The following is a 64,521-nucleotide window of genomic DNA, read 5'->3' as shown; positions in this document are numbered from 1 at the left end:
AATTGACTTGATAGAGCACCAGTGGGCATTGAAACAAGCTGAAGATAATTAAGTTCATTTTAGTGTGTTATTTTGAATTTGGTATGTTTATGTTATTTTATTTGGTGTGTTTTATTATTTGGTATGTTTATGTAATTTTTTTATGTTTATGTTTATGTAATTCTTAGTATATGTAATTCTTAGTATGTTTATGTAATTTTTTTATGTTTATGTTTATGTAATTCTTAGTATATGTAATCTATGTAAAGGACTTTTAATTAGAACGATGGACTTTTAATGGACTTTTAACAACATAAATAACTTACCAAATTAATTCTTAATATAAATAACTTACCAAATTAATTTGAATAAATATTCATGAACATGGAAACAACATAAATAATACAAACAATAAACAATAAATTACAACCCAAAGTGATTGGAAAATTATGGGCTCCGATTACAAAAAGTACTCTATTCATCATCACTTAACCAATTTGTGGTGCTAGGATGATCTTCTCTTGCGGTGCTAGAACCACCTTGGCTTGCTATTGTTTCTCTTGCACGCCTCCTTCGCACCACGTCCGCTTTCTCTGACTTCCAAAAAAATTTAGAATTTGGAGACTTCCCTTCTAAAGACATGTTCATAATCTCACGATCTTGTTGAGCTCGTCTTTCTTCTCTAACATGTTCCTTTTCTTGCCTAAGTAGCTCTCTTTCTCTCTCATTAGCATAAAATTCTCTCTCAACAGCTGCTGCTTTTGATGCCTTATCAGCCTTATCAGCCTCATCTTTCGCCAGTTCCCTCGCCAAAGTCAATTCACCTTGGCGAGTAAGTTCTTCCATGAACTTTGCATAATCGTTCTTGGAAGCACTCCCTTTTCTCTTTGTAGCCTTCTTACCTTGAGGCCTAATTGGAAAACGGGTCGAACCCGACGCTTGTTCAGGGAGGGGCGTTTCGGGCACTTCTTCTGCATCATCTGCTCTCTCATGATCGGGTGTAGAGTGTAGAGGGGTGCTGTTCATGTGCACTTCTGGACCAACTGCACAACTCTAAATTTAGGACAATCTTTGACAATATTCCAACATTCCCACCGGTTGAATGATTTATTTTTGCTTTTGGTTTTGGCAGCGTACCAAGCTTGTGCTTGAAGTTCCTACACAATAAAAATAAGTAACAAATAAATAATACAAATAAATAATTATAATGAAAATAAGTAACTAGCAAATATATACATATATATATATAAGTAACAAAGATAATGAAAATAAGTAAGAAGGCTTCAAGTTTAGTAAATAATGAAAATAATTAACAAATATATATATATATATATATATGTCATGTTAATCATAACATGGGGCTAGAGTTCCAAGTTTAGTAAATAATTTTAACCTTAAATATACACATTTTTTTTTCTTAATGTAAGTGATATTATACATTAATTTTAATGAAAATAAGTAACAAATAAATAATACAAACAACATAATTATAATGTAACAAATAAATGTTACAAATAAGTAACAATAACATAATTATAATGTAACAAACAAATTAATAATACAAACAACATAATTATAATGTAACAAACAACATAATTATAATGTAACAAATAAGTAACAATAAATAATAAATTTTGTACGTAACAAATAAAGAATACAAACAATAAATAATAATATCTTGTTACCATATCCGAGTAATTTTCCCCACTTCGAATATTATTACTAGCTTGTGCCAAAGCGTCTCTCCACGTACTAAACGATTGGCTAAGTAATTTCCAACGACTGGACATCGATTCTTTGGTTCTTTTCCCACCAATTTTCTCAAGATAATTGGTATGAATAAGACTCCACATTTCTCGCAACTGCATCTCATTACCCGTAAGCGAACTATGAGTAACTTCAACCCAGCTAGTACACAACGCAACATCTTCAATAAGCGACCAATTCGTACCTGCACCAGTGGTCATTTTGTTGAAAAAAAATGGATTCAAACTTTGAGACAAAGAAAGGAATGTGATTGAAAGTAGTTGAGAAAATATGAAATTGTTGTGAAGGTAGATGATAATGAGAAGGTATTTATAGAAAAGTAAAAACAATTTTTTTTACAATTTTTTTCAGATTTTTCAGATATTTTTATTCAATTAATTAATCTCTGCCGTTGGATATAAAAAAATTTGAATTCCAACGCTCCAAATTGTGCCACGTGTCACAACGGTAACTTTTCAGATTTTTTAAACTATTTTTTCATTTATTTTTTAATTTATAAAGCATTTTAATATCCACCGTTGATCTCAGATCGAACGGTGGATATTAAATCTGACAATTTTATTTTTTTTTACCGTTGAGATCTAACGGTCCACATTAAGTGACCGTTAGGATCTAACGTACCGTGGGAAGCCACGTGGCTTCCCAACGGTAACAGACAAAACTTTTTTTTTTTCTGATTAAAGTGTCAGGACGCGCCCCCACGCGCGGGTGGGGTGCACGCACCTGACACAAAAAAAATTAAATAATATGCTGACGCCACCCTGGCGTCAGCATGGCGTCACTCCCACCCTGGGCTCAAGGCCTGTCAATTTCTCACGGGCCTGGCCCTCGGGCCTCCCCCTTCCCCCCGGCTTCCCCACGCTGGAGCCGATCCACCTTCACTCGAGCCTCCGTTTTGGAGCCCGTCCCCCGAGCTAAACCCCACGCTGGGGATGCTCTTAGAATCGCTCTGTCTTTCAGAAAGAACACGTGGCTTATTCATTAACAACTACTGCCCAAAGCGGCTGCATTTGGTTTCACTTTTATCTGCCCTCTTTGCCAATATTTCTGATAGTTGTTGCATCGGGTTCTTTCATCATATTTTATTTCCGACTATTTTTATGGTTGGGTATTATTTATCTCTATTTGTATAAATAAAATTTTAATTAAATTTGACTTACATGAATGATAAGTTAGAAGCATTTTTAGATGAGCTCTTAGTTAAATTTTATACCGGATTTAAAAAATTCCATTTTCAATCCCTAATTACCTCTTAAGATAGGAATTCTTCTATTAGTTACTAAATTTAAAGAGTGAAAAGGGAATTCTTAACATTAATTTCTTAATTTAATAACATTATGAATAAAAAATCACATTCATATTTGTCCAGAATTCTAAATTAAAGAGTATGATTGAAATATAATTGTTTTAGCAATCTCCTAAAGTAATATTATAGGGAGCTGATAATTAAAGGGCCAACTGCTTAAGAGGAATACAATGCTAAGCCTCATACCTGTCAAGCATACATGGAGACAAAAGTGAAATATAAATATGGTAGTAAAGAAATAAACAGCGCAAAACATACAAATATTATAAAAATTAAGGAAATAAATATGAACATTACTGAAGATGCTCTTATGACTAATCCATTGAATATTTTGTTAGATTTGAATTTACCAGACAAGACATATCACTAAAGCTGCCACGCATCAACGTCTAGAAACTGTATATAGTTGCACCTGTCTATTCTTAATTAACAATATATAATTAAGAAATCATTAACATCAATATCACATTAGTTTGCAAATTTGCATTAGGTTATTTATAATTCAGAGATAAAGAGTAAGACAGATCACGATCGTCGTCAGCTAGGGCATGATTCACATCATTACACAAAAAACTATAACAAATAATTACGTACGGTTCTTTAGTATCCCATCGGGAAATGCTAAAGATTATGTGGACACATTAATTGAGGCTTATTAATTGGTTTTTGCAGGCAAATTGCTAGAAAGAAACTATAATAAATTAATATAAATAATTACAAAATTTAGTTTAGAAATTTAACCTTCATAGCAATACCCTTTCTATGAGGGGTGGAAAATTTTACCAAATTACTATACCAACCGTCTTACCAACCATACCATACCAAATTATTACCAAAAATTTGTACCAATTGGTAATGGTACGATATTTGTACCGTATCATACTGTTTCGGTACGGTACTGATACTCAAAACCAGTACCGCTGGTATACCATACCTACCAATATTATTATTATTATATTATGTATTTATTCATATAATTATTTGAGGGCAAAATTAATAATAATTATTGTAGAAGTGTAAAAAATGTAAAAAAATATATATACAATCACTCATAGTGACAAGCTTTACAACTTTCATGAAGAGGTCACTTCAAAATCGAACACTATAATCCATAAACCTTAAATTTATATTTAATCGTCGATTGTCATTCACGCTTTATTCTTCTTACTGAATTTCATTTGTTAAATTTTCTTTTTTTAAAACATGATCATCTGGCGGATGTAAGAAGATGAACGGTTTAGATCTTTGATATTATGTTTCGATATTTATGGTTAACTGAAATACGAGTCGATGTCATATAGTTTGTAGAAACTTTATAAATATCAAGCAATATTTTCACTAACTGTAAAACTTTGAACATAATATCAACGATCCAAACTGTTTATCTTCCTGCATCCTCTAATAGATCATGTTTTAAAGAAAAAAAATCCAAAAAAAACAAAATTTGATGAGAAAAATGAAGCGTAAATGTAAACAACAATCAATGGTTAAATTTGGATCTATGATTTATATGATTATAATGGCGAATTTCAAAGTTAAGCTCTTCACGAAAGTTGTAAAGCTTGTCATTACGAGCGTTTATATATTTTTTCTATATTTTTTTACACTTCTACATTAATTAAAAAATCTTAGATTTTGGGCAAACAAAGTGACGTAAAACAAAATGGCAATTACCATTGGCATACCATACCAACCAAACTATTCGATCGGTATACCGAAAGTTTGGTATGGTAATGGTAATATTTGATATGGTAATTGGTACAGAGGTTTTGGTACAGTAATGTACCAAAACCACCCCTACTTTCAATATAATATGTGGAGACATTAATTTAGGCTTAAAACTGGTTTATCTCTAGAAATTGTTATTTGGTCTCACTTTACTCTTTGAAACTAATTTTGTCTCATTTTGCCCCATGAAACTATCATTTTCATCTTATTTAGTCTCAATTTACCCAATTTCGTTCATTTTGTCAAATAAACGTTAAATTAAAAGGAACTATGGACATTTTATTTTTCACATCTTTTGCCTCCAACTTGCCTGCTAAAACAATCACATTTCCTTTTTTCGTGAAAAAATTGTCAATATCGATCCTCATTAAATGGAATGGTTAGTTTGACCGTTCATATGCCAATTTAAAGGGAATGTTGACAGATTTTCCACTTAAGACCAAAATGATTTACGATGGACAAACTTAGGGACCACTCCTATCGATTTTCATTGTCAGACATCCAAATGAGGAATTATGGCGATCTCATGGACCACTTTGGCTAATAAAAAACCTAAAATAAATCAGTCAAACCAACACTTTGTGTCTGAAAAATATTAAGAATTGCTGAAAATGAATCAGCCCCATCAAAGAGATATTTTTATGTTTCAGATGAATAATTTTCAGTTTGTTTTGATGAGTTTTTGGGAGGGTTCCTTTACTTTTAATTTTCATATTGCTCATGAATCAGCCCCACCAAAATTTCATGGATGTCCGGTTTAAAACAACCTCATCTGATTATGTAGCATCCAGAGTAGAGATCATTGCTGTCCAAGATCTCATCCTTGCAATTAACAAACCCCAGCAACATGTAGTGTCCCTTGATTTTTTCTCCAGGTTCTCACACATTTGGTTTTTTTTTTTTTTTTTGTTAACAAACAGTATTATCTACTAAGATGAGGGATGCACTTAACCTCACAATGAGTTAGCAAAAATATGGTTCAAATTCGCCTTTAACAAAAATCGAATCTAAGACTTTACAAATGAAAAGAAAATCACTATACTATTATACTAAATGGCACACATTTGTTTTTCTTATATTATTATTGATTTTGTTAGTATATCTATGATGATTAGATATGTATTCATTTTGCGTATCTTGAAACTAATGCTTAAGAGCAGTTCTAGCGTGTGAAACCTCCCCCCAGGCAATATATTATGCTATCCATCTAGTGAACATTAATTGTCCTTAATGAACATTAATCGCTTTTTGCATCTCCACCGTTGCACTTCAATAGCTCTGGTAATAGGCAATAAAATATTAGTGTTTTATTTATTTATAAAATAATACAAAATAATTTTAATTGTAATTTAGGATAAGATTTTTAATCATTCTTGTTGCGCCACGTGCCATTATCCGAAAAGTTATTAAATAATACAAAATAATTTTATTTGCAATTTCGATAAGATTTTTAATCATTCTCGTTGCACCACTTATCATAAAATCCGAAAAGACAATTATTGGTGATGGATTTCCGATAAAAATTTTAATCGTACTCATTGTACCACGTGTCATTATCCAAAAATACAATTATTGGTAATGGATTTCTGATAAGATTATTAACCAATCACGTCGCGCCACGTGTCATAATATGTTTACAATCTTTGAGGATAGATTTCCATCAGATTTTTAACGAATGATGGCATGCCACGTGGCATTATCTACAACCTAATCCTTTCTAAATCCTCCATATAATCCACCATCCATCGTCACAAATCTCACACCAATTTTCTCAAGATCTCTATCATTATTCATAGTTTTTGTTTCCTTCTTCATCAAAATCTCTATTATTATTCATAGTTTCTACTTCCTTCTTCACTAAAATCTTTATCATTATTCCTAGTTTTTGCTTCTTTCTTACAATGTCTTCTTCTTCCTCAAGTGATGTGGGAACTCGATCAGCAAGAGGAAGAATTGTTTAACCAATTAGAAGGAATGTTCAATCTCTAGGTGGCAAAAAATGAGTGGGAAGAGGATGAGGAGCGTAGAATGAGAGATAACGAAGCAAGAATGGGCAGAGCCTCACATTCCCATCGAGTCATCCAAGCTGTGGCTCAGATCTACCCATTCTTACTTTGTCATCTCTCCTTCTACGCTTCTCATCCTCTTCCCTCACATTTTTTTGCCACCTAGAGATTGAATATTTCTTCTGATTGGTTAAACAATTCGTCCTCTTGCTGATCGAGTTCCCACATCATCCTTGAGGAAGAAGAAGACATTGCAAGAAAGAAGCAGAAACCATGAATAATGATAAAGATTTTGGTGAAGAAGGAAGCAGAAACTATGAATAATGATAGATATCTTGAGAAAATTGGTGTGAGATTTGTGAGGATGGATGGTGGATTATATGGAGGATTTAGAAAAGATTAGGTTGTAGATAATGCCACGTGGCATGCCGTCATTCGTTAAAAATCTGATAGAAATCTATCCTCAAAGATTGTAAACATATTATGACACGTGGCGCGACGTGATTAATTAATAATCTTATCAAAAATCCATCACCAATAATTGTATTTTCGGATAATGACACGTGGCGCAACGAGTATAATTAAAAATCTTATTGGAAATCTATCACCAATAATTGTCTTTTCGGATTTTATGACAAGTGGCGCAACGAGAACGATTAAAAATCTTATCCGAAATTACAAATAAAATTATTTTGTATTATTTAATAACTTTTCGAATAATGGCACGTGGCACAACGAGAACGATTAAAAATCTTATCCGAAATTACAATTAAAATTATTTTGTATTATTTTATAAATAAAAAATACTAATATTTTATTGTCTATTGCCAAGACTATTGAAGTGCAACAGTGGAGATGCAAAAGGCGATTACTATTTATTAAAGGCAGTTACTATTCACTGGGTGGATAGCATAGTGTATTGCCTGGGGGGAGGTTTCACACATTGGAACTGCTCTAATGGTAAGGAAACCAACGAAAAAATGGTTGGAGAGAGATGGGAGGAGAAGGTGGAGCAGGTACAATTGCATCTAAATGAGATTTGACAGAAATCTTACTTTTAGGTTAAATTTGCTAATAGCTTTTATCATCGGGATTTAGATCCTAATTTTTTTATCACATAAGCTCTACCCCTATCACATAAATTATTTTCCGAATACTCTATTACCATGTAGACCATTAATCCGATTTGGCCTTATTAGAATGTTCATCCTTATATTATTAGGGTTCTTTTTAGACCTATTGGTTAGTTTGGTAAGAAAGATGTCATCAGCTATTACGCAGATCAAACAAAAATCATTATAATTATCATATATATATATATATATATCTGAAGTTAAGGGATGAGAGCTAGCTTCAAATTCTCCATTTTTTTCTGACTTTTAATATAAGCTTAATTAATTAAGCTCTGGTTTATCACCTTAGACAAAGTACAGCCACGTACCCTGACCATCTCTTCATAGCCCTTCCAAGTTCAAACTTGTGAAGTCATCGATACTCTTTACTTTTTAGAAAAAATGCATTGACATTGTAAGTGCAAATCCGCCCGCAGGAGCATAGAAACAAAGTCATTTTAGGTTTTCCCTCGAGAAAATTTTCCTTCAAATACAAGCTGCCTTATAATTCATGGTATATTTCTTTGTTTGTCTCTCAGAGTCACTTGTAGGAGTGCAAGTTGGATTAGAATTTCAGATTCCGTCATCAAAATTTCGTTTCAAATCTGAACATTTCCAAAATTGATAAAAAATTTATGAAATTCTGACATAATTTCAATTTCAGATAATCTAAAGAAAAAATAAAAAATAAAAAATCAAAGTTGGAAGTTCCGATTCAATCTCAAATGTTTGAAATGAAAATGAAAACCTTGTCTCTAACCCGATCCGTTAAAAAATCATCCATAGTCACGTGATGAGATATAGAGTTGTTTACGTATGTGAAGAAATGTCCTACATTGGAAGTTCATCGAAGCTTCCATGTGCTTATAATATAATAAAGAGTTGGGTCATTCTCCATGTTATCAATTAGTTTTATGGTAGAAGTTTAACTTCATGGTATCAATTCAGGTGGCTCAATTTTAAGCTCAACCACAACAAGTATCTTATGTCACCCAATTTTCATTGTCAACATCTTACGCTTGAAAATTCACCACATACGATGGGCCATGTGTGTGAGGATATGAAAAAATGTCCTACTTCAAAAGTTTACCCACACGTGTTTTACTTTATCCAATTTGTGTTATACTCGTCTTAAACTTGAAAATTTGTTACACTTAATCTAGTGACACAAGCCACAAAATATACTATTATACATGTTCTAAATCAAATTTACGTATTATAATTTGAGCGGAATAAAAAACAATTAGCAACCTATGACACCAAAAGATTATCCATAGATTGTTTCTTGTTGATTAAGTTCCTTGACTATTCTACCACTTAAGATTACATTATACTTTTTTAATTTGATGACTCATATTTGTGTATTTAGTTGTATTTGACTATCGTCACATTTTGAATTAATTGCAGATTTCTTTAATTGTATTCAATGACTCCCAATTTGGAAATCCTTTATTAATTGGTTGACGTGGTCTTGAAGCAATTAATGTGTGCTCTGATTTGGATTTTTAGATCCCATTTCTATTTTCTGTTAAACTAGCTAATTTATCAACAATTAAAATTGTTCGTGTTTTGTAAGAGATCTCAAATTTTATTTGTAGCTAGCATAGATGTAAAAACAAGACCAATATTTGCAAACAAGTTCTTTTCCAAATTCACTGTAAAAGATCTTGTAGAAGATAGAATCATTGAAGTATTATTAATCTTCTATATGTATATATAAAAGGAGAAGGCAAAAGGATAAAGCTTTCATAATATTCAAATTACCCTTCTTCTATTACCATTTGTCCAGTTTGTCTTTGCTTTACTAGTGTTAATCATTGTTGAACACAGCAAATCAACTTTGGCATTGTTCCAGCCCTATTTTTTAAACCATCTCTAACCTTTGGAGTAAAATTTAATTTTGGGTTAAATTCGACCAGGATTTGAGTTTGGATTATTGAGTTGGCCCACTTGTGCGCGTGGACTTGCCAGCAAAAGCTAGACGCGCAAGCCCTTAATGCGGCCCACGCTTCAACGCATGAGCTTGCTTTGTGCTTCGACAAAGGATAAACGCCACCCAAGTGGCCATGTTGTCCACTTGTCGGCCTTTAAAATAAGCCTAATGGCTCTTTTGCTTAATCCAATGGCACAAATTCAAAATGGACTGTTGGTCAAGATTCATATTTGTTGTTGTTGTTTTTTTTTTTAATATATTTATAATTTCATTGAATTTAACGGCTGATATCCAATATGATCAAATCCAACAGTATAAAAAAAGATCTAACGGCCCAACTTTAAATCCAACAGCTAAATTAATTTAAAAAAAATGTATTTATCTCAAAATTCACCCCAATTTAATGTTTTTTTACAACATTTATAGGAATCTAAATATTTTTAGGTTAAAATTGTTCGTAAAATTAAATTAGGACAGTCTACATAATTTTTTTTTTTAAATTTACTTGAAAAAAATTTCGCCTAAACTTATTCTTTAATATATCAAGCTAAAAAATTTAACTTAGAATGGTTGGAGCAGAAAAACTATTTTTGGGTTAAAAATTTTAGGTTTTACTCTAAGGATTGGAGATGGTCTTATCCCTCAGTTATTTCTAGTGCTGAAATGTACATGATCAACACAGCAGTAGTCATTTCGATCACTTCCAGCAGCCCTAGGTGGCATGTTGTTCTCTAGAAGCAGCTTTTGGGTTTTTTAGGGTTCAGTTATCCCTAAATCTCAGGTCTCTAGTTGACTTTTTAATGTATATTCCCTTGAATTTGGTAATGTTGTTTTATTGGATTATTACCATCCATTAGGGCTGATTTTAGGGAAAGATTGCATGTAATCTTCCTGCTACTTAAAGTGTTTGCTGTAATCTCAAATTCATAATAGAACACTCAAATCCAAATCTTCCACATGATATCAGAGCAGTGTCCTTCTTAGGCTTGTCTTTGATGCCTTTTATTTCATCATTCTTCATTCTCAGCCATCAACATGGCTAAAGAAAATTCAGAAGCTGAGAGCACCATTGCCTCATCGTCTACCAATATCTCTGCGGTTGATATCAACCTTAATCAAAGGTTCAGTTTAGTGTTGTTCAACGAGTTCAATGTCTCCCTTGGTCCAGGGCAATAACATTAACCCTTGGAGGAAGAGCTAAGCTTAGCTTCATCAATAGAGTCATTCAAGCACTGGAGAACACCTCCCCATATTATGCATCATCGATGTGCAATGACCAGTTGGTCATGTCTTCGTTACTTAACTCCACAGAAAGGAAAATCGCCGAAATCTTCAGCTATTTTGAATCTTCACAGCAGCTATTAGACAAGGTGAGAGAAATGTATGACAACCAAAATAACTTAGCCATAGTTTTTTAGCTCAAAAGAGATATTGTTGCCCTTAAACAAGAAATTAAGTAAGTCCTTTGTTCAACATCTCAGTAACCTCACTACGATGTCGATGTGGAACGAGTTGGACGTTTATAGACTTCATACCACTGATATTATTACACTGTTGAAGAGGCTGAGGAAGGCAAAATCTTCTAATTGTTAGTCGGTCAGAGCTCGGAGTATGAAAATTTGAGGAGCCACATCTTGATGAACTTGGAACTTCCATATTTTTCCAGTGTATGTGCCACCATAAAACGAGAAGAAGTTAAAAGGCTAGTCATGGCTCTTGACACCAAGTCTAGTGTGCGAGAAGCCCGAGCATATGCTTCAAATCACAAGTCACCTGAATCAAGGGTTTACAAGGGAAAATGATCAGACTTGAAATGTATCACTGTCTTCGTATTGATCACCTTGGAATTGTCTATACCAAAGATCGATGCTGGATACTTCAACCAAAGTTACAACCTAAGTTCAACAAGGATGAAAAATGACCTTTCAAAGCAGCTCAAACCCACCATACAAAAGCAGTTATAGGGCCAATCTTGCAGCATCTTCCTCAACAAACCATGCATGTGAAACTCCCAGTGGTGGTTTGTTAGCTTTTACATCAAATCCTATTGCACTGATAAATGATTTTGCTTCCTACCTTCAATGCAAAAATTGGAGGGGTCAAAGTGAAGAAACAGTGGGAACTAGAGCCAAGAACCACACAACTCTCCTTGGGAAGTTCGTTGGGTTTTTGGCAGAAGCATAAGGAATACCACACGAAGATGCTGCATGTATCTTAAATGCTTTTTCAATAGCTCGAAATACAAGTCTTGTGCATGATTGTTGGATATGGGTGCCATTGTTCACATGACAAACCAACCTACAAACTTTCATGATTTAAAAAAAAATGTCATCTCAAGTATTAGTTGTTAATGGTAGAGGAGTTTCAGTCATGGGAAAAAGGAAAATTAAGCTGATATCCAACCAAAGTTTCAGTACAAGTAGATGTTCAAGTGATGAAATTTTGGGGGCAATAACTCCCTTATTCCTTCCATCATTGTACTCAATACAAAGATCCTCATTCCACCCACAACTCACATGAAATGCCAAAGGGCATTTAAACTCAGGGCACTGGATAACACACACACACAACCCCCCCTCTCTCATCCTCCTCTCTCGAACTCTCACAAACATAGCACCTCTCCTTCCACTGCATTTTCGGAACCTTGGAGCAATCAATCCCTTCCCAACCTTCAGGATCATTGAAGAACACTTTTCAGTGTTATAGTGAATCCCATATTGATGAGATGAGGAATCTTACATATGCTTACAAGTAGTTAGGCTACTTCCTTGCCAATTAGTTTTATAGTGGAACCTTAACTTTCTTCATAGTATCAGAATAGCCACATGTGAAGCTCAACACATGTGCTTCACGTTACTTGAGTTATGTTGTTCATGTGTTAGGCTTGAAAAGTCGCCACACATGAGAGAACATATTAAAAATGAATTCTACATTGATGAGAGGAGTGACCTTGCATGAGCTTATAAATAATTAGGATATTCCCCATATTAGAACATCAACTTTCTTCATTCAGGACATAAAGCCCGCACACAATGTATGCTCACCGGCCGTCTCCAGTGGGCTTCATTACCCCACAATTGACAGGGCACAAGCAGCAAGAACAGGACTCAATGGATTGGGAATGCGCGGCGGAAGATGTGCATTTGGCGTAGAACCAATTGCTTTCCAAAATACCTTTTACGAGGAGATTGCCATAGCAGGAGGCATGAACCATCAGATCACACCCGTCACAGTACACAAGTGGATCTAATGGATCTCTATCTGTGCTCTGACAAATAGCACAAAACCGCCCATAATCTTCTTCTTCATTGCATTCTCCATCCCCTACAATTTCTTGGCTCTTCTCGTCTTGGTCATGGGTAATCTCGATATTTTCATTGCAGCAATTTTCAGATTTACCCTCCACTTTCTCCATTTTCTCGATCGCTTCTTCTTTCGACTCCAACCCAAAAGGCAGCTTGTACTCGACATTAAGGACCAATGTTGAAAGGGGCTCTTTGGGGAACAAATCAGGTTGAAACGCCCAAACCCTTTTCTTGGCAGGTAGGGAATAGGTTGAGATGGTAGCGGCGAAGATGGCAAGGTCAGGGAAAACGAGTTGGTCCCTCGGCGCCTTTCGCTTTATCCCCAAAAGGCACAAGGGGGACAAAAGGGCATCATTATACTGCTATTGCATGAGCCTGAATCTCTTGAGAGAAGGTAGGCCATGGAATCTCTGATCCATTTGTTGGTCTAGTTTTTGGGCAAAGAAAAATGGGGGAAATGATTTGGTGGGAACATTGATTGAGAGAGTTTGAGAGACCTTTTGAGGTTTTGATTTCAGATTAGAGATTAGGGATTTGAATTAAAATATTAGACGAACGAACTGGATTTGTTGTGGGAACTTCAAAAGCTACGAGCCTTTGTTTTCATTTGAGTTTTAGCAGCCAATATTTGAATTTGGCGGGGGATTTAAATTTTTGGTTAGGGGAATTTTGGTACCAAAATTATTTGAAATCTTTCGATAAGCCGAAAGCCGAAAATTGAAATCTTTGGATCTGAACTTTGTAGAAGTAAATGAGATCAATTGGCCAAAATTGTGTACTTGCTCCCTTGTTCCCCAATTCAATCTTCCTTTTGGATTGGACTATTGGTAACTTTTCTTGTCCGAGATAAAGGCAATCATATGCAAAATAAAAGAACGGAAATGGTGGACTGGACATAGGATTGAAAAGAAAAACAAAAATGAGTAGTGTATACTTGTCACATTTTTTATATCACATTTACATCATCTCTTTAATAAAGATACAACCTACCAATACATGTCCAACTTATTCAGCACTAGAAAGTGTAAATCCAACTGTTCCATAGCTACTACGGACAAAAAGAAATTCCGACAAATATCAGCTCATATGAAAACAGAAAGACTTAAGTTTGTACTGCTTGTCTAAAGATTTTACATGACATTTGTATCTTGCTTCTGGGCTGGCACAGTCTGTCTCCAGAATCCTGCCAAGGCACTACCCAAGATTGAATGACAAACGCTGGAAACAGCACATGGTCCTGCAGTTAGAGGGTTTCCGAAGTGCTGACCGGCTAGAACAATTCCAAGCACCGACTTCTGAAACATAAAATAGCCGATAACAACACTCGCAGACAACTGATAACGCATGCAAATTGACAAGGATTCTTTCAATTATAATGTCTTTCCGTTGCGATGTGCCAATGCCATGCCACCGTGACGCAACAGCCGTTACGCCATACTCAGCTGGGGAAGTTGCAGCATGCACTATCCATGAGCAGCAGAAGCTTTCCCGCTATACAGGCGGTAGAAGGGTTGGGGGTTGGGTTGATAAGAGAGAAGGTGAGATCAAGGGATGAGAGTGAAAAGAGAAACTAAAACGAAAGAGTGGGGAGGAGCAGGGGGCTGGTTTGTAGCATGTGGGAGAATACAAATTCAAAAACAAAGAGAGTGGGGGAATTTAGTTAGATGTTTTAGGGTTTGGAGGTGGGATAATAGGATAATAGGATCATTAGTCATATTTGGCAGGATAATAGGATCATTAGTCATAATAGGATCATTAGTCATACCAAACAGTACTGTAGAGCATATTACTTTGTAGTGTAAATGATTTGGTCATAGACTTTAAAACCTTCAATTGGATAGAAACGTGGAATTACTGATGGTAAGTGCTATAAACCGATGGAATATGTAAGGATTTCATGTCCCTTTAAAATTTGGGATGTTTAAGCAATAAATTAATTGTGATGCACTCACTGTTAAAGTTTTCAACTACGAGTTTGTCAAATAAAGTAAGCATCATATCCAAGAAAAGAAAAAGAAAATATAACTATTAGTTTGTCGAAATTTTTGTTGAGAGACCGCAATTTTTAACCATTAGTGTATCATTTAATGTGGTAAGTAATGTGTATATATAATGCCTATTAATTAACTAGTAAATATACCCGCACGCTGCTGCAGCATCAAAAATTATATTTAAGATTATGCAAATTCATTCACTTTATAATCAAGCAATGTTTGAGTCAAGAATTGAGGATTACAAATGCTAAAAAAAAAGAAAACAAAAGAAAAAAAAAAGGAGAATGAAAATTTAACTTGACAAAGAGACCTCAATGATCTAGTTCAATTCAAGACTTGGTCAAACTGTGATTCACTCAATCTATCCCTAAACAAAAGAAAACCAAACCAAGTTCAGCAAGAATTATGCACGATTTTTGTGAAACTATATAATGAATGATACCACATTGCCAAACAAACATGGACTGGAACTGATTTTAAAATTCATTTGAAAGGAAAATGGTAAATACAATTCGCTTGAGATGCTAACTTTTCAAGATATGACACTAACAAAAATTGCATATATGGATGAAACACATATTAACGCTTACACTTAATCATAGATAACTATAACAAAATTTTATTTTACTTTACACAATGTTGCAGGAAATTGCCTAAATAGGCAATGAACAATAGCACAGGGAGCGTGCACTTGTGGATCCAAAATTGTATGTCAGAATGATTGATGTAGAGTATCAAGGATATTAATATACAGTACTACACCTCTAGAAAATTTTCTGGCTTTTTTTTTTAAGTACAAATAAAGACTCGCAATACTTCGCTGATGACGATGGAGGGCATAATCAAAATGAATTTTATAAATCTTTATGTGTGACATTACGCTCTTGAACAATACTACACCTGAAAATTGTTTTATGATTCGGTTTACTGCTCTTTGAAGTACAATAAGTGTAGCAACAATTCCCTAAAAAGAGTGTATATGTTAAAGAATTGATTGAAATAATTATAACAGAAGTAAGTTAAAGATTAGATAATGGAAAATTGGATGCAAAAAATATATCAGCGGCGAAGTAAATGTAAGTGGTGCGAGGCTATCCTGATTATGCCCTGATCATCTTAAACCGACACAGGAGGATTTGGAGGTGATGGAGTAGTATCTAAAAGGGTTCATCAGTATGAGTATAGGATTACTGGGTATTTCATCTTTGCTTACATTGCAGCTCTAGGAGGCTCTATATTTGGCTATGTTCTTGGTGTTTCAGGTCATTTTTCTTCCTGGTTTATGATTCAAACTTTGAAATAAATTAGATTTATTTTCCCAGGCACCCCTTCCTCTTGTAAGCATAGGGGGCATAGGCTGACGTTCTGAATTCAATGACTACCGTGTGATATGCAAATCTAGGAATAAAAAGTTTGGAAGCCAAGATGCAATAGGTAAACTAAAATTGACAGCCGCAATAGGATGGAAACCGAAACCACTTGCTAGCATCCAACTAAACTTGACACTTCTATATGCACCCAAAAAATTTCATCATTCAAATGATATTGCTTTAAACCAAAGTATGGAAAAAAGAGTGAAAACTTGATTATATGGTTAACAATCCAAGAGTTAAATTAGCACAAATTCATAAAACCAAAACCCAAACTTATTAGCCAATAATTAAATTAACAAATTAATTTTTTTTTTTTAAACCCCCAAATGTCACCTGCTTCGGGATTCTGAAATCAGACTCTTCAAATTGGAGCACTCGTACTTCAATTCGTCTTCGGTGCTCCAAAGCTATTTTTGGGCTTTTTTTTTTTTTTTTTTTTTTTTTGTTTTTTGGAGAGAAAGAGGGTTGAATGAGAGAAGGATTTCATAGAGAGAGAGTTGAATGAGTGATGCAGGTTGTGCCTCCTGGAAGAGTAATTTTTCGGTGTACCCGGCACACCAAATTTTTTTGGTGTACCCTCACTCATAATGGTGAGGGTACACCAAAAAAATTTGGTGCACCCTCACTTTTTGTACACCAAAAAAATTCTAATGAGTGAGGGTACACCAAAAAAATTTGGTGTACCCGGTACACCTAAAAATTTTTCCTCCTGGAAGCAATTAGAGTTTATGCATCCTTTTCTCTTTCCACGATGACCGACAAGTGCATAACCTTTTCCGTAGTCGGGTTCAAAAAACGAAGAACCGACCAAAAGAAAGGCTCCACCGATCATGGACACCTGGATAGCAAGGGCAAATCCGGCACATCACTGTGGACAAAACAAGCAGCTAAACGGCAAAGCAAAGAAAAATCAGGGGCATCTCTGTCCGGACACTGGTGATGAACAATGCTCCGGGGGAAAATTGAGTTTTAGCATATATGATTTATCTTATTGGATATTGGTTCTATGCATAACTTGTCACATAAGATGATACACTAATATGATACAAAAATATAGTTTCTCTAGCATTACTCCAGATTTGTCTCATGATAACAACCCGAGAATGGTGTCCAAACTTATTATTAGATGATAATTTATGACAATTAAGATATCATTTGGGCAATATTAATTTTACAACATACACCTTTTTATTCTCTTCAGAAATTTACATAAACCTTTTTATTCTCCTCAGAGATATCTCTCTACTGCTTAACATCATTACTTAATCCTCAATTCGTGAAGAAAAGACTTCCCATGAAGCTTACGATCAAAAAATGCTTTGAAATATTCTTCAACACTCAGCCTTCTAAATGCTGCAGGTGTTTGCTCAGTGATCAAACTAGAGGCCGGGCCGATTTCACCATCAACTCTGGGGTTGTAAAATGTGGCGATTGAGAGCCTTTCTTTTTCAGAGTTCACAGTTGCACGATGTTCAATGCTACGATACGTCCCATTTGTTATAACCTGCCATGCATATATTTAAACTCTAAAAGTAAAAGGTAATAGCTGCAATAGGTATAATTATTAAGGATCAAAAGTTTGAAATAATTGTTCAACACATCTCTCACAAAATATAGGACGCACTCACGCAGTAAAAGGTTATTGAAGATTAAGCTATGTGTGAAAGATTTACATGCTTAATAATATAGTTAGTAAACATGGCATGGATAACACTACATTCTTTTTCTTTTTCGGTAACAAATTGTTTAGAGCGAGGGGAGGCAACCCGTTGCTGGTCCAAGGTATACCACATGCCTCTTTGAGGACTTACAGAGAGGGGCCTTAGCCTTTTTTTTTTGTTTTTACAAGTCGCTCACCGAGATGGATTGCTAGCAGCGAGACTCGAACTTAAGTCTTGGTCTAGCAAAAAAAACAATCCTTACGAACTCAACTAACTCTTGTTCGCAACACTACACTCTTTATATACACTTACCAGAGTGAAAATTGGTACCGAGTAATGTTGGAGTAAAATTCTTTTTTACCAAATGATTTTCTACGTTACGGTGTAGATTAATTTTGAATTTGAACTCTATGTAGTTAAAAAAGAACTGATCACCTGATGGTCGATGGTATGAAAATGACAGTTGGATAACATTTTCATCTACGTATCGAGCAAGATAATATTCAAAAGGTTAAAGTTATCAGTGAAAATCATTACCTCTAGAACGTCTCCAATATTCACAATAAAGGCATCTGGTAGTGGCTTCACAGGAACCCAAATCCCATCTTTCTTTACTTGGAGGCCATCCATTTCATTGACTTGTAGGAGGATGGTGAGAGCTCCACCATCAGAGTGAGGGGTCAGACCGAGGACTTTCCCCGGCTGAGGGCACGGAGGGTAATAGTTCACCCTCACCGCTTGCAATGCACCTTCGAATATGTTGGTCGCTTCATTGGTTTCCATCTGCAAAGCTTTTTCCATTTGTGATAGGATAGTCATGGCTAGGTTTTTCAGTTCCAATGAGTAAGTTTCTAAAGTCTCTCTGCATTATAAAAATATAGGTGAATTATTTGTACATATATCTTACAATGATAAATTGTGCCTAAAATATGTTACATATGCAAAATAATTTACGTACAAAATAAAGCAATATTGTTTGATTCAAAATTAATTTACCTATACTTTAAATAAAAATAAAAATTAATTAATTGACAATACATATTATTGTTGTTTTTTTTTTTTGGTCAAAAAATAGATTTTTAAGAAATCACCGATGAGATTTGAACCCAAACAATCATCTAAAGGTCTAATTCCTTTTCACCATTGTGGTAAAGGGCCAATTGCGTATTACTATTGCTCAATATATTTAATAATACATTTAAATAATTTACCTATAAAAATAAGTTATTTGCTCATCATGAATTTGTAAATAGGTAAACTAATTGGTAGAATATTTTTGTACGTATTTGTAGCACTACTATTTATGTGCAAATAATTTATAGCTAAACTACCTATTAATAAAACTTTCTTTGTCAACCATAAGATGATGAAAAAACTATTTAGTCTTCTATCACACAAAAAAAAAAAAAACAAATGATGGGCAATAATTTAATTTTACAAGTCCAAATTTTGGTCCTTTTTATGAGGTAAATTGTTTCAAATCTTTTGAATCTATACACATAGGTACGCTGCATAATTCCTAAAATAGAAAATTAGATTTCAATCCTTAAATAAGATGAAATATAATAAAAAAAAAGTCTTATAGAAGATTAAAAATTGATTTTAGTCCCTAGATTCTATTTAATGCCATCATATGTATTAAATGTCTCTCTTTTTTCTTTATAATTTTATGGTGTTCATAAATTAAATTGTATGAAATTATTATAAATTTTAATTCTGATTATGGTAAGTATCTTTTATAAGAAAATATTTTCGTAGAGACATATATTTAGGAACTAACATTTCGGTACACTAAGTTAGTATAATATGTTTAGGTACGGACATGGTAGACTAGTTTATTATAATATATTTAGGTACCGACATTTCCGTACACTAGTTTAGTATCATATATTTAGGTACGGAATTTTTTGGTACACTTATGTTTTTGCGTATTTTCTTATGTGCCACATATTTAGGTACAGATATTTCGGTACACTAATTTAGTAAAATATATTATGATACGGACGTTTAGATACACTAATTAGAGGAAGTAAAATAAAATTAATGAATTAAAATATGTATAATAATAAATTTTAATTTTAATGTAATATCTATTAAATAGTAAACAAAAATATAATAAGAATTTGAATTTGAATTAAGTACACATTAGAGGACTAAAATCGATACTAATCTAACACAAGGTTTTTATTGAATTTTAATCTTGTTCAAGGATTAAAGTTCAAAAACCCCAAAATCATGTTAGGATGAATATATACCTAAATTGTCACATCCTGGCCCGGGGCGGACCACTTCCCGGGCCCGCTCCACCACCGTAGCACGATATTGTCCGCTTTGGGCTTACCATTCCCTCACGGTTTTGTTTATGGGAACTCACGAGCAACTTCCCAGTGGGTCACCCATCATGGGATTGCTTAAGCCCCCTTCTCACTTAACTTCAGAGTTCCTACGGAACCCGAAGCCCGTGAACTCCCAAAAGGCCTCGTGCTTGGTAGGGATGAAAATATACATTTAAGGATCACTCCCCTGGGCGATGTGGGATGTCACAATCCACCCCCCCTTAGGGGCCCGACGTCCTCGTCGGCACACCACGGCCAGGGTTAGGCTCTGATACCAAATTGTCACATCCCGGCCCGGGGCGGACCACTTCCCGGGCTCGCTCCACCACTGTAGCACGATATTGTCCGCTTTGGGCTTACCATTCCCTCACGGTTTTGTTTTTGGGAACTCACGAGGAACTTCCCAGTGGGTCACCCATCATGGAAGTGCTCAAGCCCCCTTCTCGCTTAACTTCGGAGTTCCTACGGAACCCGAAGCCAGTGAGCTCCCAAGGCCTCGTGCTTGGTAGGGATGAGAATATACATTTAAGGATCACTCTCCTGGGCGATGTGGGATGTTACATAAATACCCTAATGCACTGATATCTATCAATAATATTATTAGACACATACAAATGATTTCATAGGTAACACGTATTAATAGAAGTAAGTCAATATGTTACACTCGCTTATAGCAATACTCTAACTAGAGATTGTGTTGGGGTTTAAAAATGCTTCACTACTTTGGAGATGTTTATCTCACAAAGAAAAATGTAACGTAGCGGAATTGATAGGCAAGAGAAAGAAAGAATTCTCAAAGTATTACACAAGGTTTTTACACTCACAAACTTAGTACAAGAGGAAACACTCAAACACTCTTAGAAGCTTTGTTGCTTCTTCTTACTTCTTACTTGACACTCTCACTTCTTGCTACTTGCTCTCTTGGTTGTTACAAAAGGTGTGGATGTCTTCTCCTTTTATAGGCATGGATGGAACCTTGGAGAAGCATGAAAACATTATGCTAGAGATATCTAGATAATTCCACTACCTTCCTAAGCTAGAATTACCTACACTAATCTTGTATGTTGGTGGAATCCTCACCATTCTTCTAGACTCTTCCACCAACTTGAACTTTGCTAGAATTCTCTAGCATACGCATGGATCTTTCTTTGTGTATGGGCCGGATCAATTATCTTTGGGCCAAGACAAGATTACAATTCAACATCCCCCCTTAATCTTGTCTTGTGACGCCAATTGAGTTTCTTAGTCTGACAAAGTCTTCTTGTTTGAGTGGCTTGGTGAATATGTCGGCAACTTGGTCTTGAGACTTCACGTATTCCACTTGCACATCCTTTCTTGCAATGCACTCTCTTAAGAAATGATAACGGGTATCTATGTGCTTGCTCCTGTCATGGATTACTGGATTCTTTGCTAGAGCTATTGCAGACTTGTTGTCGACATAGATCTTTGTTGGCTCTTCTTGTCGCATTCTTAATTCTTTCAGCAAGTTTCTCAGCCAGATTGCATGACAGACATATGAAGTAGCAGCTACGTATTCAGCTTCGCAGGTAGAGAGAGTGACAATCGGTTGCTTCTTCGACATCCATGTGAATGCAGCGTCTCCCATGAAGAACACAAATCCAGTAGTGCTTTTTCTATCGTCGGAATCTCCTGCCCAATCACTGTCGCTATATCCAGCAAGTTTGTAGTTATCAGAACTTGAATAAAACAAGCCAAAGTTAACAGTACCTTTGAGGTATCGAAGAATTCTTTTGGCCGTTTTCAAATGTGTAGTTGTGGGATTCTCCATGTGGCGACTGATTAATCCGACAGCATAGAGAATATCTGGTCTTGTGCAAGTCAAGTAGCGTAAGCTTCCAACTAGACTTTTGAAAAATGTTGGATCTACGCTTCCTCCTTTATCATACTTGGTTAGTTTGATTCCGCACTCTATTGGCGTGCTCACGGGCTTGCAGTCGTCCATTTTGAACTTTTTCAGTATCTCCTTTGTGTAGCTTTCTTGGGAGATGAAAATTCCTTCTTCGTTCTGCTTGACTTCAATGCCTAGGTAATATGCCATCAACCCGATGTCGGTCATCTCAAATTCTTTGGTCATCACTCTCTTGAACTCTTCAAACATGCTTGGATTACTCCCGGTGAAGATTAAATCATCCACATATAAGCACACAATCAAAATATCTCCATCTTTGACTTTGACGTAGAGAGCATGTTCATGAGGGCACTTGATGAAGTTGTTTTCCTGAAAGTACTTGTCGATGCGACTATTCCATGCTCGTGGCGCTTGTTTTAACCCATAGAGGGCTTTCTTCAGCTTCAGAACTTTGTCTTCATGCCCTTTGATCTCATAGCCTGACGGTTGCTGAATGTAGACTTCTTCTTCAAGGACTCCATTTAGGAAGGCGGACTTCACATCCATTTGTTGAATCTTCCAACTATTTTGAGCTGCCAAAGAAATTAGCAATCGTATAGTTTCCAACCGAGCAACGGGTGCGAATACCTCATCATAGTCGATTCCGGCTCTTTGACTATAGCCTTTCGCCACTAGTCTTGCCTTGTATCTTTTGACCTCTCCATTGGCATTTTTCTTTGTCTTGTACACCCACTTGACTCCGATGGCTTTGTGTCCTTTCGGAAGAATAGCAAGTTCCCATGTATCATTCTTCTGGATTGCTTCAATTTCTTCATCCATTGCTTTCCTCCACTTAGTATCTTGCACTGCTTCTTGGAAGTCGACTGGTTCATAATCAGCAAAGAGACAGAAAAGTGTAGGATTATCAAGTCTTTCAGCTACCTCATAAAGATCTCGTATACTTCTTGTGCGTGGTACTTCTCTTTCATTTAGACTCCCACTTGACAATGCTGATGCTGATGAATTACCATGATTGGTTGATGTTGGTGAAGCAGGTGGAGTAGTGGATTCTTGTTGAACCTCTCTTGCTTGCTCCATCATCCCTTGTTCATTATCTTCTTCAAATTGAGGAAAGAAGTGAAGCTCACCTGCATGCGGGCCAAAATCCCATTCTCCTTCTTCATCGAACATCACGTCTCGACTGATCACCGTCTTCCCATTGTTTGGATTATACAATTTATAGCCTTTTGAATTGGTGTCATAGCCGATGAAGATGAACTTCTCACTTTTGTCGTCGAGTTTGGTTCTCCTCTCGTCTGGTACGTGTACATGGGCTATGCTTCCAAAAACTCTTAGATGAGAAATACCTGGTTTTCTTCCACTCCATGCTTCTTGCGGAGTTTTTCCCCACACACTCCTTGTTGGAGACCGATTGGATAGGTAGACAGCACATGCTACAGCTTCTGCCCACAATTCCTTAGGCAATTTCTTGCTTTTGAGCATGCTTCGAGCCATGTCGAGGATGGTTCGATTTTTTCTTTCCGCCACTCCATTTTGTTGAGGGGATCTTGGAACTGTCAAAGGTCGACGAATTCCATTTGCTTCACAAAACTCTTGAAATTCCTTCGAAGTAAATTCTCCTCCTCGATCAGATCTCATGGCTTTGATCTTGCAACCACTCTCCTTTTCTATAGTGGCTTTGAACTTCTTGAATGCTCCAAAGACTTTTGATTTCTGCTTCAAGAAATACACCCAGGTTTTTCTTGAAAAAATCATCAATGAAGAGAAGGAAATAATTATTTTTACCCAAAGAGCTTGGTTTTATTGGACCGCACACATCTGTGTGAATGAGCTCGAGTGGCTTCTGGGCTCTTGTGGTCGACTCCTTTGGAAAGCTTTTCCTGAACTGTTTCCCAAGTAAACATCCTTCACAAACTTGATCAGGGTGGCTGATGCACGGTAAGCCTCGCACCATCTCCTTCTTGGATAATAACTCCAATCCCCCAAAGTTAAGATGCCCAAAACGAAGATGACAAAGCCAAGATATGTCTTTGTAACATATCTTGAGACACTTTGCAACATCGTTTTGAATGTTCATGGGAAACATCCTATTCTTTGACATTTTCGCCTTGGCAATTAATCTTCCTTTGTCATCTCTAAGAAAAAGGATATAATTTTTCGTATGAAAATCATAACCTTTTTCTAAGAGTTGACCCAAACTCAAAATGTTGCTTTTCATATTGGGCACGTAGCAGACATTTGAAATTAATTGGTGACCGCCATTTTCCAAGGGAATAAGGATGTTACCTTTTCCTTTTACCGGTATTTTGGATTCATCTCCAAAAGAAACGTTGCCACTCACTGATTCATTGAGCTCTACGAAGATGCTTCTTCTTCCGCACATGTGGTTGCTAGCGCCGGTGTCAAGGTACCATGTATAGTCTTGGTCTCCATCATTGTTCTTGCATGCTAGTAGCACAACACCATTCTCTTCTTTCTCTTCTTTCACATAATTGACCTTCTCATCAAGTCTGCTGTTTGGAGCTCTACATTCCCAAGCATAATGCCCAAACTTTTGACAATTATAGCATTGAACTTGAGATTTTTCATACCTTGAGTTTGAGCGTCCTCTTCCGCGACCTTTTGTTGAGCTTTCTCCTCTTTCGTAGTTGCTATGGTTGTTTAAGTTCTAACCACATCCACGCCCATGTCCACGTCTGCGACCTCGACCACGACTTCTTCCGTATCGGCTTCTCTCGTTGTCAAAGCTTTCTTCTTTCTTCTTTGGCTGAACATGCGTCTTAAGGAGCTGCTCATCATTCCCTTGCCTCTTCTTATGTTTCTCTTCATATGCTTGTAGCGAACCCATTAATTGCTCTATACTAATTTCTTCCAAGTTTTTAGTTTCTTCAATCGTCACGACAATGTGCTCGAACTTGGGGTCCAACGAGCGTAGTATCTTCTCCATAATTCTAACATCTTCTAACTTTTCTCCGTTTCTTTTTAATTGATTGGAAACAGCTAAGACTCTTGAGAAATAATCAGAGATTGATTCAGACCCTTTCATTTGTAGAGATTCAAACTCACCTCTTAATACTTGAAGACGAACCTTTTTCACTTGTTCGGCTCCTTTGTAAGAGGTTTGAAGCTTCTCCCATGCTTGCTTGGCAGAGGTTGCACTCGAGACCTTCTCAAAGCCATTGTCATCTAATGCTTGGTAGATGAGATAGAGAGCCTTCTTGTCTCTCTTTCTTGAATCTTTCAAACTCTCCTTCTGGGGTTGAGACAGAGTAGCTTCATCTTCTGGCTCAGTGTAGCCTTTCTCCACGACTTCCCAGACATCATGTGCACCCAAAAGGGCCTTCATTTTGATACTCCAATTATCGAAGTTGTTGCTGTCGAGCACTGGAACTTGGAAGGCTGCCATAGCATTGCTAGCCATAGCTCTGGTACCACTTTGTTGGGGTTTAAAAATGCTTCACTACTTTGGAGATGTTTATCTCACAAAGAAAAATGTAACGCAGCGGAATTGATAGGCAAGAGAAAGAAAGAATTCTCAAAGTATTACACAAGGTTTTTATTCACTCACAAACTTAGTACAAGAGGAAACACTCAAACACTCTTAGAAGTTTTGTTGCTTCTTCTTACTTCTTACTTGACACTCTCACTTCTTGCTACTTGCTCTCTTGGTTGTTACAAAAGGTGTGGATGTCTTCTCCTTTTATAGGCATGGATGGAACCTTGGAGAAGCATGAAAACATTATGCTAGAGATATCTAGATAATTCCACTACCTTCCTAAGCTAGAATTACCTACACTAATCTTGTATGTTGGTGGAATCCTCACCATTCTTCTAGACTCTTCCACCAACTTGAACTTTGCTAGAATTCTCTAGCATATGCATGGATCTTTCTTTGTGTATGGGCCGGATCAATTATCTTTGGGCCAAGACAAGATTACAATTCAACAGATTGTCAGTAATAAAATCAGTTTTTTTTTTTTTTTTTTCCTTTTACTAAATAACATTACTCTTCGATAAATTCGTGCATTCACATTCATATTGCAGAAATTCATAGACAAACATATTTATTTGGAATCATGAGAGGACCTGAAAGGAGAAGGGAGTTTTGGGAGTAAGCGAGGCTTCCTCAGTTGGACAGGAAGGGTGGTCAAGAAGAAAGTGTCAGCCCAATCGAGTTTTTGGTCTTCAGAAACTACAAAGGATTGTCCAAAACCTTCAATGTCTCCTGGCTGTTGCGAAAAAATTTTCTTCTCTTCCATGGGTAGGTTGAAGAACTCTTGAGTTTCTGTCTTCATTTTCTCCAACAAGGAAGAGCTCACACCATGGTTTACCAGCTGTAAAAATATATAGAGTGAATATTATGGCCAAAAAACCCACGAAATAGCAAATTCTAAAATTTAGTATGCAGGCAAGGTGAAAAAAACATAGGTTAGGCCTAGAAAGTAGCCAAGTTAACCAAGGAAAAGAAGAACAAAAAACTAAAATATATTTTGGAGCAACCTATTAACGAAATTTTTTTTCAGCAACCTAATTTATAGCTTAGTGCCTAGGATTCCACATCATGGTATCTGTTTGCACCATACTTCGCCCGAGCAGGGGTCTCACATGTAAAATCCAACGGCCATATGGACTTCACATTATCTAAGTTGTGTTGTTCATGTGTTAGACTTCAAAACTCACTACACGTGAGTAAGGGTGTTGATAGTATGAATCCCCAATTGGAGAGAAAAGACTTTACATGTTTTTATATTAGTTGAGCTACACTTCATATTACCACTTGATTTTGTTATGAAACCTCAATTTGATACCTAAAATGGTTTTACCCGTAAAAACGGTCCTTAAATAACCAAACGGTCGAAGCCATGAATTTCCAAATGGGTGGGCTGGCTATTTTTAAGTTTGACTCACTTGTTGCTAACATGAATTTCAATCAACGACAAATCAAGGGAAACTTTGATATAGAAGTGGACTACTAATTAAGCTTAACTTGAGGTGAAATATATATATATAATTACATGATTACATAGTTATGTACTGCTTTTCATATCGCCAACGAAGACTCGATGATACTAGACTAAATGATCATCGACAAATTCCTCGAACTCGCGGGCAAAAAACAATCAGAACTATTTGATGAAAGATTTAGGTGGAAAAGGCTAGGTAATTTAATTACCTGAAAGAAACCCCACTCTTGGCAAGCAAAATGGAGCCTGGCTAGTTCAGCTTCAGAAATGGTTGATTCTTGTGAAAGCAATTTTTGCATGTCAATGGATGGTATTTGATGAGCATGATGATCAGAACTGATTATCTCTTGATGATGAGGCTGTATGTATCTGGGTGGGATTGTGAGTATTGGCTTCTTTACTAATTCTTGAACACTAGGAACAAGAAGAGAACCACCGTACAAGCTCTTCCCGGCAAATGCCTTTTTGTCCATACTTAGCTTTTGTGTACGCTGTAAGTAATGGGTGTTTTAGATAGGCTCTGGTAATGGTATATGTACTAACGGTGTAGAATACTATGTGTGGGTGGGTGTGTGTGTGTGTGTGTGTGTGTGTATGTATATTTTGTTCCTCTCTCTTGTTCTTGCCGTTGGTGCTACGATGACGACTGATGATCAAAAGGTTGGCTTGTCAGACTCTCCTTTGTGCCTCACTTTCTGCATGAGTTCAGTAGCGATATGGACCTGTCACCAACCTACCTTTGAATCTTGATCTGATTAGAATAGTCTCTCTCTCTCTCTTCAGAAAGGACACGTGGTTCCTTAATGGTCGTGTATTATTCTTATCTATTTGTATAAACAAGATATCAATTAAGTTCAAATTACATAAATGATGAGTTAGAGCATCTACAACAGACTTCCTAAATGAGCTTCTAGCTCAAGTTTATAATGGATTTGAAAATGTTCATTTCTAATCACACTTTCTATCCACTTCTTGGGATAAAGATTTTTCTATGAGCACTAAATCTAAGGAGTGAGAAAGGCGAACCTAACATTAATCATTAATATTTAATAATATTTTAAATAAAAACTCTCTGCATATTAGTCCACAATTATAACTTCCTAACTTAGAATCACTTAGTACATGGTCTAATGATATTTTTCTTTACTTGTAAGTGAGAGGTCTTATGTTCGATTCTCGCCAAAAACGAGTTTGAACCACATTATTAATAGCCCATTATAAGGTTAAACCTACCATTTCTCCTAATATAGATAATATCGTTTGTTCAAAAAAAAAATTCCTAAATTAGAGAATATAATTGGAGAAGAAATTTTTTAGGGATCTCTTAAAATAATTTACTAGTCTTTTTAGCTGCAATCTAACTAAAAAATATTTTGTTATATTTGGAAAAGAATCCTCGCTGAATCCTTTTCCTGAGGATCTTAGGAATCCCATGATCGGGACCGTGCATCGTACATCGTGCAGTGAAAAATCATTTTAAAATTTAAAATTAAATATAAATAATACCTAATAAAAACTGACCACACGATGCACGGTCCCGATCATGAGATTCTGAGAATCCCTAGAATCCCAAGGAAAAGGATCTGGCGTTATATTTGACTTCATAAGACAAAACATATCACTAGAGATGACACGTATCAATGTCTAGAAAAGATTAAAAAAGGATGAACTGTGCGTAGTTGCTTTATTCTTAATTTACAATTCAAGCCCTTTAACAGAAAGGATTTTTAATTTTTCTAAAAATTGGAGATTAGTTGTAGAACCCACTCTATATCGAATTTCAACGATCCGAATAATCTATTTTGTAAGTCTAGATTCATAGATCATTCTTGCAAAAATTCAATTCAATCTGAAACTTTTTGCCTATTTAATTATCACAAAGGAGTTTCAATGTTTCTTAGAGAATAAAATGTTCATCAATTTCTTTGAAATTAATTAGATGCCTCAAATAGTTCCGATTTGGCTAATATTTTGCAAGGGATGATCTATGAAATGCACCTTTGAAAAATGACTGTTCAAAACGTTAAAGTTCAATGTGATGTGGTCCTCACAACTACTTTCTATTTTTTAAGGGAAAAAAAATGAAGATTCCTTTCCTTAAAAACCTCTATTTACAATATAACTAAGATCTTGTAGAGGATAAAATAACATTAGTTTGCAACTTTTTTTTGCCAACTCAGTGTAAAGATCTTGTAGAGGATAGAATCATTGAAGCATTATTAATCTTCTACGCATGCAAAGGGAGAATGCAAAGGATAAAGTTTTCATAATATTTAAATTACTGTTCTTCTATTTGGATATCAAAAAAAAAAAGAAAAATCCACGTAGTAGGACCATAGACGGTTACGTTCATTATTTTTTAAAATATATTTTAATAAAAACAATAATATTTAAAATAAGTAAACTTAATGAATAATAAAAAAGTAACACAATAAAAAGATAATTTCTAAACTCATAATTATGATACAAGCAAGATGTCTAATATATAAGGAAAAGTCTTGTTCAAATCTAATATCGGTGGCCGATTAGGTAGCCCCATGGCGATTTCTATTGTCAATTAAGGGGACCTTTCTGAGTTCATTGTCATCTTCAAATTATAGTTGTGTGGATAAGAATTCTAGAGAGGTTGACTACGCAATGTCACGACGACGGTCTATATTTCTTGTTTAAATTAAAGAAATTTAGCTTGGCTTCAGTAGCAATACTGCTCATGAACTGTGACAGGTTTGTCCAGCATACATTGAGATTGAAATGGCTTGGATCAATAATGTAATGCAATGTAATGTTGAATTAAGATGTCATGCAACTATAAACTTATTTTGTGTAAGTTGATCTTCTTCTACTAATCAGTATTGGCTCCTTTTCTTTTTGTTATGTTTCAGTATCAAAACGCCCAAGAGACATACATGGGGGGCTCTTTGCACTCAAGTTACACGAGCAATTTTGCTCGACCTGAATGAAAAAAAGTTGAAGTTTCATCATAAAATAAATTGACAATAAAGGGTTAGGTAAACTTCCGATGGGAAACACTTCATCACACTTTTCTCATGTGTAATGAATTTTCAAGTCTAACACGTAAATCAAGCTGCTCTGATACTCTAATTGAAATTCCAGCATTAATCAATTAGCAGTATGACAAATTAACTAACTTCTTATCAGCCTTTACAAGATTAGTGAACTTCTGATATACGACATTTATTTACATCTTCATACCGAATGCAACGAGTCCTCCTTTTGTATGTCTTAGCTAGGCAAACGAATAACATCCCACATACTACTAGGCTCCACATCCTTTTTGACCTCCGTAGAAACCCTAACAACTGTCACAAATTGTGATGAAAAAGTTAAAGCATATGGTCAATAGTTTATTGCAGCAAGGCCATATGATTCAGCCTTAGAGAAGGAAGAGAACCAACTTGAATAAGCGTAAGCATTGCATGGAAAATATACAATATGCATAGAATATTTACAGCTCTTTCTTTTGACTGCTTAATGCTTACTACCATATGCAGGACCTGAAAGCTACAAATCAATTATACATATGCCAATGTGCGATACATGAAAACGAAAGAGATCCCTCGTTTTATAATTTTCGGGTCTTCCTTTTATCTAACCTATGTAGAAATTCATGTACAACATATATTACTAAATTTAACGACTGAATGTGCGGTCAACAATCCACAAATATCTAGCAAGTGGAATATCTAAGCAACTTACACTAGTAAAAAAAAAAACTCTTGCGTGACGAAACACACATTGTCCCCCAAAGTAACTTTGCACAACGAAACTCTAAACTTCGTTGCTCAAAGTCTTGCTTGACAAAAAACACATTGTCACACAAAGTCAAAGTGACTTTGCGCCATGAAACAACATCGTTGCGCAAAGTCTTGCGTGACAAAATTTTGCGCAACGAAAAACACATCGTCGCGTGCGCAACGAAAATTTAAATTTTATTGCGGAAAGTCTTTAGAAAAATAAATAAGATTAAAAAAATTATTTTTTAAAATCTTTGCGGGGCATAATTCAAATATTTTGTTGCCTAAACCAATTTATTTTTGTTTTTTATTTTGTACGTATAACGCTTAAGAAATTGAATGGTATACATATTTATTAAGTAGCTTTAAATTTATTGTTGTAGTTCGGATCGGGTTTTTGTTAGAAAAATATATTATTGTAGTTAGGATCGGATTTTTGTTAGAAAAAATATATTTTAAATTGACGATCGAATTAGTTCATTTTATTCATACAAGGTCAAGGAGTGTAACTGTAAAAAAGCATCAAAATCCGAGTTGAAATTACCGTTAAGTCGTGAATTTTCCGTTTATAACCGTCGAAAAGTTTTATCTCATTCATTGACCTCTGAATGTTTATTTTTTTCGATTTTTGGCTTTTATGATCTTGAAGTATATACAAACAAGTTTGATGGTTGGATCGTTGAAACTAGTTTCGTAGAATGCGTATCCCATCAAAACAATTCACTAACACTTAAGAGTTTATTTATACTTTCATTAAGTATAACATAAGATTTTGTGGTATCCACTAATATAAATATTTTAAATTGAAGATCGAATTTAGTCATTATATTCAAATAGGGTCAAGGAGTATAGCTATTAAAAATCATCAAAATTGGAGTTAAAATAACCGTTAAATTGTGATTTTTCTTTTATAACTGTCGAAAACTTTTGTCCCATTACTTGATCTTTGAATTTTTTTTTTCTTGCGATTTTTGGCGTATGTGATCTCGAAGTATATACAAACAAGTTTGACGATTGGATCGTTGAAACTAATTTCGTAGAATGCGTATCCCACCAAAACAATAGATTTATTAGCACTTAGAGTTTATTTATACTTTCATTATGTATAACATAAGATTTTGTGGTATCCACTTGTGTAAATATTTTAAATTAAAGATTGAATTCATTCATTGTATTCATATAAGGTCAAAGAGTGTGGCTATAAAAAAATCATCAAAATCGGAGTTAAAATAACCATTAAATCGTGATTTTTCGTTTATAACCGTCGAAAACTTTTGTCCCGTTTCTTGATCTCTGAATGTTTGTTTTTTGCAATCTTTGGCATATGCGATTTCGAAGTATATACAAACAAGTTTGATGGTTGGATCATTGAAACTAGTTTCGTAGAATGTGTATCCCATCAAAACAATAGATTCACTAACACTTAAAGAGTTTATTTATACTTTCATTATATATAACATAAGATTTTGTGGTATCCACTAGTGTAAATATTTTAAATTAAAGATCAAATTCATTCATTGTACTCATATAGGGTCAAGGAGTGTAGCTGTAAAAAAAATCATCAAAATTGGAGTTAAAATAACTGTTAAATTGTGATTTTTCGTTTATAACCATTGAAAAGTTTTGTCCCGTTACTTGATCCCTGAATGTTTGTTTTTTGCAATTTTTGGCATATGCAATCTCGAAGTATATACAAACAAGTTTGACAGTTGGATCATTGAAACTAGTTTCGTAGAATACGTATCCCATCAAAATAATAAATCCACTAACACTTCGAGTTTATTTATACTTTCATTAAGTATAACATAAGATTTTGTGGTATCCATTCATGTAAATATTTTTAATTGAAGATCAAATTCATTCATTGTATTCATATAGGATCAAGGAGTGTAGCTGTAAAAAATCATCAAAATCGGAGTTAAAATAACCGTTAAATCGTGATTTTTCGTTTATAACCGTTGAAAACTTTCGTTCCGTTACTTGATCTCTGAATGTTTGTTTTTTGCGATTTTTGGAATATATGATCTCAAAGTATATACAAACAAGTTTGACGGTTGGATCATTGAAACTAGTTTCGTAGAATGCGTATCCCATCAAAACAATAGATTCACTAACACTTAGAGTTTATTTATACTTTCATTTTATATAACATAAGATTTTATGGTATCCACTAGTGTAAATATTTTAAATTAAAGATTGAATTCATTCATTGTATTCATATAGGGTCAAAGAGTGTAGTTGTAAAAAAACATCAAAATCGGAGTTAAAATAACTGTTAAATTGTTATTTTTCGTTTATAACCGTTGAAAAGTTTTGTTCCGTTACTTGATCTCAAAGTATATACAAATAAGTTTGACGGTTGGATCATTGAAACTAGTTTTGTAGAATGCGTATCCCATCATAACAATAGATTCACTAACACTTAGAGTTTATTTATACTTTCATCATGTATAACATAATATTTTGTGGTATCAACTAATGTAAATATTTTAAATTAAAGATCGAATTTGTTCATTGTATTCATATAGGATCAAGGATGTAGCTGTAAAAAATCATCAAAATCAGAGTTAAAATAACCGTTAAATCGTGATTTTTCGTTTATAACCGTTGAAAACTTTTGTCCTGTTACTTGATCTCTGAATGTTTGTTTTTTGTGATTTTTGACGTATGGAATATCGAAGTATATACAAACAAGTTTGACGGTTGGATCGTTGAAACTAGTTTCGTAGAATGCGTATCTCATCAAAATAATGAATCCACTAACACTTAGAGTTTATTTATACTTTCATTGAGTATAACATAAGATTTTGTGGTATCTATTAATGTAAATATTTTTAATTGAAGATCGAATTCATTCATTGTATTCATATAGGGTCAAGGAGTGTAGCTGTAAAAAATCATCAAAATTAGAGTTAAAATGAAGGAAAACTAATGAAAATAGCTTGAAAAGTTTTAGTTTTAATAAAAAACCAAGTTATAAGTTTTGTTTAATGATTAATACAAGGCCCATAATAAAGTAGTCCAACTAAAAATTGCCTAACTATAATAAATTATGATTTGTCGATTTTACCCCTAACTTTTTTAGGTTGAGTTCCAGATTTTCGTCGTTAATGGAGTACATCGTTGTTTGCAAACCTTCTTTTTCTTCGTTAGTAGAGTTCATTGTTTGTTTCTCCAGATAATAAATTTGAGATCTGTATGTTATTCAATAATAATGACGGGTCACTGTTTCTGGACTGTAAAAATAAACTATTTTTGGATTTTAAGTAACACTGTTTCTGGAATCTAAGTCACTGTTTCTAGAATCTAAGTTACTGTTTTTGGAATCTAAGTCATTATTTCTGGAATATAAGTCACTGTTTCTAGATCCAAATGAAATAGTCACACTGTTTCTTAAATGTAAGATAGAAAATAAATAATGAAATTCATTGTATTTGGATTCAAAGCAAAATAAGCATCTTATTTCTTAAATATAATCATCTGATGCATGAAAGAAAATAAACAATCAAAGGTTAAAACGCAGACTGTTTCTGGAATCAAAGTCACTATTTCTGAAATTTAAGTCAATGTTTCTGGATTTTTGTTCTTTTCTTTCCAGATACAGTGTTTGTTTGTGCACAAAAAACTAACACTGCATCTGATTTTTTTTTCCATAAACAGTGTTATGTTTTGGATTCTCCAGAAATAGTTTTATGTTTTTGTTTTTTTTTCTTCCTATTTACAAACGCCTGACATGCACATACATCATCGGAACCGTAGGTCCTTATTAGATCTGATTGAAATAAAATACTAACACTATAAATTGTTTGTGGTGCAGATAAAGGATGAGGATGAAGATGATGACGAGGAAGAGGAGGATAAGGGCATGAAAGAGGTAGACAATAGTTTTGGATGATTTTTTATTAAACTTTGAGCCCTTTTGGTTAAATAACATTTTAGGATGGTTTTTGGTTAAATATTTGTTGGCCCAAGCCCTTTTCATTAAAACCCCCTTAAAATAATCGTTAAATTGTGATTTTTCATTTATTTATATAAGTGTAGTTGTATACATGTTGACACACCCCGACCCGGAATGTCCACTAAAACTCCGAATTGAGCTGTGTTGGCTTCGTCACCTTCTAAAATCAAGGCGTGCTGGCCGTCACGCCTTGATTTCGGTTGGGGTGTGTCACATGCGTTGCACAAGCCAATTTATTTTTGTTTTTTATTTTATTTTATTTTATATTATAAATTTTAAAATATAGTTGTTTTCATAAGTTTTTATTATTTTTTAAAAAATTTGTGCGACGGATATCAACATTTCGTCGCGTAATAGTTATTTACTTTTTTTAATTTATTTTTATATTTTATATTGTTAAAGTAAATTATTTTTTTTATTTTTTATTATCTTCTTTGCGCGACGAATACATATGTGGTCACCCAAACCTTATTTATTTTAATTTATTTATATTTTAAATTGTAAAATAAATTTATTTCCTTTTTATTATTTATAAAAATTATTTTTATAAATTTTACGTTACGAACCAATATTTCATCGTGCATAATCCTTAAATTTGGACAAGAGCCAAAAATGGGATGCGGGATTTTTTTTTTTTTTTAAAGACTTTGCACGACCAATTTTTCGTCGCGCAAAACTTTGCGCAAGCAACACTTCATCTCACAAAACTCTAAAAATTTTTGTGGGCACCAAAAATGGGACGTGGGAAATTTTTTTTAAGAGTTGTGCGACCAAATTTTCGTCACACAAAACTCTAAAAATTTGGGCAGGCACAAAAATGAGACGCTGGAATTTTTTTTTTTTTTAAGACTTTGCATGTCACATCCCGCCCCGGGTGGGACGACTTCCCGGGCCCGCTTCACTACCGTAGCACGATATTGTCTGCTTTGGGCTTACCATTCCCTCACGGTTTTGTTTTTGGGAACTCACGAGCAACTTCCCAGAGGGTCACCCATCCTGGGAGTGCTCTAGCCTCCTTCTCGCTTAACTTCGGAGTTCTTACGGAACCCGAAGCCAGTGAGCTCCCAAAAGGCCTCGTGCTAGGTAGAGATGGAATATACATATAAGGATCAGTCCCCTGGGCGATGTGGGATGTCACAATCCACCCTCCTTAGGTGCCCGACGTCCTCGTCAGCACATTTCCGGCCAGGGATAGGCTCTGATACCAATGTCACATCCCGGCCCGGGTGGAACAACTTCCCAGGCCCGCTCCACTACCGTAGCACGATATTGTCCGCTTTGGGCTTACCATTCCCTCACGGTTTTGTTTTTGGGAACTCACGAGCAACTTCCCAGAGGGTCACCCATCTTGGGAGTGCTCTAGCCTCCTTCTCGCTTAACTTCGGAGTTCCTACGGAACCCGAAGCCAGTGAGCTCCCAAAAGGCCTCGTGCTAGGTAGAGATGGAATATACATATAAGGATTAGTCCCCTGGGCGATGTGGGATGTCACATTGCACGATCAATTTTTCATTGCGCAAAACTTTGTGCGGCCAACACTTCGTCGTGCAAAGCTCTAAAAATTTGGGCATGCACCAAAAATGGGATGCAGGAAATTTTTTTTAAAAATTTTTTTTTTAAGACTTTGCGTGACCAATATTTCATTGCGCAAACTCGTATCCTTCGTCGCGCAAAGTGTTACGGCTTTTAAAATCAAAGAAACTCCTCCAGCATTTTCTCAATGTCTTTCTCTACTCTTACCTCTCCTCTCTCTTTCCCTCTCCCCAAATTTGACCCTTTCTCTCACTCTCACTCTTCTCACTTAATCTTTCTTCTCTCTCTTCACTATATCTCACTCTCACTCACTCTCTCATCTCTCTCTCACTATCTCCTCTAATTCTCTCACATTCACTTCTCCTTCTCATTCTCACTTACTCTCAATCTTGCCAAAAGGTATATTCTCCCCAAATTTTAATTCTTTTTCATTAATATGTGTATTTGCAGTTAGTTTTGAGTTTGGTGCGAGGTTTGGGGTCGAGAATAGTATGAAGAGTGGAGTTTGGGGTTGGATTTGAGGTATACGAATTTTAGGGGAGATTATGCCAATTTTTTGTTATTTGACTCCTTTTTTTTTTTTTTTTTTGTGTGTAGGTAATCGTCGAGAATTTTGACGGCTAAAGTTGAGGATTAGGACGTTATCGAAACATATCCCCTGTCACTACCACCACAATAGACTTATATTAGGATTTTATTATATTGTACTTTGTTAATTTATGTGTACATTTTGAATATATTATATATTGGATAATTTGATCACTACTTTTCATATGTAATTTTATTTTGAATATGTCAATTTAAATTAAAGTAATTAAAAAAAATAAAATCATACAATTAAATTAAATTAAAAAAGTAAAAATTCGAAAAATCTTGTGCTATAAAATATTTTGTTGCGTAAACAATTAATATAAGAAATAATAAAACAAAAAGTCAAAAATCTTGTGCGACAAAATATTTAGTCGCGCAAAATATTAAATTTATTTGTTTTAATTAAAAAAATTTAAAGCAAAATTTAAAACATTAAAATATTTCATCGTGCAAACTCTATGGTCATGTGCTTTGCGAGATGAACTATCCGTGACCAAACTTTCTTCGCGCAAGGTTTTGCAGGACGAAATTATACTTCGTGCAACAAAACCTTGCGCAACGAAATTATACTTCGTGCAACAAATTTATTTCGTTGACCAAAGTGTTTTTTGTAGTAGTGTTAAAATGCATTGATGTATAGTCGGACACAAAGTGTAGACCACGTATCTAAATATTTGGAAGAAATCTTTAGAGGACAGACATAAACATCTACAAGGCCTACCGATCCGAATGAAAATTTATAAATTAGACATCTCTCGCATAAGTATACAATAAACGATCTTATTCGAATGAAAATTAGTGGAAATGATTTGGTGGGGTGATTGATTGAGAAGTTTGGGACACTTTTTGAGGTTTTGATTTGGGATTAGGGATTAGGGTTTAAATTGAAATATAAGAGAAACGAATTGGATTTGTATATGTAAATTAGGCTAGTTGATTAAAATAGTGTACCTGCTTTCTTGTTCCTTAGTTCAATCTTCCTTTTAGGTTTGACTATTTGTAACTTTTCTTGTCCAAGATAGAGGGAATATATATGGAAAAATAAAGAACCGAAATGGTGGACTGGACGTAGGATAAGAAATGAAAACAAAACCTACTAGAAATTGATTTTAGTTTTCAGTTTTCATTTTGTTTACTCTTTCCTAACCTCCCGCCGCCATTCCTCCATCTTTGCTCATCCCTCCTTTATCCTTCATATTCCCCCTCTATACATAACAAAAAAAAATAAAACTGAAAACGAAATGGTATTCAGAGCAAGCCAGAATATGTGAAGATATTTTTGAAATTTTGGCGTGCTATTATCTTTGAAATAATGGAATATTGGAGGACTTTTGATACATGAACAAATATGTGAAACATTAAGATAAAATCCAGAGAGAAAATCAAAGGATTCACATTTGAAAAGCAAAGTACATACATTGTTCAACTTATTCACAGACCAGCACCGGAAAGTGCAAAACCAACTGTTTTGCAACTAAAACGTTCGAAAGGAAATTCCGACAAATACCAGCTTATACGATAACATAATGATTGAAGTTTGTACTGCTCGTCTAAAAATTTTACAAGACATTTCAATCTTGCTTCTGGGTTGGCACGATCTGTCTCCAGAATCTTGCCAAGGCACTACCCAAGATTGAATGACAAACACTGGAAACAGCACATGGTAACGCAGTTAGGGGGTTTCCGAAGTGCTGACCGACTAGAACAATTCTGAGCACTGAATTCTGAAACATAGAAGAGCTGATAACAACACTCGCAGACAACTGATAACGCATACAAATTGACATGGATTCTTTCAATCATACATACACACACATCACACGTGTGCACACCCACACAATACAAGCAATCTATGGCTTTGGTACAAAATGAAATTAACAATTGACTGTAATGTCTTTTCGATTGAATAAATGAATGCAATGTCTTTTCACTAGAAAGTAAATAGCAGTGGAAAACCTGTGAAACTCTCTTTTAAGAAATCCAGAATAAGAAAAAACAACCCAATGATGCTTACCAGCATGCCAACCTCGATGGAGATGGTCCTTGATGATGTGACATCGAGCCCAAGCATCCTTGAACAGATGTAACCAAAGAAAAATCCACTTGCATGAAGAAGAGCGGAAGCAAGTACCACTTGTTTACCAGACGTAAGGATTGTAGATGAACTCTGGGCAATTGCATTCCCACAAAGAACACCTACAGTTGCTACAGCAATGGGTGGCATCACGGGGGAGACGAATTTAACCGGGCCTTGGAAATACTGATTCAGAAATGCACCCGCCAAAACAGGGAGAAGCACAACCTGTGTTCAAAGCATATGGTACCTTTATATAATTTAAAAACAGCAACAGCTATAACAAGACGAAGGCAAAACGATTGAAAGCTTACCTGCAGTGTTGAGAATAACAGCCCAGCTGCATCTACTGCAACATATTGGCCGGCAAGTTTAGCTGTGAGAAATGGGGTCATGATCATGATCTACAATATGAAAGGGCAAAAGAAGTAAGGTTCCTTGAAAAAAGCTTATAATTTAAGTCATTAGTAATAGTAAGTGGTAGCCAAATTTCTATGATTATAAATCCAAACAAGAGAATTGGTGATTTCAATTTAAAAATTCTGATTTTTGTCCAAATTTCAAGTTTATTTCCCATGTCCAAACGGTGGGTTAAGGTCTGATCTTTCAGCAGATCACTTTAGGTTGAGAATCGAACAAAGGAAAATTTTATTCATAATTCATATTTAACGAATCTTTCCAAAGGGAGATAGTTTGATCCTCCCCGTAGCTTTTGACAGGCAAAAGAAATAGATATTGCAGAATGTTAATCAGAATATAATTTTTCCGCGAGTTTTAGCAGAAATTTTGATTCAAACTTATCTTTCTAACCAGTTTTCAATGTATGTGCAAAAATTCGGACCATACCAGTACACCACTTAAAGAACAAAAAAATATCAAAAGAAATTTATGTCAGTTTACCAACCACGGCTGATAACGTGCTTGCTGCTGTCATTAAAACCGAAAGTGCCACATTTCCACTGCAAAAACAACAAGGTCATCAGATCCTCTGAGTAAAGTAGACTTTTGTCACCCTAGTTTTTGAAAGTTTTAGTATCATCCCTTTCGGTCTTATTCATCAGAGCAGCAAGATGGTACGCAAGGTGCAAGTGAAATGTAGGCGTGCCAATCCTGTAATATTTTTTCAATATAACATACCCATCCAACTCACCAACACTCTGTTGGGGCTGGCAACATAAAGGGGTGGGACAATTACGACAAGTTTGTCAGGATGCAGAAGATGAAGCTTCTACAATGGTGTTATCAGAGAGATAAAGCATATAGAGAGAGAGAGAAGAGAAAGTTTCGAAGAGAAGAAAACTAGTACTGAATAATATCTCAATTTTATTGAATGAATTTACAGTAGCAGTACAAGTATATATATTCTCATAGCCTTTTCTTGCACAATAAGTATACTCCACTAATTGTTTTTAACAACTTAACAACTTAATGCTTAACTTCTTGACACCTGCCATCATTTGGAACCTTTATATCCTTACATCCCCCCTCAATCATATGCTTGGATGATCCAAGCATAAGATTGTAACAATGTTGATGAAACAAAGAATTAGACAAGCCCTTGGTGAAGATGTCTGCAAACTGCTCATTGGAAGAAACATGTTGAACATTGAGGTCTCCTCGAATAACCCTCTCTCTGACAAAATGACAATCTATTTCTATATGCTTCACTCTGGAATGGAACACAGGATTAGAGGATAGAGCAATAGCCGATATATTATCACAATATATCATTGGGGCAACACCAAGAGGAATATGCAAATCACATAGCAGCTGCCTAACCCATGCCAACTTAGCTGCTGCAATGGTAAGAGCTCGATATTCTGCATCTGTGGAGGACTTAGAGACTGTATGTTGCTTCTGAGAAGCCCAAGAGATGGGACTGGAACCAAAATAAACAATGTGTCCAAATGTAGACCTCCTATCATTGGGATCACCAGCCCAGTTAGCATCACTATAAGCTTGCAAGTGTAGGTTTCTAGATTGAAAATGAAGGCCATAATCCAAAGTACCACTGAGATACCTTAAGATCCGCTTGACAGCCACAACATCAGAATCAATAGGACTATGCATAAACTGACAACACTGATTTACTGAGAAAGCAATATCAGGCCTAGTGAACGTTAACTATTGCAAAGCACCTACTATACTTCTGTATTGTTCAGGGCTGTGATAAGGAGCACCTTCAGATTTAAGTAACCTATGATAGGGTAAACAAGGAGTAGCACATGGTTTTGAGTCCTGTAAATCAACCTTGTGAAGTAGATCTCTGATATACTTGGTTTGAGAAACAAATAGACCTATAGACAAATAATTGATTTCCAAACCCAAAAAATAGTGCAATTGCCCCAAATCCTTCATATCAAATGCCTTTGTCAAGTCTGTAATAATTGCATCAATTAACTCAGAAGAGCTCCCAGTAAGGATGATATCATCCACGTATAACAACAGAACCACAGTGCCAAGAGAAAAGTGTTGAACAAATAAGGAAGAATTTGCAAGCGAAGATTTAAAACCCAATCTAGGAAAATAGCTAGTGAATTTCTCATTCCAAGCTCGAGGAGCTTGTTTCAAACCATACAAAGACTTGTTGAGCTTACAGACATAATGAGAAGGATGATTAGCACTCTGAAACCCGTGTGGCTGAGACATATAGACTTCTTCATGAAGATCACCAAGCAAAAATGCATTTTTAACATCCAATTGCCTTAATGACCATTTAAACTATGCAGCCAAGGCTAAGATTAACCTAACTGTTGTAGGTTTGACAACTGGACTGAAGGTCTCATTATAATCAATACCCTCTTCTTGACTGTAGCCTTTAGCTACTAATCGAGCCTTGTATCTACCTATGGAACCATCAGGATGCCTTTTGAGTCTATAAACCCACTTGTAACCCATTAAATTCTTATCTAGAGGCATAGAAACCAATGTAAAGGTATTTTGAGCATGCAAAACATCTATTTCTTCTTGCATAGCAACTTTCCATTCAGGAACTTTAGTAGCTGCCTTAAAAGTTGTAGGTTCTATAATATCAACAGAGGACTGAACACTCGCAGAGAAAGCCTTCTTTTTCCTTATCCCACTTTTGGACCTAGTTTGCATAGGGTCCAAATTCATAGTAGGAAGAGGAATGACAACTTGCAGATTTTCAGTTTGAAAATCTGGATCACTAGGGACAATAGACTGTGTAGATGATTCAGAGGTTGCTAATGTGGTAGGAAAAGATTCTAGAGCCCTAGGAATATGTGTATTGGAACACTCTGAGGCATTGGGGTTGCAATAGATGAGAACTCTATGGCTCGAGAGGGTAAAGAAGAAGATTGAGTGGGAAGTGATGAAACTGTGACATTCTGTGAAGTGACCAAAGGTGGATTGTATAGTGCAGATGATGATGGAGGTATATATGATGAAGATGCACCAACAGATTGAATGAGAGAAGAATAAGGAAAACTCTCCTCATCAAACAATGCATGCCTTGAAACAAGGATTTTTCCAGAGATTGGATTAAGACATAAGTAACCCTTAAATTGGCATGCATACCCTACAAAAACACATTGTGCCACTACAACAAAAGTAGTCATTACCGACGAAGATTTTCTGAGGGCCCAAAAAACTGTTGTAAAAAGCACATTTTGCGACCATAAAATATGGGTTGTCGGTAACATGGCATGAAACAAATTTTTATTACCAACACACATACTGTCCTCGGAAAAAGTCTCAAGTTTCGTCGGAAATGCACTTTTGTTTGGCGGGAAGAATTGGCGCTAATTGTATTAACGACGAGTAAAGTTCTTATTGGAAATAGAATGGTTATTTCTGAAGGTTTACTCATGTTGACGAAATTGATTAGTATTTTCGAGGAAAAAAAAGGTCCTCTCAGTAATGTTTTTATATTTTTGAGGGAAAAAAAGTCCTCTCGGTAATGCTTTTATATTTTCGAGGGTGATTAGTTGTTGTCGAAAGCAATCATATTTTTTGCGACAAAATTTTTTCTTTGTCAAAATAAATTTTTAAGGCATATGGTTTTGTTGGAATCAATTATTTACCAATGGTCACATGTGTCGTTGGAATATTCTTGAAATAAGTTTGATGCTTAATTTGAATTCTACAATAAATAGATCATATAACTTAGAATACATATGGAGAAGATTCCATAAAATTAAAAATAAAATCGTTGAGCAAAAATGTGTATAACTTAATATAGTATTCTATGATAAAGAAATAAACATTAAATAGTACTATCCACTAGTGCAAATATTTTAAATTGCAGATCAAATTCGTTTGTCGTACTCTTATAGGGTTGAGGAGTATAATTGTAAAAAATCAGCAAAATTATAGTTAAAATAGCCGTTAAATCGTGAGTTTTCATTTATAATCGTTGAAAGGTTTCGTCCCGTTACCAAATATCTAAATGTCTTTTTTTGCAATTTTTTACGTATGCAATCTTGGAGCACATACAAACAAGTTTGACGGTTAGATCGTTGAAACTAGTTTTGTAGAATGTGTATTCCGTCAAAACGATAGATTCAACAAACACTTGAAGTTTATTTTATACTTCCATTAAGTAGAACATAATATTTTGTGGTATCCACTAGTGCAAATATTTTAAATTGAAGATTAAATTCATTCATCATACTCTTATAGGGTGATGGTATAAGCATGAAACCAATACTGTGATGGTAATGCAGTAGTTTGTAAAAGGGTAATAGCGGTCTCAAGAATGTGTCTATGCTTTCTTTCAGCTAGACCATTCTGCTCTGGGGTATAGGGACATGACTTATGATGTATGACACCTTTATCAAGTAAAAACTGTGTAAATATGTGGCTTGTATACTCACCACCACCATCACTTTGAAAAACTTTAATATGGGCAGAGAATTGAGTAACTAAGAAGTTATAAAAGTGAATAAAGACACTGTAAACTTCACTTTTATTTACTAATGGGAAGATCCAGGTAAACTTGGTACATTCATCGACAAAGCTTACATAATATTTGTAACCTTCAACTGAGATAGTAGAAAAAGGCTCCCAAACATCACTATGTATCACTTCTGAGGGTTTTACAACTTTATTTGCAGGAAAAACGAATGGCAGTTTGGTGAACTTGCCTTCGTGACAATCTGTACAAACAGAAAACACATTATCAACAGATGTAGGGATTTTAGATTGACTCAACATTGTAGAAACAACAATGTTGGATGGATGCCCTAATCGTTTGTGCCACAAATTTATTTTGACTTGTTGTCCAAGATAGCATGCTTGGTGCTTGAATGATGCAGTGTACTTTTGTGCTTGAGAAAATATGTGGTGTGGAACATGGAAAGGCATAAGGTAAAGACCATCTCTACACAGTCCCTGGAGGAGGATTGTCCTTGTGAATTTGTCCTGAATCCAAAATCAGAATTCATCATAAATGAATCTGCATTTGTTGTCTTTACACAATCTATATATGGATAATAGATGTTGAGACAAATGAGGCACATGCAATATTTTCTTCAACTCAAATGCATAAGTAGGAGTTTTCAAGGTAGTGGAACCAATATGAGAGATTTTCAAACCTGTACCACTAGCTATGGTGATTGTTTCAATGCTAGGAAATGGTTTTGCCAGATTGAGAGTAGCAAGATCTGAGGTCATGTGTGAAGTAGCACCCGTGTTAGCCACCCAAAAAGACTCTTGAGGTGCAGAAGGTTGATAAATGGTGTGTATGGCAGTGAGATTAGAGGAAGCTGGTTTCCTTTGGTAAGAGAAATTTTCCCTGTGATAGCACTGAATAGCAGTGTGGCCAAACTTCCAACAAATCTAACATTGAACTCTGGATGATGAAGAAATGGAGCTAGACTGCCGTTGAAAACAATCTGAAGCTAGGTGACCCTTTTTGTTACAGATTTGACACACATGAATATCAAAGCCATGCTCAGGACAGGTAGAGACACGAGGCTTTGGTGAGCCAAGAATTCCAGCACCATTATTAGGAGCACATTGAATCTGAAGGGAGAATGAAAATTGTTTCGTCCTCTTCCTCTTCCTTGAAAGCCAGAAGTAGGAAAGCCTCCATTGTAATTAGAAGAACCAGTAAAACCTCCATTGGGATGTGATAGACTTCTAGAGTGAGAACCACTAGAAGAGCCAGAATTATAAGCCTGAGACTAAGATGATCCGCCAGAAGAGCTACTAGAAACATTATCTCCAATCATTAATGCTTTCCCCTTCCCATTATTGCTTTGAGCAAGCATAGCAGTGACAAAACTCTCAGAAATTGTACTATTTTCAATGGTTGCTTCTTCTGCCAATAGTTGCGCTCTGAAGTCTTTTAGGGAGATGACATTATCTCTGCCTCGAATAACAGTTCTAAAAGTGTTATATTTAGCTGGTAAACCCTTAAGGGCTAAAATTACCACATCATCATCTTCAAAAGTAACACCAGCAACACAAATGATCTCTCTTTGATGCGTTGAAGATATTGAGAAACATAATCAGCACCTTTCTTGATGTTCTGCAACTCAGTTTTCATCTGGAAAATACTAGCCTTAGTGATAGTAGAAAATCTGTCCTTCAAATTGGTCCACATATCATATGAAGTTACACATCCAATGATATAGGACATAGCAGTGGGTGACAGTGTTGCAATGATGGGTTGCATGAGAGCACGATCATACATTTTCAGATTTGAAAATCATCAGTTTCAACTCCTTCAAGCTCAGAATCTTTCTCAAATCGAGAAGGACATCGACGAGATCCATCCACAAATCCAAGAATTCCAGGACTTTCAAGTAACAGTTGTAATTGATAGTGCCAAACAAGATAATTTGTATCATCTAACTTCACAGTAACAGATGTATTCACATTTGGAATGAGATTCGTAATCGGAGATTGCACAATTTGCAACGGAGTAGAAGTCACCATAGTTCTATCACAATTTCAAAGATTGAGGAATTTCTTGAAAATATTTGAAAAATTATGGTTTCAAACTGCACTATCTTGAATATACAGAAGCAGAGATCAGAATCAAAGAGAAAGAACAAAGAATTTCAAAGCAGAGAGAGAGAAATTTCAGTCAGACATTTCTTCAAACGCATGGCGAGCAGTCAGCAGAAACAAATCACAGATCGCAATTTCACAAAAGGAGAAACTGGTAGCATCAAATCAGAGAAGGAAACATGTACCGATCTTCAAAGAGAGTGCGCGGAAGCAGAAAGGATCTCAGGATCGAAGAAACGAATCCTCAACCAGCGAAGATACCATGTCAGGATGCAGAAGATGAAGCTTCTGCAATGGTGTTATCAGAGAGATAAAGCATATAGAGAGAGAGAGAGAGAAGAGAAAGTTTCGAAGAGAAGAAAACTATCACTGAATAATATCTCAATTGTGTTGAATGAATTTACAGTAGCAGTACAAGTATATATATTGTCATAGCCTTTTCTTACGCACTAAGTATACTCCACTAACTGGTTTCAACAACTTAATACTTAACTTCTTGACACCTGTCATAATCTGGAACCTTCGTATCCTTACAAAGTTGATGCTATTTCAGATGATTCATGTACCGTGCAATACAAGTTACAATGTTGCTGTTCCTGCAACGAATTAACCTGGGAAAAATTGTATTCAGAAAGAGCGGTGAAGATTGAGTAAACATAACAACGATATCTACGAAAAGACTGGCACAGATACATACCACCTGGGCAGCAACCAACCAATATCAAACCAGCTGCACAATACGATGGCAAATTCAAAGGCTTGCTCACAAAATATCCTGATAAAGGCATCACCTGCAAGTAGTACTCACCATTTAAATCGTAAATGTTACATATTTGCGCCTAAACAGATCAAAGGACACATAGCCACAATTTTTCACCCCATTACAAAACAACATGGAGTTAGAAATGTTTGCAAGATCAAAGTTGTTGACACTGGAGCCTAAGATAACAAGAGGATGAACTCTGGAACTCTGCAGGGTTAACTAAGAGTACTAAAAACATTTATATATTCGGAGTCACCAAAAACAATGACATTTGCTTGCAGGCTTGAACTGGAAGATTAACACAAATATCAATGATTTTATGTGATATGAACACAAAGGCTAATTACTACAATAAGCAAAATAAAATGAAACAGCTTAAAATTTTAGGTTAGGTAGTTAAATATATCCTAGTACACGTTTATACTGTGAGAGAAGTCTGCTCTTTTTATTTTTTAAATGGAGACTTGGAAGAGTAATTCAACATTCTTTTTGTGTATGTGTAAAGAGTAATTGATCACTCCCTCTCTTCTTTTCTTTGTCTAATCTAACTTCTAACTTATACAGGGGTTATTCAATTCATGACGCTCCTGGCAACTCTTGAGCTTTCTTTGAGAACTGTGATGGAACTCAAATTCTAAGCGGCATAAGAATTGAAGTATTCCTCTGGGTTATATTTTGTTAATTCCTTCCGGAAATGTAGACTTTTAACTAACCCATAAAACCTCAACCTGACTTCTCTCATTCAACCTGCACCAAAGTAACTTTATCGCTAATCTCAAGAACCACTTGAACCACCAGAGTCAAGCTGATTCTTCCTTGCCTTGTTTTGGCAAAACTTACAATGTCCCCACAAATTCGTGCATGTCTAATCTGAAGCATAGGTATTTGTAAGGTTTAATCGGTCACTCGTCACCTTTAGCCGTTGCATATAAATTAAAGGATTCTCTCTCACCTTTAGCCGTTGCATATAAATTTAGAAGATGAGAGCACCCTTGCCTCATCGTCTACCAATATCTCTGAGGTTGATATCAACCCTAATTAAAGGTTTAATTTAGTGTTGTTCAACGAGTTCAATTATCTCCCTTGGTCAAGGGCAATAATTCTAACCCTTTGAGGAAGAGCTAAGCTTAGCCTCATCAATAGAATCATTCAAGCACCGGAGAACACCTCTCCATATTATGCATCATCGATGAGCAAGGACCAGTTGATCATGTCATGGTTACTTAACTCCACAGAGAGGAAAATCGCTAAAATCTTCAACTATTTTGAATCTTCACAGCAGTAATATGAGACAAGGTAAAGAAATGTATGACAACCAAATAACTCAACCAGAGTTTTTCGGCTCAAAAGAGATAATGTTACCCTTAAACAAGAAATTAAGTAAGTTCTTTGTTCAACATCTCGGTGACCTTTCCTCACTACAACGTCGATGTGGAGCGAGTTGGACGCTTATAGGCCTCATACCACCGATATTACTGTACTGTTGAAGAGTGCTGAGGAAGAAAAAATCTTCCAATTGTTAGTCGGTCAAAGTTCAGTGTATGAAGATTTGAGGAGCCACATCTTGATCAACTCGAAGTTTCGGTCTTTTTCCAGTGTATGTGCCACTATACAATGATAAGAAGTTAAAAGGCGAGTCATGTCTCTTGACACCAAGTCCAGTGTGCGAGAAGCTCGGGCATATGCTTCAAAACACAAGTTACCTAAATCAAGGGTTTACAAGGGAAAAAGGTCAGACTTAAAATGTGATCACTGTCTTCGTATTGGTCACCTTGGAATTGGCCATACCAAAGATCGATGCTGGATACTTCATCCAAAGTTAAAACCTAAGTTCAACAAGGATGACAAATGACATTTCAAAGTAGCTTAAACCAACCATTCAAAAGCAGTTATGGGTCCAATCTTGCAGCATCTTCCTCACTAAACCATGCACGTCAAACTCCCAGTGGTGGTTTGTTAGATTTTACGTCAAATCCTACTACATTGATCAATGAGTTTGCTTCCTACCTTCAACGCAAAATTGGAGGGGTTAGAGTGAAGAAAGAGTGAGAAGTGGAGCCCAGAACCACACCACTCTCCTTGGGAAGTTCACTGGGTTTTTGGCAAAAGCAGAAGGAATACCACATGAAGACACTGCAGGTATCTTAAATACTTTTTCAATAGCTCAAAATACAAGTCTTGTGCATGATTATTGGATATGGGTGTCATTGATCACATGACAAACCAACCTACAAACTTGCATGATTTTCAAAAAATGTTATCTTAAGTATCAGTTGTTAATGGTAGAGAAGTTTCAGTCATGGGCAAAAGGAAAATTAAGCTAATATCCAAACAAAGTTCAGTCCATTGTCCTTTATGTTCCATTATTTCCTTTCAATCTCATGTCAGTAGGAAGGATCACCCAAACACTAATTTGCCTAGCAATTTTCTCACCCCATAATGTGACTTTTTAGGACATAGTTACCGGAAAGATGATTGGTGAAGGCTTCTTTCAAAATGGCCTTTATTACTTGTCTATGAAGTTTTCACAACTAAGGGGTCTACAAGTCAGTACAAGTAGTTGTTCAAGTGATGAAATTTTGTGGCAATAGCTCCCTTATTCATTCCATCCTTGTACTCAATACAAAGATCCTCATTCAACCCACAACTCACATGAAATGCCAAAGGGCATTTAAGCTCAGACCACTGGATAGCACACCCCCTTGAACTCTCACAAACATAGCACCTCTCCTTCCACCGCCTTTCCAAAACCTTGGAGCAATTAATCCCTTCCTGGCCTTCGGGATCCTTGAATAACACTTCCAGTGTAGAGAGTGAATCTCACATTGATGAGATGAGGGACTTTGCATGTGCTTATAAGGTAGTTGGGCTACTTCTCATATTGCCAATTGATTTTATGGTGAAATCTCAACTTTCTTCGTAGTATCAAAATAGGATGGCCCACGTGTGAAGCCCATCGACCACACTTGCTCAACGTCACTTGAGTAATGTTATCTACGTGTTAGGCTTGAAAATTCGCCATACGTAAAATGGCGTATTGAGAGTGAATCCTACATTGATGAGAGGAGAGACCTTGCATGAGTTTATAAGTAATTGGGCTGTTCTCCATATTGCAAATTAGTGTTATGGTGGAACCTCAACTTTCTTCATCCATGACATAAAGCTCGTACACAATGTGTGCCTACATGCTGTCTCCAGTGGGCTTTATTACGCCTAAATTGAAAGGACACAAGCAGCAAGAATAGGACTCAATGTATTGGGAATGCACCACGGAAAATGCGCATTTGGCGCAGAACCAATCGCCTTTAAGATACCTTTACAAGGGGATTTCCATAGTAGGAGGCATGAACCATCAGATCACACCCGTCACAGAACACAATTGGATCTGATGGATCTTCATCTGCGCTCTGACAAACAGCACAAAAAAAACCCATCATCTTCTTCTTCCTTGCACTATTCATCCCCTGCAATTTCTTAGCTTTTCTGTTCTTGCTCTTGGGTAATCTCGATATTTTCATTGTAGCAATTTTCAGATTTATCCTCCACTTCCTCCATTTTCTCCACCACCTCTTCTTCCGACTTCGACCCAAAAATTAACTTGTACTCAACATTAAGGTCCAATGTAGAAAGGTGCTCTCTGGGAAACAAATCGAGCTGAAACGCCCAAACCATTTTCTTGGTAGGCACGGAATAGGTGAGACGGTAGCGGCAGAGGCAACAAGGTCAGGGAGAATGAGTTGGCCCCTAAGCGCATTTCGCTTTTTCCCCGGAATGTGCAAAGGGGACAAAAGGGCATCCTTCTGCTGCTGCCACACGAGTCTGAATCTCTTGAGAGAAGGTGGGCCATGGAATCTCTGATCCATTTGTTGGTCTGGTTTTTGGGCAAATAAAAATGGGCAAAATGATTTGGTGGGAAGATTGATTGAGAGAGTTTGATCTCTTTTGAGGTTTTGATTTGGGATTAGAGATTAGGGATTTGAATTGAAATACTAGACGAACGAACTAGATTTGTTGTGGGAACTTTGAAAGTTACGAGTCTTCGTTTTCATTTGAGTTTTAGTAGCCAATATTTGAATTTGGCGGGGTATTTAAGTTTTTGGTTGGGGGAATTTTGGTACCAAAAGGGTCCGGCTTTGTTGTTGGACTTGGGCTTTGGGTTAAAATTTGAGAGAAGTTTTCTCTCAAAATGACTTGAAGATTTTTTTTTTTTTTTTTTTTTTTGGTATAAGATGATAAGCCGAAAATTGAAATCTTTTGATCTAAACTTTGTAGATGTAAGTGAGATCAATTGGATAAAGTTGTGTACTTGCTCCCTTGTTCCCCAATTCAATCTTTTGGATTGGACTATTTGTAACTTTTCTTGTCCGATATAGAGGCAATCATATCCAAAATAAAAGAATGGAAATGGTGAACCGGACATAGGATAGGAAAGAAAAATAAAAACAAGTAGTGTTACACTTATCACGTTTTTCATACCACATTTATATAATCTCTGTAATAGAGGTGTAACCCACCAATACATGTTTAACTTATTCACAAACCAGCACCAAAAACTGCAAATCCAACTGTTCCATGGCTACTACATACGGAAAGAAATTCAGACATACGTTGCCAAGGCACTACCCAAGATTGAATGACAAATGTTGGAAATAGTACATGGTACTGCAGTTATAGGGTTTCCGAAGTGCTGACCGACTAGAACTATTCGGGCGAAGATTTCTCTAGGGAAGGATCCTCCAACCTCAGCACAGCTCCCCAAAGGATTGGCACTTTGGATGTGTAGTCGGGGCTCTTGCTTGTTGATGTGCTACAAGAATATGACAAAGTTAGTTTTGAAATGTGCCCTTGTGGGGCCTTAGGGGTAGGCCTTAAGGCTCATAATCAAAACTAACTAAGTGCTAGGCGTGCCACTGTTATCTCAGTATAGCAGATGTAGAACAAGAGTGTTTTTAGTCAATTACTTGCACCCCAAGTTACTCGGACTTCTTGTTATCAAAGGATTGTCGTGGATGGGTTAAGTCCACATTAAATTCTTTTTCTTGCCTTGTCACCAAGGACTTTTAGTTCATAGTCTTGTATGTTCAAATGAAGGGAGTCCAAGGCCCTCTAAGTCATTTACTTGGTTCTTGATTGATTTTAATGAAAGCATATTCATTAAAATGATTAGATCCAGATACAAATGAGACTCTTAAAGTAGGAAAACTGATGGAAACAACTTGAATACATACTGAAGAATGCACTAAGTAATAGATCTACAAATTCAGAAAACAAACAAAGAGCTTCAAGCAAGATTTCACCTTGTCTGTCAAGGTTGAACTTCTTGCAATCACTTCTCTTTGTGTTAACAGGGGTTTATATGCTAAAACGGGATAGATGGTAAACAAGATTGCACATGTAACATCCCACATCCCCCAGGGGAGTGGATCCTCTAAGCCTTATATGTATATTCCCATCCCTACCAAGCACGAGGCTTTTTGGGAGCTCACTGGCTTCGAGTTCCATTGGAACTCCAAAGTTAAGCAAGTAGCATGCAAGAGCATTCCTATGATGGGTGACCCACTGGGAAGTTTTCGTGTGAGTTCCCAGAAACAAAACCGTGAGGGCGTGGTAGGGGCCCAAATGGGACAATATCATGCTATGGTGGAGTCGAGCCCTGGATGTGGCGGGGCCTGGGCCAAGATGTGACAATTTGGTTTCAAAGCCTAACCCTGGCCACGTGTGTACCGACGACGATGTCGGGCCCTTAAGGGGGGTGGATTGTAACATCCCACATCACCCAGGGGAGTAGATCCTCTAAGCCTTATATGTATATTCCCATCCCTACCTAGCACGAGGCCTTTTGGGAGCTCACTAGCTTCAGGTTCCATCAGAACTCCAAAGTTAAGTGAGCAGCACGCAAGAGCATTCCAATGATGGGTGACCCACTGGGAAGTTCTCGTGTGAGTTCTCATAAACAAAACCATGAGGGCATGGTTGGGGCCCAAAGCGGACAATATCGTGCTACGGTGGAGTCGAGCCCGGGATGTGGTGGGGCCTGAGTAGGGATGTGACAACATGAGGGAATCGATACTATGATGGTTGAAGGTAGCATAGCTTTAAACTAGAGAAAGATAGGCTTTCTAATGAAATCTAGACAAGAGATAGCTTGTCGCTAAAAATGACTGAATTTGGGTTGATTTCAACTTTTGGATGCAAATCTGGATTGAGAGTAGAGTTTGTATGTTTGTTTGTTTGATTGGTTGAGTGTCCTTATCTCTGGGGCCTCTTCTTCTTTTTATAGGAAAATTAGCCCGATTGTTGTAGCTTTGTTCTTGCCCGAAAGCATCTGAAGGGTAGTGAGTCATCAACTTTTTACTTGGAATGCCACTGAAAAGTATTCTTTGGCTGGTAGTAGGTTAGTCTCCATCAGTTGTCACTTCAATGGTAAACAAATGGCTTATATTTGACTGAGAAGGCTTCAATTTGCATCTAGGCTTGGTGCTGGGCTTTGGGCAAGTCTCCTTTTATTAGGTATTATTGGGCTTTCCTTCATTTAAGCTCAACGTTCAAATATTAACCCAAACAAGAACAATTCCAAGCATCGAATTCTGAAACATAAAATAGTCGATAACAACACTCGTAGACAACTGATAATGCATGCAAATTGACATGGATTCTTTCAATTATACGTACACGTCACATATGTGCGCACCCACACAATACAAGCAATCGTATGGCTTTAGCTAAGATATATCATATATGGCTTTAGCTAAGAGAGTGGGGGAATTTAGTTAGATGTTTGGGGTTTGGTGGTGGGATAATAGGATCGTTAGTCATATTTGGCAGGAAAGAAAAAGAGAGAAAATTGAAATGCGTCAAACGATGGAAGAAAGGGAATAGAGAGTGTAGAAAGGGATTGGTTTAAAATGGTAAAGATGATATTTCCTGTTCATATTATTGTTAATTATCAATATTTTATAGCTAAGATATATCATATATGGCTCACTTCCTAATTCATAAATAGTTCGTATTCGCAAGTGGGGGCATAACAAGTTTTCACTTTGCTTTAAGCGAAGTAAGCAGCCATTTCTTGGCAAGCAAAACCACAGCTGAAGTAACCTTCCACCACCTGCTTAAAGAAAGTTGTCTCCTTGTTATTAACACATTTTTCTTTTCTCAACCCATTTTTGCTTATTACAGAACCACAACTAAGAGATTGGAGTTTGAGAGAAACCTAGTGTAAGTGGTAGTTGCTGGATTTCACAGTTTGGAACATAGTGAATCAAGTAAGTTTCTTTGTCTTGTTTGCTTTGCTTCCATCTTTCTTAATCTCTATGCTGCATTGTTATTGAGCTTTGATTCAGTTTTCAGTCGTCTTCTTTGTCATTTGCACCTCTTTTGATTATTCACTCAGATATCATTGCCTTTTTTTTCATTGTTCAAATCGTTTGTAGTCGTACGTCGAATAACATTTGAACTTGTGGTTGATTCAGTTCGTCTGAATCATAGTGTTTATGCCTTCTTTGTGAAGGAGTCTGGACCTCTGATCAATTGGATAAAGTCATGTAACCACCTTGTGAATAAAACCTCATTGGATTTACTGATGAGGAATTAAAGAAGCTATTTGTATTGTTATTAATTCATTGGATTCTTGTGTCCATACTATTGCAGCTCTTGAATCCATCTCCTTTGATTATGCATTCGAATAATTTCATTTAAGATAATGTTGCTTACTGAGCTTTGCAACTCACCCTTTTTTCCTTCCGTTTCAGCAGTTTGGGTGAGAAGTTGACACATATTTTGGTGTATAATTGAAGACCTGTACCAGATTTTTGTTCATTTTAGAAAACATTAGATGTTTTGTAGCTATTTTGACAACATTGTGCACGTTAGATGTTTTCTACCTTTATTCTGGATTTTGGAACCTTTGTAATTTCATTTTCAGGTTATTTGTAGGAAATGGTAATAAATTGTTTATTTCAGTTTGGGAGAACGGGAAGTATTACATTTTTCTCTTAAAAGTAAAATGACGTGTCACCTGCTCGAATTTAGTTTGGGTCAAATCCGTTGCATGACATGTGATGAGGTGATAGTGCTAGTGTAATCCATTAAAGCATATTACTTGTGGTTGTTTGGGCCAAATCCGTTGCGTGACATGTGGTGAGGTGATAGTATTGGTGTAGTTCATTAGGTACCGTTTGGTACGTGGGATTGGACAAAACGGAATGCAGTGGGATGGGACGCACTCATCTCATATTTGGTGCGCCAATTTGCTTGGGACGCGCTGTCCCGTGGAATGAATTTTAGTCAATTTTTTGTGCCACCATCTCCCCCCCCCCGCGGAAACAACTTGTTCCAGCCCATGGAACACAAAATTATAACTTTTTGGACAATAATACCCCTCCTATAGCCTCCTCTTTTCTACCTTCCCTCTCTCCTGTAGCCTCCTCCTCCTCCTCCATCACAAACCCGGAAATCCAAGCTAACCTAAACCCAGTAAACCCAACCCCACCTTTCTCCCACCGCTTCTTTGCTCCTTGCTAGTCCCACCACGAGACTGTCACCTTCCATCATGAAAACCTCAAGACCACCCACTAGCAGGATGTGGCTGATGCCATCACTCGAGGGATGGGACAGGGAGGATTAGGCGGAAGATGTGAAGGATGACGTTGAACTCGTCAACGGTGACTCAGGTAAGGTCAAACTCGTCAGAGTGGATGGGTACGATTGTCATTTAATCCTTCATTCCATTCCAACTTGAGCGTACACCAAACGTAGCATGGAACCTCTGTTCCTTCCTATTATGGCCCATCTACGCGTGTACCAAACGGTACCGCATATTACTTTGTAGTGTAAACAATTTGGTCATAGACTTTAAAACCTTCAATTGGATAGAGACGTGGAATTACTGAACTAGCTTGAGTGTAACGAGGATATTTCTGGAAACTTGGTTACATAATAGTGTTAGTCTTAGGTCATGTGATAAGTGCTATAAAGTGATGGAATACGTAAGAATTTTATGTCCTTTTAAAAATTTGGATGTTTAAGCAATAAATTAATTGTCATGCACTCACTGTTAAAGTTTTCAACTATGAGTTTGTCAAATAACTTAAGCATCATATCCAAGAAAAGAAAAAGAAAATATAACTATAGTTTGTTGAATTTGTTTTGAGAGACCGCATTTTTTAACCATTAGTATATTATTTAATGTGGTAAGTGATATGTACATGTCATGCCTATTAATTAACTAGTAAATATGCCCGTGCGTTGCTACGGGATCAAAAATTATGTTTAAGATTATGCAAATTCATTCACTTCATAATTAAGCAATGTTTGAGTCAATAACTGAGGATTACAAATGAAAAAACCAAAAAAAAAAAAAAAAAAATGAAAATTTAACTTGACAAAGAGACCTCAATGATCTGGCTCAATTCATCATTCAAGACTTGGTCAAATTGTGATTCACTCAACCTATCCCTAAACGAAAGAAAACCAAACCAAGTTCAGCAAGAATTATGCATGATTTTTGTGAAACTATATAATGAATGATACCACATTGTTAAACAAACATGGACTGGAGTTGATTTTAAAATTCATTTAAAAGGAAAGTGGTAAATACCATTCGCTTGAGATGCTAACTTTTCAAGATATGACACTAACAAAAATTGCATAGAAGGATGAAACACGTATTAACGCTTACACTTGATCATAGATAACTATAACAAAATTTTATTTTACTTTACACAATGTTGCAGGAAATTGCCTAAATAGGCAATGAACAATAGCACAGGGAGCGTGCACTTGTGGATCCATAATTATATGTCAGAATGATTGATGTAGAGTATCAAAGATATTGATATACAGTACTACGCCTCTAAACAATTTTCTGGTTTTTTTTTTTTTTTTTTTTTAAGTACAAATAAAAACTCGCAATACTTCCCTGATGATGATGGAGGGCATAATCAAAACAAATTTTATAAATCGTTATATGTGACATTACTCTCTTGAGTAATACTACACTTGAAAATTGTTTCACGATTCGGTTTACTGCTCTTTGAAGTACAATAAGTGCAGCAACAATTCCCTAAAAAGAGTGTATATGTTAAAGAATTGATTGAAATAATTATAACAGAAGTAAGTTAAAGATTAGATAATGGAAAATTGGATGCAAAAAATATATCAGCAGCGAAGTAAATGTAAGTGGTGCGAGGCTATCCTAATAATGCATCTTAAATCGACACAAGAGGATTTGGAGGTGATGGAGTAGTATCTAAAATGGTTCATCAGTATGAGTATAGGATTACTGGGCATTTCATCTTTGCTTACATTGCAGCTCTAGGAGGCTCTATATTTGGCTATGATCAGGTCATTTTTCTTCCTGGTTTATGATTCAAACTTTGAAATAAATTAGATTTATTTTCCTTGGCACCCCTTCCTCCTGTAAGCATAGGTGGCATAGGCTGACGTTCTGAATTCAATGACTACCGTGTGATATGAAAATCTAGGAATAAAAAGTTTGGAAGCCAAGATGCAATACGTAAACTAAAATTGACAGCCACAAAAGGATGGAAACGGAAACCAGTTGCTAGCATCCAACTAAACTTGACATTTCTATATGCACCCACAAAATTTCATCATTCAAATGATATTGCTTTAAACCAAAAGTATGTAGAAAAAAGAGTGAAAACTTGATTAGCAATTACCACTTCCAGCGGTGCCACGATGCTAAGTTTTCCTCCTCGAATCTCCAACACATAAGGCTCCTTTGTAATTTCTGCCAGAACACTAAAATAAAAAATTGGTACATAGATGAAGAGTAAAAACTACCTTCCATAAATCAATAGAGAACTACATTAATGTGAAAATCCACATGTATAACCTATGTGTCCATCGTTATAGGTTTGAGCAGAAATACCATATTTTCAAAATCATTGATGATTCAATTTTAACCTAAAACCCGAGACCATCTCCGGTTCTTTGCAGATCAAAGCTCAATAAACAGCCACACATGTGAAATGAACAAAAAGAAACAGATATCTCAGGGATTAATGGCTTACCATGAACGAAGATCTCTGTGAGCTAGGCCCGCCCTGTAAATCATGCGACGCCTCCAAAATATCCACGGAGAGTACAACACCAGCAACAACACCCAATCCAATTTGAATCCGTAGTGCTATGATAAAGAACGAAGAAAATGTTAATTATTACAATCCCAAATTTTACAAATGTCGTATCTCAATCTTGTACTCGATCATATACCAAGGTATTGAGGCTAACATTTCTAATCTAAAAGCCTAGAAATCATAAAGCAAAGAACAAATCTTTTGTCTTGTAAGCAACCATGCCTATATAATCGAATTTCGCTTACCAAAGTGGTCTTACTAATATTATTTACAGAACAGAAAATTGAATAAAAAGAAAATAAGATAGACCAAAAAACTTTCTTTGATTTGAGCTCACCCAATAAAAAAATCCTTCAATTAAGAGAATAGGATAAACCATACTTTCATATAATATCTTAATTGAATTAGCCTTTGGATTGAATAAATTAGAGGAGAATCAAGCGATTGAATAAATTAGAGGAGAATCAAGTGATTGAATAAATTAGACAAATAAAATAGACAGAAGTGTAAAAATCATTACCTTTTGATCTCGCCATATCTGTGATTCATAGTATCATCATATCCTGTTAACCAGATTTGTTAGACTGATGCTTAGCTTCAATACTAATGTTTTTACAGAACTAATTTGAGAGATTAGAGGTGTGAGCTATAAAGTTTTTAGTTTTCATCTACATTTGAAGAGAGATTTTTTATGTTTTCTAAGGGAAAAAAATAAAGAAAATTATAATAGTGTTAACTACATTGCAATGTTTGAGAATTGAAAGGAAAATCAAGACGAAGGGATGAACAGAAGGATGACTACAAAGATATTAGAGAGAGAGAGAGAGAGAGAGAGAGAAATATAAGATTTTTATTAACTGAAAAAGGAAGATTACACAATTATGTTTTTATAAGAGAAAGTCTAACAACTCTAACCAAATACTAACAAACTTACTAATTGTATTGCTAACTATATTTCTAATTGTATTGCTGACTTGTACCCTTAATACTCCCCCTCAATCTGAATTGGGGAAACCTAGTTTGAGATTGGAAGAATTGAGACATGGTAGCACTGAAACTGTGGATTTTGGAAAACCACCATTGGATTGATACCCAAACATCTGTTCACATGTAGCACTTTGACTAGAGTCATCACTTTGGATTAGCCTGGTGCAAACAAGAAAGACGAGCTGATTATCCTTCATTCTACCGGAAAAACTAAACCTGCTCTCACACAGGTTTTTGAAATAACGATCTTTCTTCCATTGATCAACAGATAGATTCTCTTCTTCTCGTCCATCTGCCCACCTTCTGGAGAATGTAAGATCTTCCATCCTGTTGAATTGGCCTTAAAACTGATTGTGCCTCTAGTTCGGTCATCATTTGATAAGCATGCTCAAAAGACTTGGCATAAGATTCATCCATTGGTTTATTTCCAGATGAATCTCTTACAACTTGAAGCAGATGTACAACCATACGATAAAGAGTAAGCGAATATACTTAAACCATATCACCAAAGCTTCTAGCTTTCCCAGAGCCCTTAATCAAACAAGTGTACCCCATGACCTCTTTGTAGCTGTTGACCAAAAGCCTCTGTCTGTCAGTCCAAATTTCTTCCACTGCCTTACAAATAAAGACACCTTGTATTCCTCTGCCTCTATTAGGAGTTTTACACAAGAACAACCTTTTATAAAGTAGTTGTAGCACACCCTCATGCTGGTATAACAACTTCTTACGGGTTTACCCTTCGTGGGATTTACCGTCAACAATCTCATTCAACATTGGCTTTGGCCTTTAATATTTACAAAAACAAAAAATTAACAAACTATAATGTGGCATCGGCCTTAACTATAGCATCACGAGATCGCCCTTTGTGGATTTTACTAGAAACAACTTCTTTGAACAATGGCATCGGCCTTCACAATTTCAACAACAAAAAATCAACATCTATGTAGGATTACGCTTTGTGGGATTTACCTACTCATAAAACGGGATTACCTTTCGTGGGATTTACCGTCAACAACTTCTTCAAACTTTATCTCTTCAAGAAATATACAACCGGACTTCTAGTAGATACATGCTACAACTAAGTTGGTTAGACTCTGAAATTATAGGTTGAGATAAGCTCCTGAACAATTCATACCCAATGAAGAGATAGCAGAAATTCAAGAACTTACAGTATACAATATTGAAACTAAGTCCCATTTGGAACAAATTATGGTAGCAACATCTGCATTATCAAGGACCGTGAGAAACTTTAACAGGTGTGCTTCTTGGGTGCTGGCAAGTAATCTCTTGATCAGATCCTATAAGCATTCGAGAAAAATTGAGGGATGTGCTTCCACGTTCACCAAAAAAGCAACTTTATGATGCTGCTATTCTTCATACTTCATTTGCAAGGCTTTCACCCCAACGCATCCACGGTGCTATCTAATACTTCAGAACAAGTCCACTTCTTCCAAGAGCTTGTTAATCGTATAAGCAATGAATTACAAGACCCAATTGAGAGTAAAATCCACAAACCATCAACAAAATACTTATTCCGATAATACTGAACCCCAATATCAGAAAAACAACATGAAACTTAGAAAAGATAATCGAAAGTGAGATGATTTCATGCCTAAATTTGGACGGAAATAATTGATTGTCACATCCCAGAAGTAATCGCACTAAGAAATCATTCCAATTCTTCAAAGAATTCAGAGAAAGTGACAAGAAACATAACCTTCACAAAAAATCTTGAGTTGTCATTTCGTCGAACATGTAATGTGCAAGAATGCACTAGACAACTTCTTCCAATCCATTCCATTCCACCAATTCGTAGTTTCAATTTTCTTCTCCATTATTCCACAACTTTTTCCTCTTCATTCATTACACACAGATTTCTCATCTTCGTCCTCGATCGATTGTCTTCGTTTCGATCTTCTTCTTACGAACACAAGAAATCAAGAACTACAAATTTTTCAAGATCGCAAAATGTAGGCGGTGAAGGCGATCATTGTGGTGGCGGTGATGTTCGCATCAATGTTTTTCCACTGTGGCATCTCTGCTAGTACTGGGGCGACAGTTGTTGCAACCGTGGTGGTGGGGAGGCTGTTCAAAGCGTTGTCTTGTGGGATGAAAAGGGTGGCGCTCAGAGGGAAGAGTAGTGGGGTTTGCAACAGTGATGATGTTGACCCAATTCCCGAAGTCGCTAGCTTCGATTAGGACGTCGATTATGTTGTTGAGTTGTTGGGGTGTCATGCTTGGGGATGGCCGTGAATGCAAAGGAGGCGGTGGTGGTGAGGGAGAGGCGGTGACGGTGGCAATTGGGTTGATGGCTAAGAATAGAGTGGTGAGAAAGAAGATTAGGATAAATAAGTGGTGGTTGGGTGCCATTGGAGAAGCTGAGAGAACTATGAATACGGAAGCATAACCGATCAAATACGCGGAAACGATAAAAAGTAACGAAGAAAGAAAGTAATGAGAGAAGAGGAATCGACCACCAAGATCCATGGCATGAGCCTTGGTGGCTTTGATGTTAACTACATTGCAACGTTTGAGAATTGAAAGAAAAATAAAGAAGAAAGGATGAACAGAAGGATGACCACAAAGATATTAGAGAGAGAGAGAGAGAGAGAGAGAGAGAGAGAGATAAGATTTGTATTAACTGAAAAAGGAAGATTACACAATTATGTTTTTATAAGAGAAAGTCTAACAACTCTAACCAAATACTAACAAACTTACTAACTGTATTGCTAACTATATTTCTAACTATATTTCTAACTGTATTGCTGACTTGTACCCTTAATAAATAGAAGGCTCTGTTTGGTGTTCTAAACAATTAAATCGATGCTTTCATGAGATTTATTTTCAATCTTGATTTTGCATTTCTTCAAAGTAATTATTCACTTCTCATATTTCTGTCCCCTGATTCTCAGTTTATTTATTCAATTAAAAGCCTAGAAGAAATTGGATCAGTACAACAAAACAAAAGAGGAGTCCAATCATTTTTCTTTGCTAAATTTCCAAATTGTTGCAAAAACTTTTCAATGATATACCTTAGTTGCAACATGCCGTCAGTGATGCTTCTCACCTAACATCACCTAACATTCGAATGAAGAGAGATGTAGGTGTAGAGGTCAATGGAGGAAGCCACTGCACAAAGCTGCGAGAGGGAAGGCAAAGTTATGGTAGTTTATTTCTGTGAGAGGGAAGCAAAATGTATTTTACTTATGCAAAAACTTGCATAGTTATTTCTTACCCAACACTCATATCTTTAGTAGGAATACAAATTCACCAAATAGTTGGTCGAACACGAAACCGGATAAAAATCCAAACATTCCAAGGTCTAGTAAACAACACTGGGATAGGGAGTCCAAGTTCTTCAGCAACTGTGATGGTAAAAGGCATGAAACCGTAATCCTAAATACCAAGCAAATATAGAAGCAGTTCAATACTTAGCAAAGAGAAATCCACCACGCATGAAATAGAAATTAAACAAAAAAATACGGAAAAAAAGAAAAAGGTACCTCGTACTTCGCCTGCAACTACTTTTCAAAAACCAAAAATCTTAGTTCCTAAATACCAAGAAAACACAGAAGCGATTCGATAATTACCAAGAAAAATCAGAAACGTTACTGTCGAAGAGAGGGAGAGACACGTGAAGAAGACGATACCAGATGACTTGAGGATGTCCTTACAGTCCTAACAAATGAAAGCCCAACATAACCACCAAAATTGACGATGACAGAGGAGATAAGCACCAAAATTGAAGAATAAGAAATTTCACAGCCCCAGAAGCTAAAATTAGCAAATAATTAGTAGCTGATAAGGTAAACAATATATACATATGGTTAACAATCCAAGAGTTAAATTAGCACAAATTCATATACTATGAAGCTAAAATACCCGTTGACCACAAAAAAATTCATGCAAAGTTTTAACCTTTAAGCATGAATATTAAAAAGCAAAACCCAAACTTAAAAGCCAATAATTAAATTAACAAATTAATTTAAAAAAAAAAAAAAAAAAAACCAAATGTCACCTGCTCCGGGATGCTGAAATCAGACTCTTGAAATTGGAGCACTCGTACTTCAATTCGTCTTCGGTGCTCCAAAGCCATTTTTGGGTTTTTTTTTTTTTAGAGAAAAAGAGAGTTGAATGAGAGATGCAGGTTGTGGTTTCTGGAAGCAATTAGAGTTTATGCATCCTCTTCTCTTTCCACGATAACCGACAAGTGCATAACTTTTTTCGTAGCTGGGTTCATAAAACAAAGAACAGACCAAAAGAAAGGCTCCACCGATCATGGACACCTGGATAGCAAGGGCAAATCTTGCACATCACTGTGGATAAAACAAGCAGCAAAACGGCAAAGCAAAGAAAAAGCAGGGGCATCTCTGTCCGAACACTGGTGATCAACAGTGCATCGGGGGAAAACTGAGTTTTAGTATATATGATTTATCTCATTGGATATTGATTGTATGCATAACTTGTCACATAAGATGATACACTAATATGATACAAAAATATAATCTCCCTAGCATTACTCCATATTTGCCTTGTGATAACAACCAGAAAATGGCGTCCAAACTTCTTATTAGATGATAATTTCTGACAACTAAGGCATCATTTATTAATTTTACAACATACAGCTGTTTATTCTCTTCAGAAATTTACATAAACCTTTTTATTCTCTTCAGAGATATCTCTCTACTGCTTAACATCATTACTTAATCCTCAATTCGTCAAGATAAGACTTTCCTTGGAGCTTACGATCAAACATTGCTTTGACATATTCTTCAACACTCAGCCTTTTAAATGCTGCAGGTGTTTGCTCAGTGATCAAGCTAGAGGCCGGGCCGAATTCACCATCGACTCTGGGGTTGTAAAATGTGGCGATTGAGATCCTTTCTTTTTCAGAGTTCACAGTTGCACGATGTTCAATGCTACGATACGTCCCATTTGTTATAATCTGCCATGCATACATGCATATATTTAAACACTAAAAATAAAAGGTAATAGCTGCAATAGGTATAATTATTAAGGATCAAGCTTTTGTTTGAAATAATTGTTCAACACATCTCTCACAAAGTATAGGACGCACTCACGCAGTATAGGACGCACTCACGCAGTAAAAGGTTATTGAAGATTAAGCTATGTGTGAAAGATTTACATGCTTAACAATATAGTCAGTAAATATGGCATGGATAACACTGCACTCTTTTTTTTTTTATAACAAAATGTTTAGAGCGAGGGGAGACTACCCATTGCAGGTCCAGGGCACACCACATGCCTCTTTGAGGACTTACAGAGTGGGCCTTTAGCCTTTTTTTTTTGTTTTTACAAATCGCTCACCAAGAGAGATTGTCAGCAGCGAGACTCGAACTTAAGCCTTAGTCTAGCAAAGAGAACAATCCTTACCAACTCAACTAACTCTTGTTCGCAACACTACACTCTTTATATACACTTACC

At 36.0% G+C, this 64,521-nt stretch overlaps 4 protein-coding genes, 2 long non-coding RNA genes and 1 pseudogene across 8 annotated transcripts in view; all 7 read right to left on the bottom strand.

Moving 5' to 3' along the window:
• Positions 1 to 12,802: 12,802 nt before the first annotated feature.
• Positions 12,803 to 13,699, bottom strand: LOC103965410 (nuA3 HAT complex component NTO1-like). The gene has a single exon (XM_018651922.2). The coding sequence runs from the start codon at positions 13,244 to 13,246 to the stop codon at positions 12,872 to 12,874; it is 375 nt and encodes a 124-aa protein (XP_018507438.1). The 5' UTR covers positions 13,247 to 13,699; the 3' UTR covers positions 12,803 to 12,871.
• A 345-nt stretch (positions 13,700 to 14,044) lies between these two features.
• Positions 14,045 to 17,109, bottom strand: LOC125478596. The gene is made up of 2 exons (XR_007259406.1): positions 16,837 to 17,109; positions 14,045 to 14,431 (listed from the first exon to the last, which is right to left on the bottom strand). It is a non-coding gene; the product is annotated as an uncharacterized LOC125478596 (long non-coding RNA).
• Positions 17,110 to 17,607: 498 nt separating this feature from the next.
• Positions 17,608 to 28,001, bottom strand: LOC103965388 (protein SRG1). The gene is made up of 4 exons (XM_009378446.3): positions 27,544 to 28,001; positions 26,457 to 26,704; positions 18,702 to 19,026; positions 17,608 to 18,007 (listed from the first exon to the last, which is right to left on the bottom strand). The coding sequence occupies exons 1-4, from the start codon at positions 27,805 to 27,807 to the stop codon at positions 17,762 to 17,764; spliced, it is 1,083 nt and encodes a 360-aa protein (XP_009376721.1). The 5' UTR covers positions 27,808 to 28,001; the 3' UTR covers positions 17,608 to 17,761.
• On the bottom strand, positions 24,889 to 26,187 carry LOC103931892. The gene has a single exon (XM_048586914.1). The coding sequence runs from the start codon at positions 25,789 to 25,791 to the stop codon at positions 25,039 to 25,041; it is 753 nt and encodes a 250-aa protein (XP_048442871.1). The 5' UTR covers positions 25,792 to 26,187; the 3' UTR covers positions 24,889 to 25,038.
• Positions 28,002 to 38,542: 10,541 nt separating the features above from the next.
• On the bottom strand, positions 38,543 to 47,084 carry LOC103965411 (annotated as a pseudogene).
• A 9,795-nt stretch (positions 47,085 to 56,879) lies between these two features.
• On the bottom strand, positions 56,880 to 63,416 carry LOC103955502. Of its 3 annotated transcripts, none has more exons than XR_007259403.1 (8): positions 63,095 to 63,416; positions 62,667 to 62,754; positions 62,312 to 62,472; positions 62,109 to 62,215; positions 58,610 to 58,652; positions 58,024 to 58,139; positions 57,670 to 57,751; positions 56,880 to 57,050 (listed from the first exon to the last, which is right to left on the bottom strand). It is a non-coding gene; the product is annotated as an uncharacterized LOC103955502 (long non-coding RNA). The 3 variants fall into 3 exon arrangements; XR_007259405.1 differs by having other exon boundaries at positions 57,670 to 57,740; positions 63,095 to 63,415; XR_007259404.1 differs by having other exon boundaries at positions 56,880 to 57,740; positions 63,095 to 63,414.
• Positions 63,417 to 63,628: 212 nt separating this feature from the next.
• Positions 63,629 to 64,521, bottom strand: part of LOC103965387 (protein SRG1-like) — a 6,000-nt gene continuing 5,107 nt past the window's right edge. The window contains exon 4 of the mRNA XM_048586913.1: positions 63,629 to 64,021. Coding sequence (XP_048442870.1) covers positions 63,776 to 64,021 — 246 coding nt within the window. The 3' untranslated portion in view covers positions 63,629 to 63,775. The remainder of the gene's footprint in view (positions 64,022 to 64,521) is intronic.

This window comes from the organism of the source record quoted next, unplaced genomic scaffold, assembly GCF_019419815.1.
Source record: "Pyrus x bretschneideri cultivar Hongxiangsu unplaced genomic scaffold, Pyrus_bretschneideri_v1 Contig25, whole genome shotgun sequence".
Lineage (NCBI taxonomy): Eukaryota > Viridiplantae > Streptophyta > Magnoliopsida > Rosales > Rosaceae > Pyrus > Pyrus x bretschneideri.
Note: the sequence above shows the minus strand (reverse complement) of the source record. Positions and strands in the feature narration are given on the sequence as shown.

What these genes read in the sequence shown, in the direction of transcription:
- LOC103965410 (XM_018651922.2), bottom strand. Translation starts at nt 13,246, where the DNA reads ATGGAGAAAGTGGAGGGTAAATCTGAAAATTGCTGCAATGAAAATATC.
- LOC103931892 (XM_048586914.1), bottom strand. Translation starts at nt 25,791, where the DNA reads ATGGCTAGCAATGCTATGGCAGCCTTCCAAGTTCCAGTGCTCGACAGC.
- LOC103965388 (XM_009378446.3), bottom strand. Translation starts at nt 27,807, where the DNA reads ATGGACAAAAAGGCATTTGCCGGGAAGAGCTTGTACGGTGGTTCTCTT. An exon ending in AAGAGTGGGGTTTCTTTCAG is followed by an intron (nt 26,705 to 27,543) that starts GTAATTAAATTA and finishes ATATTTTTACAG; the next exon opens with CTGGTAAACCATGGTGTGAG. An exon ending in ATATTGGAGACGTTCTAGAG is followed by an intron (nt 18,008 to 18,701) that starts GTAATGATTTTC and finishes TATGCATGGCAG; the next exon opens with GTTATAACAAATGGGACGTA.